Raw genomic sequence first — 52,618 nt, forward strand, 5'->3', positions numbered from 1 at the left:
ACCTGGGGGTCAAAGTGATGCGCAGTCTCTTCTTTTGTGGTTTAAGAGAAGCCTGGGGGGCGGGGCGCTGCGGGGAGGATAAACAAGTCACAATTAAATATTAGAGAGCACAAATAATCAAACAAACGTCTGCTGTACGATTAAAAACATGAGAGATGTGCTGTTTGTGTGGGTGATGCCATTTTCAGAGAGTAAAACCAGGTGAGTCCCTCTAGCTCCCCCTGGAGGTGGAAACGTGAATTGCACTAAAACAATTAAAAAAGTTTCGCACAATAGCGCCAAACATGTCTCATAGTTCCATCTCACAGCACCAACTTCATCATTCTGTTTGTTTACACTTGAGACTCCTGCACGTGCAGAGCGCTCTGGGCTCTCATTGGTCAGGGTCACTGATGTGATGGGGAGACAAAAATCAAACAAGTGCGGGGATGTCGTGAGGCGTCCCTGCTGGATCGACTATAACCAGACTCCCGTTGACTGATTGCACAGCTCCCTATGTCAATACTGTTTTTGCACATTTACATCTACCTCCAGCAAAGTATGTTGTATTTAATCTTTTCTTAATTAAGACTAGAAGTAATGCTTAGTTAAATCCTGGTTGTATATATTCCCATTCTTAGTTTTGATATTTTTAGTGCTTATTTACTTTGTATTTAATATTATATTGTGTTTAGATTTGCTAATATTGTGTGTTTGGATAACCTGCTGCTGTAATGCCACAATTTCCCTGTTTGGTATCAATAAAGTAATTCTATTCTACTCTACTCTACTCTATTCTATTCTATTCCTGAGCCTACTGAAGGTTCCCAGCAGCAGCCGGAGAAAATCGGAGATGCAGCTTTTGCTAATTACGCGCCAAAGATATGGAACACATTACCATTAGATATCAGCGAGGCTAGCTCACTAAATATTTTTAAAAGTAAGCTTAAAACGTACTTCTTCACTTTAGCATTTTGAACAGGCATCTATAGGGTTATGTTTCACTGCTATTTTATAATATTTTATGCCTTTTTAATGCAAATTTCAAATATTTAATACCATTTTTTTTCATGTGTTATTTTATTATGTGATACTCTTTTTATGTCTTGTTCTGCTGTAAAGCACTTTGAGCTGCAATACTTGTATGAAAGGTGCTATACAAACAAAGTTTATTATTATTATAATCGTGTTTATGACGTGTTGTCTGACCACGGCTTGAGGCTGCAAACTCTTGCTTCTGCTTTTACCTCCAGGGATGAAGCTACACTTAGAAAAGAACCTGCAATGTTCTTATGAGTTTTGAACTCGTCTGTTGCTGTGACTCGTAAATCTGATGAGTCGTCTTACCTTCTTCTGGATTTTAGAGGACGCGTCTGACGCTGAAGGAATGGCCGCTTTGGAAGCTGGCTGTAGTGAAAGAATGGCCGCTTTGGAAGCTGGCTGTGGTGGAGGAATGGCCGCTTTGGAAGCCGGCTGTGGTGGAGGAATGGCCGCTTTGGAAGCCGGCTGTGGTGAAAGAATGGCCGCTTTGGAAGCCGGCTGTGGTGGAGGAATGGCCGCTTTGGAAGCCGGCTGTGGTGGAGGAATGGCCGCTTTGGAAGCCGGCTGTGGTGAAAGAATGGCCGCTTTGGAAGCCGGCTGTGGATCTTTTGTCTCTCCTGGACACTTGCATCGACGGCGCTCCCTGATGGACAGGTAAACGCGCCCTTGATAGATGATGACGGCCACTTGGTAGGTCTTTGGCGCTAAGCCTGGAGGCAAGGCGAGGGGGCGGGGGGGCAACGTGTCTGCGGAGACATTTGCTCCATGTAAGGTTTCGTTCAACACCTCGTGAGCCGCTTTGTTGGAGGAGACAAAAGACACGTTGAACGGTCCTGGCGAGCCCCGAAACTCTTTGGCTATCTTCAAAGGCATATTTTCTAACTGAGGGTTCCCTCGGTTGGAGGTTCGCTTCTGGCCTTTTGGTTGGAGGACTGCAGGACAGATCCATACCCCCATAGCGGAGTCTGTGAGCCTCTTGGAGCCGTCGGGGTCGGACACAGAGAGGCCCATTCGCTTCAGCACTGAGTTTGGTAAACTACTGAGAGGGATGCTTTTCACCTCGGCATCTTCTGGGATGTAGATTTCATGTCTCACAAGGAGATCCATGTTCTTTGTATTTACCTGTGAACAGGGTTAGAGTCTGTCAGAGAGGAGGGAGACATTTTTAACATATTTCTGATGTAAATCACTTTTTTAATCACAAACAATTCAAAAACCAAAAGACAAATATAAATGGTCATATTGCAGAGCTGGAGCAGATGTGCACAGCACAGATGTTTCATTTAGACCACAGGGGACTGTTTGAAAAGGTGGAGAAGGGGGATAATATGTCCTCTTTAACACTGGAGATAAATGTGTGATAACCAAAGTGTCTTCAGGGTTCTGTTTTGTCAAATAGTTCAACATTTTAACGAGGTTATCCGACACGTTAAACAAACACTCGGGTCTGTCTGTTCGTCAGATGTTAAAAAGCTCGTAAATATCTTCACCATCAACCTGCCGACAAAAACTGAAGTTGTGAGTTTCTTTGCAACCATAAATATCGTACAAATAATTTGGCACATACCTTACACACGCCTGCTGAGCCTCAAACACAACAGCTGAAGTAATTCATCTGTAGTTGCATTTTCGTTTCCCAGCAAATCACAACTTCCGGTTTGGTCCGCGCGCTTCTTCTTCTTCTTCTCCTGTTTAATCGGCGGTTGACAAACAACGAACTGGTGTATTACCGCCACCACGTGGTCAGGAGTGTGGATCCACTCAGGGTGTCTGAACCTCTCTCCAGCGTCTCAAATATATATTTTTTTTACCTGTTGTTCTCTTTGTTTATTTTTGACCTCCTGGAGATGATTCTGTTTGCTTTTGTTCATATTTTACTTTGAAACTTAGAGCTGTAATATTGCATCTTCCAGGTCATTTACATGGACTGTAAATATGAATGTTTGAAGCCTGAGTGATGTCGCCCGTCTGTTCCTGCAGGGAGCGCTGGAGTCTCATCGATGGCGGTCTCCATGCTGGAAATGCTGTCTCAGTCTAACTTTCAGTCAACCTAACGACAGGCTGAGAGCTGGAGCTGAGGCGGGTTTTAAACCTCCTGACAAACCGTTACACCGCGCCCGCCTGTCAATCAGGTCAGCTACACGCCTTATTGTGAATAACTCTTATCCTTCATCAAATCAAAACTGATGAGTCATCAAAAAATTCGCCCCATACAGTGTGTGTCGATCGAGACATTTATGTTTTTGAACCAGGCTGTAAACATGTTAATCTCTGCTGTAAAAACAGGATTTTTAGAATGGGTTTGTATGTGACTTCCTGTGCTTCTGCAGCCAGCCTCTAGTGGACACTCCAGGAACTGCAGGATTTTACACTCCAGCCTCGGCTTCATGTTTAAACACCTGATGTTGTAGCTTGGTTCATCATGACACTGTGCATGAACCAAAATGTCTTATAACTTCTTTATGAGCTAAAAGAAAAAGAAACAAGGAGCAAGAAGACTTTGTAATCATTTGTTTTTTTAATCTCTGTGCTGCCGCCGTGTCGATTAACGGAAATGCCTTTGTTTACATTTTCCACAGAGAATATCCACAGTGAGTGTTCGGTTTGACTTTTAAAAGAAAGCAGCATGATTTTCCTTTAGTCTAAAAACATTCTTTATACCTTTTCATAAAAACATCAGCCTATAGATGCAATGTGCTGCTTTGTCCACAGGGGGGCGCCACAATCGACACAAACAGAGAGATCCAGACAGTTTCTTTAAAACAAACAAATAAACCCAAACTCTTAAAATCAATCAGTACATTAGACTTGTGCAGCAGAATGTCTGTTTTTAAATGTTACTGTTAGTGATGTTTCATGTCAGCTGAAGCTTTCCTCATCAGCTCTAACGCTGCTTCTTTCTCCTTCAGGAGCGCTCTGAGCTGTCTGATCTCCTCGTTACACCTCAGCTCGTCAGAGTCTGCGAACGCCGAACACGAGCCGTGACCGGCCGGAAAATCGGAACATTTCTTCTTTGCATTTTGACACCCGATCGGTACGGACGTTGTTGAACGTTTTCTTGCTGTTTTTGTTCCAGCCTTTCCTCTCGCCCGCTCCGCCGTCAGTGCCCGTTTGACAGTAAGATTCACGGCCTGACTTTGAGTCCCGGGGACGCAGCACGGACAAGTCGTGCGCTTCCTTGTTCGTCCGATCCTCCGTTTGTCTGAACACGTGCCTGCAGCGGCGTCTGCTTTGTGTGGGCCGTTTGTGTGGAGGAAACTCTCATCCTCTATGGGCTCCATGTAGCTAATCGGTGTGTCGGTTTGAGGGTCACTCGCAGCAGAGAGAGGTCCTGTTGTCGGGTTGAAATGTGAACATTGGAGAGGTTTACGATGTGTGTGACAGGCGGTAGACGCAGAGTCTGCAGACACTTCCTCTTCACTTTTCACACTCAGAGACCCGCTGTATCCGTCGCTGCCCAGCGGACTGGAAGGATCCAGAGAAAGAAGTTCTTCACTCATCTTGCTCGTTGGTTCCCGGTGTAACTCCCCGTGGTGAAGCTCTACAGGAAAACATCCAGGTGTGGCGTCGTCGATCCTCTGAAGACAAATCTTCACGTCCGCCGCGACCCCAAACATCCGTCTGAGCAGACGGTCGGACATTTGACGGGACGCGAGATCAACGGAGCTCTGCAAGAAGAAAAATACAGTTTTTTTTTTTAAAAAGCAAGCGATATAAGAAGATGAGCAGTACAGATGTTACACTGGCTCTGATCTGGTAGTGCATTTAGCCTGATGCTAATGTCAGAATGCTAAAGCCGGGAGAACACTGTAAGGTTGTATAAAAGGTAATGGCAGAACGTCAGCTCACAATGTACGACCCGATTGTCTGCAAGACCCGAGAGCTCACACAGGACGAGTTAAATCAGGACGGAGCGTTCACAACTATCAATAAAAAACTTTGAAACACAGAGGTTGAAGTCAGATCTTTGCGTAAGGCGACACACACACACACACACACACACACACACACACACACACACACACACACACACACACACACACACACACACACACACACACACACACACACACATAGTAAAGATACTCTCACAGAATCAGAATCAGAAATACTTTACTAATCCCAGAGGGAAAACAAACACACTAGACGATTTTAGGAGCGATTTGAACGACCTTGGGTTGTGATTCCGGGCTTGTGGTAACAGATTATTTGTCCAAATAATCCTCAAAGTGTGAGGTGAGTCAGAGCCTCCTTGATCTGCATTTGTAAATATCAAACATGTTTGATATTCATGACTCCACGTCGGGTTGCCTGATGGGAATTCCTGCAGTAGCCAATGAGAGCGAGCAGACCGGGGAAGCATCATCACCCACCGGATGTTTTGTACTTTTACAGCTCACAAACACGACAGTGATCATTAACACAACTGAGCCCCGAGCAGAGTGGAATACTGAAGAAGAAGAAGAGCAGCTTGTGTAACCATGGCAACAACACGAGTGTCTTTATAATGTCTCCTGAAGACAAACCACAACATGGTCATTCGAGTTTGAAACGCCAACCTAACTCACAACAGATCACGACATCTGATTAACTGAAGAATATAAATTGTGTGTGCAGGATGTGACACGACTCCCGGGTATTAAAAAGTCTCAAAGTGTTTCTCACCTCCTCGTTCCAGGACTCCATCTCTGTGGACCATGAGCTGCCGCTGTCAGAGGTCAAAGTATCGTCCGTGCACTCCACCCGTTGGATGGAGGTGCTCGGCTGACTTTTGGCGCCCGAGCCCTCATCAGTATTCGCCCCGACTGCGCCGCAAACACGTGAAGGATTTGCGATCTTTTCTCTCTCGCCTCCCGTGCTCGCCCGCTCTGCGTCCTTCACAGGAGACTTTGGAGTTTGTGTCTTCTGAGATAAATCTTCAGGCTCAGATTTGGGTGGCGAGTACAACTTAAAGAGGACGTTGTCTCCATCGGGATAGGTCAGCTGTGATGCCGCTCGCTGACTCTTGTCATCCTGATCGCCCTCGTCACAAAGGTCGATGACTTCATGCGACTTACGCGGGATGATGAATTGGTAGACCAGCTTCCTGGGAGGTGCAGCTGTCGGCGGGGATTTTTGAGGAGAAGAAGACACTTTTGTTTTGTTGAAAACGTAGACTTTTGTTGCTGTTGTAGACGAGTCACTCTTTATGTTTTTAAATGTATTGCTTTGCTTTTTGAAGACTTTCCCGTTGCACAGGACCAGGGCGTCTTCTTCTCCTCGTCCTCCCCGACTCGAGGGAGAAACAAACTTTTGAATGACTTCCGGCTGCTTGCACGCCCTCTCTCTCTCCGCCACAGCCCGGAGAATCTCCGAAGCGACTGAAGACGAGGGAGGCACTGGAGGGGTCGAGTTCTCCTCTTCTTCAATCTTCCATCTGATGGGGCTGTTGGGCCTTTGTGGAACCCGTGAAATCAGCTTTAAACCCGCCTTAGATCCTGCGGGCGGGGGTCCACATGGACTCTTATTGGATGTGTTGTGGAGCAGTTTAAACGAGGGCGGGGCAGAAGCGCTCGGTGGAGAAACGGCTTGATTCACAAGCTTGACGGGTGAAAAATAAACCACATTAAAGCCAGAGGAGGGGTTGGCTGATGGAGGGGAAATGTGCTTGTTGATGGGCGGAGGGAGCTCAGACGCTGAGTCCACTTGGACTTGATTTTTAGAAGAGACCTGAACGCTCTCTTCCCTCAGCTTCCCCGTGACGGGGAGATGACCTGGACGTGTTTCTGACCTTTGACATGTAGTAGCAGGTATTGAAATCAGAGGGACTTTGGTCTTTAAACACAGAGGCTGTTCCTGTGGTGGATGTTTGTCTCTTAAGTTACGAGGATTCAAATCTGCTTTATGAGATAAAACACTCCCGAGCTGCGTCCTGACGAACTGTGTAAGAGAGGGGTCTGGAGGAGTTCTTTTTGGTGCAACAGGTTTGTTGTTTAGCATCAGAGTGATTTGGGGTTTGCTGATTTGAGTCGGGGCAAACTTCTCTCTGAGCAGCTGCACAGGAATCCGTTTCATGATGTTGTGTCCTTCGGCTCCCCCTGCAGGCGGGCGCTGGTACTTGATTCTGGACAGACTGAAAAACAACACAGAGAACACAGAAATATGTAAGATCAGTTAACATGAATATACATTTATCAACATGTTTCCATCAAGCACAAGATGGTCAAAATAGTTGATACTTCGATACGAGTGGCTGCTGGTCAATAGAGGGCGCTACATTCCCCAGAAGGAGGGTGAGACCTTCACTGAATAAGAGTTTAATAAAAAACCTTTTAACAATAAACACGTCATGTCTGTCATGGCGGCCGCTGCAACAAGACCCGTCACATTTAAAGTCTGTCTTTGAGAACTGTTGGATTTATTTGAGGTAATGTAAGAACTGGACAACAACATAAAACAGGTTTAGTAAAATTGTAATTTATTCAGATATTATAGTGCAACAAATTCTACACATTACACCTTTAAATAACCACAGAATAAAGACAATGTTTACATTAAAATAATAATAATATCAGTACTAATAGTATTATAATAATTCATATAATAATATTGTTTTATATATATATTTTAAATGAGTACTTAAATTACCTGAAATATTTCGAACAGTTATCAAAGACAGAGAACTCCTTCATTTTAAAGTTGTAACGGGACGTGTCGTCGCGGCAGCCGCCATGACAGACACAAAATGTTTAACTGTTGCCGTGGAAACACCGGAGTTGCTACAGAAAGCTGCCATACTGTTGCTGTTTGTTCTGCTGTGATCAAAAACGTCATGTAAATTATAATCTGACACATTCGCTCGTTGGTAAACACATTCTCTCGGTTTCGCCCGGTCGTCATGACTACGGTCAACACTCCCATGATTCCCCGCCAGCCTCTGCGTCATCTTCTGTTATTGATTTGATTGAGAGCCCCCTGGTGGCAGATTTTACACACTTTAAACTGAATAAAGGAACACAATATTTCTTGTTAAAGGGGGGATTTGGGGGGTCCTGTGTTTGCCCTTTGTACTCTAAATAAATAAATACGGCCCTGACAGCTGATGATGTACAAACATAATTCACAGGAGAAGTTTGATCATTTCTACGTCCTCAGTTTAAAAATGAGGATATTCAGTCACTTTTATAAAGTACAGGCTCTGTCTAACATCTCAAACATTACTGATGTAGACTCTTCTTACCTGCTAACAGCCTCCTGCTCTTTAGCTGCAGGAAACATCTTCCGTGAGAAACGTGAGAAACGTAAAGACGATGAAACGTGTTACAGAATAATAATAATGAACATGCTAACTGTGCACAGGAGACAAACAGCCATCAAGAGTCGCCGTTTACGTCATATTACGTGACTTATTTCCGTTTTTACACATCCTGTACGTATAACGAGAGGCTGCATCGCCCTGATCCCTCCTCCGTTAAATAACCAGTTTTTCATTCGCACAAATATTTAAAAATAGATTAAAAAAAACTCCTGCGCTGAAACTCTCCGCTTCCGTTTCTGTTCAGAGAACATCCGGTTTGTTCCATAGGCTGCGTTCAAGACAAGCAGCAACATCCGGTGTTGAAAAGTGAAACTGATGCTGAAGGGAACGATCCTGCAGTTCGTCGAGGGTCCGCTAGAGGCTGGCTGCAGACTCACCGGAAGTCACATACACACCCATTCAAAACAGCCCGTTTTTTTACAGCAGAAATTAACACGTTTGAAGCGTTTACAAACCGTGGCGCTCGTGAACGCTCCTTCTCCGCCAACTTCCGCTCAAATACATCAATTTCCGTATCCGCTCTGAAGTGTTTTTGTTTCTTTTCTCTTTTGTCACCTCGAGACGACAAAGATTGAGAATAACAGATAATATATTAGAGGTGTGTCGTCGTAGTGATGAGCAGGTGAAGCCGTGTATCTTTCTGGAGCTTTCTTCTTCCACTTGAGCAGCTCTAGAGTGTAGCCTCGAGCTTCAAACTCAAACAACAGTGACCCCTGGTGGCGACTTAAAGTTAAAGCCGACCTTGACATGACACCACAACACCTCCTTGATATCATTTATTTAGTTCATGTGAGAATAAGCCTCTGCATGGCCACGATTTAATTTGTTATAATACATTAATTAAATAAACCAAATAATATCAGAAACATTGTTTGAGATAACCCAGAGAAAAAAACATCACAGAGAGAATCAAACAGTTTGATAATATGTTTTATTAGTCAAATTCTGCTTCTGGAAGCTGCAGCTTTACAAGAGGGTTAAAAAGTATTTTGATTATCTGACATATTTAATACTTGATTGTTTAATGACAAAATAAATCAATAAAACAATTGTTATCATCACATGACGTGTACTATCAGCTGTAATATAAGAAAGCATTAATAAAATCTACTGTAATGTTAATCTGCACATTCCAAGCATGTCAATAAAGCCGGGCGGTCACTTTATGATTCCAGCCCTATTGCCAAGGTCGTACAACAGATTTGCATTCAGGCTGAATTTTGGCTTGATTGTGCGTTGTTAGTCGCGCAGTGTGTACTGAGGCACGATGGCCGATCACTATTCTATACAACCGTACAGTGTACGCTGGACTTAAGTCTGCACATGCCAAGCATCATGAACACTAAGCAGCTTTAATTTTTCCCTTTGATAGCAAATAACAAAATGGAATGCATCGGATGTGAAGATCCACGCTCTTTAAAAGGCTCAGGGTGCTGCTTAAAGGCACATGGAGATATAAAACAATAAAACATTTGCTTCCTTTTTGTAGTGAGAGAGCAAAGGAGAGCGCTTTGGTATTGAACCGATCACCTCACAACAACAAAGTCCCTCAGTTCTCCCTGCGTGATAAATAGTTTGTGTGTGTGGAGTTTGTAGATTCTCCTTTTGACTGTCAGGGTCTCCTTTAATCGTTCACAGACACCCGGCCAAATAAAGCAGGAAATCTAAACTGACAAGAGATAGAATATTTATCACCTCTGATTAAGGACTCTTATATGAGGATATTCTAAAGCCTTCTTCACACCTGCACAAAACTCCTGAAAAACTCTTGAAGTTTTCAGGAGGAGCTGCATGAACACAAACAGCTGAATGTTTCTCTCTGACTTCACCCAGAGTTTCTCCTCCAGCTTTATGTCCTGCCTTAGGTAACCCCCACCCCCACCCCCACCTCCCTCACCCACTCCCATCCGACAGGGTTAGTCTCCTGCTGTGAGGTGCATGTGTGAACAAACATCAGGAGAGAAATACTCCAGACATTTCCAGGAGTGCAGATGTGAAAATGGCTTACGTCTCTTATGTCTTGTCTCTTCTAATCTGGACTTTCAGTCAACGAGCAGGACGTCAGGTGAGCGCAAAGATAAAAAAAATAAGACTCACAAAGATCACATGATGCAGAGAGCCACTGACGGACAGTTTGATGGTGTAATGTCGCTTTAACAAACGTCTCCCAGTCACTGAATGTTTGAGAATTAGTGCAATTATGCTTTTTTTTACCCATGGAACAGATTCAGATGAGATCATTATTTTTATAACCTCCATGTCAGAGCGTCACTCGTCGTTAGCCAGCAGCTCATCCAGAAGACGCTCACACATGTAGAGGCAGCGAGGGACGTGAAAGAGACCTGAAGGAGAGGAGACCATCACAGATTTCAGACCCACAGGCAGAAAGTCAAAAACACAACTCTTATGAAGGCTGAAGAGAAGGAGCTAAAAACCACACCAGGTGTAGGCTAACCTGTGTTCCTCTCCTCATTAATAAATGAATGAACTCGTTGGTTGTTTCATTTGTTTATATATCATCCTAATAAAAGGACAAGCAGCACAGCAGAAAATAATGAAATATAAAGCGACCGTGTCTGCTTGTTCACATAAATCTTGCTCTCGTTTGATTTTTACAAAGACATGTCTTCATGATTTATTTATCTTATTTATTTTATTTATTTCATTCAAACAAACAAACATAAAATCTCAAATTTTGAATGAAAAGGGGCAGAAAGAAGAATAATCTTATAATATCTGCCCCTCTTTCACAAAGGATTAATTATAATTAAAAAAAAAACCCACTTAATTCAAAAACAATAAAAATAAAAATAAGTTGGCTGCAGGCAAACACAGCCACTGTGAGCCCCATCATAATTTAATTAATTATTTAATTTTTATTTTAAATATCATGTTTGATTTTGATTACTGTAAAAGGAAATCTTTAGTTTCTCAACAGAGAAACTAAAGATTTTCTTTTACAGTAAAACAACGTTCCCTCGATTTGGTTCTGAATCTCGGTTTATTAAAGATCTCTGTTCCTTTTAAATTATAACGATCAAAACGGACTGAAACACCCTGAGATGATTCAGTGAATCCTTCATGTAGATCAGGTGAGTTCTTACCTTTAAAGGGGCCTCCTTTGAAATCCAGAGCTACTTTCCCTTCTCGTGTCAAATATCCAAACCACTCGCCCCCCTCAGGATCAGGAAACTGCAACACAGTCAGAGAGGAACAGATCAGGTGTGTGTTTTCAAAGGAGCAGAGAGAAGAGAAGCACGCTGCAAAAACATCTACGATTATTACCCAGAGTGCTCGCTGTCAGCTCTGAGCTCTAACCGTGGCCCATCTCACTTTTAAAAAAGAAAAAAACAAATGAGATGAAACAGAAACTCACGTGACTGAAGGTGTATTCATAAAGTTGAGAGAATCTCTGGAGCAGCTCCGGCCTCTTGGTTTGTTTGTAGGCCATCAGGAAGGCGATGAGAGCTTCACAGTGAGGCCACCACAGCTTCATGCTCCACTCCAACTGAGCAAGAAAACACACCAGGGATACATCACACTGCAGTCTGCTTAAGGATTTCAAAATGTTCCAGACTTTGTTACTTTTACTCAAGGATCAATTAAGTCGTAGCTAAGCTTAACAAACTTCAGATTTTGAGTCATGAAATATTTTTAACCCAAAGCTGCTACGAGGGAAACAGAGAGAGCATAACAACAGAAATGAACCGACACTGGATGCCCAGGGCTTCTATTTGTGCTGCTGTGATGTGGAAACAGAAATCCTGATTGTTTGATTATCACAAGGTAAACAATCTGGTATCATGACGGACAGTAGCTCCTGTCTCAGTCTTAGTATCTAAACACGGTGAGTTCTCACATGCGTGGGGCAGTGACCGTCCACATCCAGGAAGTACAAGAGGCCTCCGTGCTCTTTATCCCAGCCGCACTCATAAGGAAGCTCCACGAACTTGTTGATGGCGGTCTGCTGGAGCTCGCCATCCCCTCGCTGTGCGCTGACCTGCAGCAGGAACCAGCCGGCCTCCAGAGCGTGGCCTGAGTCAGCGTGAGAGTGAGACCGGAGGGAAGCGAGGAAACAAGTCAAGCTTCCCCTGTGTGTGTGTGTGTGTGTGTGTGTGTGTCTGTGTGTGTGTGCGTGTGCGTGTGCGTGTGTGTGTGTGTGTGTGTCTGTGTGTGTGTGTGTGTGTGTCTGTGTGTGTGTGTGTGTGTGGGTGTGTGTGTGTGTGTCTCTGTGTGTCTCTGTGTGTGTGTGTGTGTGTGTATGTGTGTGTCTCTGTGTGTGTGTGTGTGTGTGCGTGTGTCTGTGTGTGTCTGTGTGTGTGTGTGTGTGTGTGTGTGTGTGTGTGTGTGTCTCTGTGTGTCTCTGTGTGTGTGTGTGCGTGCGTGTGTGTGTGTGTCTGTGTGTGTGTGTGTCTCTGTGTGTGTGTGTGTCTGTGTGTCTCTGTGTGTGTGTGTGTGTGTGTGTCTCTGTGTGTCTCTGTGTGTGTGTGTGTGTGTGTGTGTGTGTGTGTGTGTGTCTCTGTGTGTGTGTGTGTGTCTCTGTGTGTGTGTGTGTGTGTGTCTCTGTGTGTGTGTGTGTGTGTGTGTGTGTGTGTGTGTGTGTGTGTGTGTGTGTGTGTGTGTGTGTGTGTGTGTGTCTCTGTGTGTCTCTGCGTGTGTGTGTGTGTGTGTGTGTGTGTGTGTCTCTGTGTGTGTGTGTGTCTCTGTGTGTGTGTGTGTCTGTGTGTGTGTGTGTGTGTCTCTGTGTGTGTGTGTGTGTGTGTGTGTGTGTGTGTGTGTGTCTGTGTGTGTGTGTGTGTCTCTGTGTGTGTGTGTGTGTGTGTCTGTGTGTGTGTGTCTCTGTGTGTGTGTCTCTGTGTGTGTGTGTGTGTCTCTGTGTGTGTGTGTGTACCTGGGTTCTGCAGGCGGCCCTGGCAGCCTGGTATCTCTCCTCCCTCCACCGACACGTTCTCTAAAATAGCCGTGCCGTCTCTCTGTGTCGAGTTACAGAAGAAGAAATGGAAAGTTTTATATTCAGAATCTTTGATCACAGAAGAGACCGGAAACAATTCTGTTCATTTGGGCGGGAATTTGGTTGTTCGTGGTCACACATGCAGCTCACCCCGGAGATTTATCGACCAACAACAACAAACTCTCTGGAAAGAATTAAATGCCTAACTTACCGACTTGACCTTAAGATACGTTTGATTTAGACGTGTGTTACCTGAACGCACCTGGACATGTTGTAGGATCTGTTCCACACACCAGCTGCTCAGCTCTCGGTACTTCAGCTCCGCCTCCGGCCCCCGCCCTTCAGTCAGCTGCTGCACCAGGCACAGGAGCATCATGGGAACCGCCATGCTGTTGGTGGGAACGTCTCCGGGGAGCTGCGGCCGGCCCAGACCCGACGAGTCCTCCCGAACCCAGAAGATCAGCTGCTCCATCATCTGCTCCGCCTCCAGCTGCAGAACATTAGGACAGAGAGCGACCGGTCAGACTGTCCATCATTTTGATTGGATGGATTGCCAGCAGGATTTTTTTATTTCCTGTCCCAAGAGGATGAATCTTTAGATCGTTTTTTGAATAACAAACAAAAACTACCAGTTTCCATTTCAAACGTATTTAAGCACGTCGTACTCGCTCTCACTCCTCTGACTCTGCTTTCACATCCCTCCCCTCCCCAAACCCCTCTGTTTTTTTATTCTTCACTTCTCTCACCGTCTAAATACAGGAACCAGCGGGACTCCTTACAGGGAGCAACGAAGAGTGCTGAGGTTGATTGAGGTCGATGCCGTCGTCTCTGAACATACACACTGAAATCTGGGACTTCTTTTGAGGAACTAGGATCCAAATGTGCACAAAAAAGGAAGCTTGGTGACTCTCAACATCTTTTTCTGTTCATGCACCATCAGCAGAAATCCAAACAGATCCCTTCTTGCAAATCAAAAATGCAGCAAAGTACCGACTGCTTACAGATTTTGTCGAGTGATGGAGACTTTTTATCAGACTGGACTTTTTAGGGATTCAGACTTTTATTACCATATTCCTCAGGATGGTTAAATGTGAAAAATTGGCCTGAGAAAAAAAAAGAGTAGGAGCTTCACCACACAGTTAGGACGATAACTATTCACCAGTCCTTTGAGGGTATCGATGCAGCAGTCAGGATTTCAGAGGCCGAGCAGAGAAAATAACTAGTGGAGGAAATAACAACAGTTCCTCTCATTGGTCTAATACTAGATATAGTCATGTGTGTACCTGCATGTCCTTGTCCTCGGTGACCCGGCTCAGCTCGTCCATGGCCATGATGTAGAAACACTCGCTGAAAATCGTCCTCTGAATTTTCACTGCTCGACCGTCTCTGGTTAAACAGAAGGCACATTTCCACGGGTCGCTGCCGCTGCCGGAGACACGGGCAAACTTTCTGAGGAAGGATCCTCCTGAGAGACAAACAGAAAATCTAATATTACAAATAGTTAGACTTATTTATATCAGCAATGACAGAATAAACATGTTAGAGGTGTTACTTAGAGGTGAGGGAGGAACAGCACGTTGTTTTGTTTCAGAGGTGACAAAAAAAATAAAAACCTCTGACCAATAACTGAGTCTAAAAAACAAATCTAATCTACAGTTTGGGTTTAGAAATCCAACATTTTGGAATTTTCCTTAAATGTGAAAAATGCTGGGGCACTGGTAGCCTAGTGGTTAGTGCACACCCCCCATGTACGGAGGCTGTAGTCTTCCAAGCGAGTGGCCTGGGTTCAAATCCCACCTGTGGCTCCTTTCCTGCAGGTCATTCCCCACTCTCTCTCTCTCTCTCTGATTTCCAGATCTATCCACAGTCCTGTCTTTACTATAAAGGCTCAAAAATCCCCAAATTAAATCTAAAAAAACTAAATGTAAAAGATGAACAACAGTAGATCTTAGTTTGGTTCGTCTTTGTGCTTTTATTTGTGTTTTTGTTTTTGTTACTACCTTTGTCAGGTTTTTCCTGTAACACCCCTTCTAAAAGCTTCCATTAATAATTAAACGCTGGTTAAAGTGAACGCCTGTTTTTTTCTTAGAACCTGAACATGTGGAAGTTTGCGGATCAGTGGCGATTTGTTGAGCACTTTGCAGCAGGTCTGTAATGATTATCAGACAGAGCAGAGACAACACGGCCATCATGGCTGTCATTAATCACTTCAGAAAACAAACACTGCGCTGCACCATCTGTTGGACAGACACAGTCGAGGGTTAATGTGTGAGATCACACAAAAACACATCTGTAGTTCAGTCTCACAGTCAGCTGAAGGCTCAGGTGTAGCTATGTCACATGAAACATCTGAAACGCTGTTTGGGATGTGGTCTTGAAGGTTCAGGATGCTGGGCTCGTCTTTCGGCTCAGCTGTTATAAAGAGAGTGGGTCAGGCACAGGCAGCAGGGGCGCTGGGTCGTACTCTTCAGTGATGGAGGATTCAGGAAGTTTTCAAAGCCCTGCAGATTATGCTTTTGGTCTGCTCCTTATTGAGCAGATTAAACAAACAGGCTGCAGATTTTTGCTATCAAACTAAATTAATTTATATAAAAAATGTAAAAATGTGCATGTATCTCTGGTCTATAAAAGAGTCTTTTGTTCTATTGGAGGTGTTATTTACCTTCTCCTCGCTCACTCAGGCTTTAACGGTAAAAGCTATTTTAAAATCCTCAAACGATGCAGCCGTGACTAAACAGAAGACGCTCTTTTCCCTCACCATCACAGACTTCCTAACTGAACACTGCTCTCTTTGTTCCGTCTCATTCAGCAGGCGCCTCACTGCGTCAGTCGTCGTCCTGCGTCACGTTCACACTCACCGGCCTTTGCTGCTTCTAGGATGTCGGGCCTGTGGAATCGATCCATGGTTCTGTACAGACGACAATACATCCACACCTGTGAGAGACACGAGGCGCAAAGTTCCATCTATTAACACAAATTTAACATTTTCAAGTGTGTTGGTATTTTGTTAAGATGTGTGGCTACATTTGAACTGTGCAGTTTAGCTGTGTTTCCAATAAGCAGTCCGGTTCAGTTCCGCTCGCTATGCTACGCATTTCTGAGCGTTTCCACTGTCAGAAGTTGTTAGTCGAACCAAAATAACCGATCCTTGTCGTACTTCTTTCTTTCTACTTTTCTGTTGGGGTGCCAAGCGTACCAATCTGAACCTAAACGGTGGCGCTAGACCAGCCTTTCCCAAACTTAAGACTGCCGCGGCCCGCTTTGAAATACAAAATTACTCCGGGGCCCATTATAATTTTTTTTTTATGACTACATCTATAACTTTCAGTAACGGTAAAATTATTGGACATTACAACATAATATTATGGCAAGATAGACACAAAGGTTTACTAAACAATATGTCCATGAATAGTCATGACAGGCCTTACTAATCCCTTAAAGGGTTGACTCATGGTAAATCATCATTATTGTGATATTTCTTTTATTTTTACAATTGGTGGAGGGCTTTTCGCTGCCCACCTGCAGTACCCACACGGCCCACCAGGGGGCCGCGGCCCACACTTTGGGAAGCACTGAGCTAGACACGCTGCAGTGTGACTGCTGTAATAAAGGACAAACACAAAACGCACCATCTTTAAATATCCAGTGGTTCATTTCAATGCTGTTGATGTGTCCTGTGACTTTTGTCAACACGAAGCTCCGCCCCCATGGATGACCTCGGAGGTGACGACCTCTGCCGGGCGTCCTCCGTTGTCGCCCTTTGTTAGCTGTGTCTCGTTCTTCTTCTTCGTTGAACTTATCGGCTGGCTACACTGGCCAGAGTACAGTAAGGTTGTTTGTGGAAAAGCAAGCAGGATCAGGGTTTATAGTACCAAACCGGACCGCTTGGTGGAAACGGTGCGTTTGTGAACCAATTAAAGTTTCATATTTGAGCAGGTAGTTAGGACGCAGAAAGAGAAGAGAACAAACGGACGCCATCATGTGTGATACCGTGAGATCCACTTCCTGTCCGCCTCAGTGTTTGGTTTTATTTTGAGTTTGTTTGAATTTTGTTTGTTGATCAGGAATAACTACGACTTCAGTTAAAGTCACACTGAAGAGTCGTACCTGTCTCCCCTGCAGCCAGACGTACTTCAGCTCGTCGTAAACCGTCCCGTCCTTCCCCAGGCACGTGAAGAAGCCTCTGAAACAGGAAACAGACATTCAGATCATCAACAGGAAACAGACTCACACACATTACATAGCTCTAATTCTAAACCTGACACACAGCGCTCAGTTACAGAACTGACCCTTCACATCCAGAGCGTGACCTCACAGGAAGACCGCCGCCGTCTGAATGTGATGTGTAAAACTGTTTTTCGAGCTTGTTGAGAGTCCTAACATTGAAGAGAGACTACATTACCCATGAACAGTGTCGTGAGAGTATTTCAGCCAGAAGTCGACCACGCTGTCCAGCTCTGTGCGAATCCTCGCTCTCCACTCGTTCAGCGTCACCGCAGACATTCCTCCTGACCAAATAAACAACAGGAATAAAGTTTCTAATAAAAGTTCTGATCGAGGTTATTATCAGCTCACAAACTTAAACCAAAGCAGGAGCCCACAATGTGCAATGACAGTAGAAAACCCTCCGAAAGAGGCCCCGTTGGACAGCACTCACAAGATGAAGAGGAATAATCCGTCTACAGGAGGGAACAAAGATACCGGATAAAATAGTAAAAGGATGAAGCGTCTGGACGCTGGCAGATTTGATGGTATTGAACGCTGGTTAGAGGCCCCCCAAGTGATTTTTGCCTGGGACCCCCACACAGAGGCGCTGCTTGTCCACAGGCAAGACAGTCAGCTGCTCAGTGGGGGGGCCTCGAGGGCTGACAAAATTGACACTACAGCAGTGGCTCAAAATGTGCACATTTTCCAATGACAGTATGAAAACTCCCTAAGGGGCCCCCGTCTGACAGCGCTCACTGTCCTTGCCCCGCTCGGCGTAGCAGCATTGTTTCTGTGAAAACCAAAGTTTGTGAAAGAAAAGTCTCTGAAGGAAAATGAAGAGGAAGTGTCCATCGATACAGCAGGAGAGGAAAAAAGGAAGACGAGTAAGAGTCGGACACTGGCAGGCATGATGGTGATGAAGGCTGGTGGGAGGGGCCGACAAATAATTATTTTCCTAGGCCCCCAACAGACAAAAAACACTTCCTATACTTTATATGTTCATACTCAGACATGTGATGTAAAATGACTCTGTGCATACTTCTGCATAATCTGAATTCTGACTTTAATACATCACATTAAGATTTCCCTGGACCTACAACACACCTACAATCGAATATTTTGTCATTTTGACTTCTTTCAGTTGGATGAATGATGAAATCAGCTCACTCCTCCAGGGAGAAATAAACAGCTCTGAATGTGTTTATTGGATTTAACTTTAATGTTGAAGGCTGAACGTTAAACCGGATAACCATCATGTAACTGCGTTAACTTAGTGCATCTTTAAAAATCAGAAACATTAATAATCAATCATGTGTGATGTTGATGAAGCTGCGTGGAAAACTAATCCTGCTGACGGTGCACATTGTGTAACGGAAACGGAGCAGCCTGTCGTTCGGATTCAGTTTTTATTTTCATATAAAGAGAGAAAACGGAGCAGAGACAGACTGTAAATAAAACTGTGTTTACCTTCTGGTTCCTGTTTCCCTGAGACCGTGCAGAAGTAGAGAGCGGACCCCGGCAGCAGAGCTCACTCTGCGGGTACCGAGTGTGTCGACGAGCCGTCATGTGATCCTGTGCTCAGCTGGTGCGTGTGTTTGGGGGGGGGGGGGGGGGGGGGGGGGGGGTGGAGAGGAAGTGGGAAGCGGATCAGAGGACTGCTTAATGTCCTCTCCTATCAAAATCAGGAATGTGCGCATGTGGCAGAAATAAAGAAGACTTGAGTGTTTTAAAGATCCTGCAGGACAGAGGTCAGGAGAATAAAACACTCCTACATAATAACAAGAAACAAACACACTGACCTCAATCCTGACTCACACACACACACACTTCATATCATGATGGACTTCTGGACTTTGGGTGCTATGTGTGGTAAAACATCAAATTAAAGGAACAATCTCAACAGAGAAACCAAAGAATCTAAATCAATATGATGAAATGTGTTGATTTGTGTTGTTTGTCAGGACGGCTGTGGATCAGTGGTAAAGTCTGTTGTCTCTCAACCGGATTATAATAAAGCAGATAGAATAAAGACACACTATTATAAACATCAAAATATAAAAAATGTAAACAGCAAATATTCATCAAGTTTGCTCACCATTGTAAACACATCAGGGAGAACATCTGCAGCCAGATGTGTCCGCCTCCTATGTTAACCTAGCAACAGGGTGGACCACGCCTCCTCACAAAGTTTCTGTCTTGCTCAGAGTCGCTCTGAGATAGTTCCTCAATCACTCAGAAGCTAATAATCCTTGCAAGGATTTTTTTTAAGCTCTGTGAGGAGGTCTCTGAGAGGATTCTCAGGATGTTTGTGAATATGGGTCGTGGAGGTTTTGTGGTTCCTGTCACTTAGCATCATAGTTTTAGAAGTTGTATTGCAGTATTGCAGTAATATTGTGATATTGACTCAACAGAGGAAAATCCTGTGTTACATGTTCCCTCCCGGGGTGTTTCTTTACCGACACACTGAAGAGTTGAGACATGCAGAGTTGGCCAACAACCTTGATGCTGACACTCAGTTACTTCAACAGATCGAGGAGAAGACGGACGGTGAGATACTCCTCACATTTAACTCTTCTTTATTTTTATCTCATAAAGAAATAAAGGATCAAACTGACTCGTTCTGTGTTCACCTGTCCTGATGGAGCATACCTCTTTCTCTTTCAGCCTGGACAAAATGTCGCCACACCTCCGCTACGTCTGTTTGTGTAACTTTCTAAGTGCTACTGCGTTAATTGCAGGTAAGTTATTTCATATAATGAACCCCAAAAAAGTTGAGCTACTACATATTTAAACATTGAACCTAAACCGTTTGTATTTCCTCCTTCAGGATGCACCTCTCTCCTCGTTTTAGTTTTCCCGATCGCTGAGATAACTGTAGGTAAGTGAGGCCGATTTGTACTGTTTTAAGCATCTTAAAGTTTTTTTAAATGTAATTTAAAGGAGCAATATGTAACTCTGACCCCTAGTGTTTAAAATTAGTACTGCAGTCCAAATTCTAAACATTGTAGAGCGCTGTCTCCCCCCCCCCTCCTTTCTAGAGTCGATGCTCATGCAGGTTGCCATGTGGTGGACACTGAAGCTTCAGTGTTTATCCAGCTCTGCATGGGTCTGTAAACCTTTCTGTGTTCTAACCTCTCTCCATTTTTCAAAAGCATCTCCAATATTGATCCTAGTTTGAGCACGTTTCTGCTCGTGGAGCTTATTAGAAACATGCAGAGGCTTTTTAGGTCGGGTACAATCACTTCTATCTGAACCACTTCTCTTGCCCGCTTCCATCGCTGCAACACCTGTTGGTTTGACCTGATAACTGCTCTCATATCTGACAAACAGAGGGGCGTCCAAAACGGCCGCGTGGGGGTGTGTCTTAAAAGCGCCTACCTTCTCTGGTCCAAACAAATCCAGAGCATTCAGGAGCAGAATCTAAAGTTAGAAGGAGGACATACTGGCTGCTGCATTGTTGTCAGAGAAGCCAGCACTTCAACATAACATGTTTCCTTAATGTCTGATCATATAGTAAGATCACTTTATCATTTCACTCTCTACACATCTCACTGACTGACCTTTAAGACCCTTTTACTAATATTAGTGACAGCGTCTTGTAAGTCCATTTGGGCATGAATAAATGTAAGCTTTATTTTCCAGTATCAGCTCTGCAGTCTTTATGTGAACAGGTGTGATGTACCTGCACGAGTGTCCAGCTGCTCCACTTATCCCCGTGTATTTGATGGTGTGTGGGATCGTGGCCGTGCTGCTGATGGGTCTAGCTCTGCACAAGCTCTTCTGTCCGGCTGCACCGCACAGTCGGATCTGGACTGTGTGCCTCCTCAGCCTGGTCCTGTTCGCCTTCGTATGGATCCTCTACGGTGAGGCTGGAGACTCTGTGCATCACTATCATTCTCAGACATCACAGACAGAAGAAGAGGACCTAAAGCCTCTCGCTACAAAAGAGAAGTCCATGCAGAAAACCCTCAATCTGTATTCTTTCTAAAGGCCAGCAGGGGGCAGCTTCACTGGCTGCAAAGTCTTAAACTATTTTCACATATGCGCAGAACTCCTGAAAATGTCAAGAGAATCTCAGGAGGTTTGTCCCCGAAACTGATGAATTGGCTGGCATACATGCACCTCACAGCAGGTGACTATTCCTGTTTGAGGGAATGATGCAACTCTGCATAATTTAGATTTTTGGTTGTGGAATTAAAGAGGAAAATCAAGTTCCATATCATGATCTGTTGCAGATTTTACAAACTTTTTCCATTTTCTCGATGACATGGTTGTTTTGTCTTTCCCTCCACAGGTAGTTACCTGATTTATTCTATGTATCCCCCTAACTACACCAAGAGCTCCAACAGCAGCATCTTTGCTCCGTCTGCAGCTGACAACGAGCCTGACTCCTCCTCGGATCAGAACCTGAATCAGAGCCGTCCAAATCTCACCCTGACCGGGATGACCAACAACAACAACAACCAGACTTTAATGCAGCTCATTCAGAGTTTGTCTGTCAGCAGGAACAGCAGCACTCAGACAAACAGAGAGCACGTGAACGCAGCACAGAGACTTCATGTGGAGGCTGCAGCGCTGCACTGTGACAGGATGCTGTACCTGTTTGCTTTCTGGACCACCACGCTGGTGTTAGTGGCGTCAGGAAACACTTTGCTCATCGTCACCTGGATATATGGAAATAGAAAATGAAGAAGATGATCACAGCCTGAACTGAGCTACATACTAGAGACATCTCAGAGACATTGAACATCACATTAAAAACCTTCAGATGGTCACTTAGTCTTGTAGAGGAACATGCAGCCTTGCTTCAAGCTATTTGAGAAATAAAGAGAAATCAAGATTTTAAAACTTCCTTCCTTCCTTCACAGCTCTGACTCGTGTTGGGAAACAGGGGCCGTATTCACAAAGCCTCCTTAATACTAAGTGTTGCTCCTAGTGACAAAATTCTAAGAAAATCCTTAGAATCAGGACATTTTCTAAGAATTTCTCCTAAAAGTTTGTACTAGATCTTTGTAAAGTTATTCACAAAGCATCTTAGCCATTAAGAGAGCTCCTAAGGTCTCTTTTCTGGTCACGCTGAGCTGATTTCAATCCATAAATATCAGTTACATGACTTTTTATTTGATGTATTTTGTTTCACTAATAGATACATTGTAATGCAGTGGTTCCCAAAGTGAGGGTTGGGACCCCCTGGTGGGTCACAGGACACTGAGAGGGGGGGTTGCAAAATTCCATCCGAAAACATAGAAAAATGAAAAACGACTTACTCTTACAATAAAATAACTTTAATAATGTTAGGATGTTTCGGCTGGTGTGTTCTTGGATAGGCGTATTAGTGCGTGTCTGTGCACACAGCGGTAAATGTTTTGACCACCTCCGGGGACATAAGGGGTCCTCAGTCTCTAGCACCCTATTTCAGGGGTCGAGGGGTCAAAACGTTCGGGAACCCCTGTTCTAATGGATGCAAGCCAACGCTGAAATATTTGCAGCAAAACAAAAAAAATCCACGTTTGTGTTTCACAGACTTGTTCTGTTTCTGTCCACTAGATGGAGCTCTTCAGCAGTTTAAACCATCGACAGCTTCCTCTGTGAAGATAGGGTTCACACATTCAAAGAATATTAAACTCAGACATGACACTAATGAAATCAAACCATATCAATACCGGTTTTGATACCACAGCAACAAAAAAGAAGTCCAAGGCATCCACTGTCGGGTGATACCTTTTTAGAATCAGCCAAACCTGCAGGCGATCTCCTGCACACGGTCTGAATCACACAAATACTCCAACAACGTTTTTGTATCCATGAGTCTTTTTCATTTTAGACAGTGTCACCTCCACTGCTCTCTGTTTGTAAGAGACATAACTGTTGTTTCTATATTTTTAAAAGACACAAAAATAAAGCGAGAAACGTCAGAATTTGCCGACCTGTGAATTTGAATCACTCGCATGTAGCAGCTTGGGTTGAAAATGACTGAAAATCTTTAAATAGTTTAAAGCTTCAGCTCCTTTCGACACGATCAATCGTTCAAATAATGGAGATTCTGTCATTTTAAAACACCTGGTAGGTATCAGAAAATATCACAAACTGAGACAACTTCAGAAGACAATGGTAGAAAGTAGAATAAAAAGTTTTCATATTTTCAGGGTGTAATTGAACGTTTGACACCGCTGAACGCCCCCCTGTTGATGCTGAGAGCCATCATCTCATGTTTGTAACAGACCTGACTGAGCTGAGGGAGCAGAGCTCAGCCGGCAGCATCTGTCTGCTCCCTCTGCCAGGAAGTTTCCCTCCATGGAGAGAAAACCTGATTATCCAAGAGGACAGCAGAGAAAGTGAATGGCCTGCGTGTCAACAGGAGAGAGAGAGGGACAGAGATAGAGTCTGCCACCAGCGTGTTGTGACTGAGGGTTTGGATGTAAACTCTTCTGAGTGCTGTCAGCTGGTGTGGGCTGAGAGGAAGCTCCAGAAAGTCATTCATTTGTTCAGTTTTGGATCCAAAAGTTCCTAGAAAGAACATCTGCTAGTTTCAGGCGAGTCTGCAGGATGTGCTCACCGTAAACACTTTAGAACATTCTCACCTTTATATTCACCGGTTCAGTCAGTCAGGTCAGATTCGAACCCAAGTCGCACTGAATGAAACTCCTGCATCTATTTTAAAACATTTCTCCAGGATGATAAAATTTGCAAAGAGATTAACGAAATCAGCCTCGATCGAAATGTGATGGCAGAGTTTATCTATCTGAGATCTCACTGACAGGATTTTTCATCGAGATAAAACGTCACTAAACATCAACGAGCAGATGTTAAACACACACTGAGGGTGTGTTTACAGCTGGTCTGTGGAGACGCTCAGAGACGTCCGGACAGCAGCAGCCTTCTGTAGCGCTGTTGTCTTTTGGGAGGCTTAAAAGCCTTTGATTATAGACCCAGACATTTGACTGACATCATCACCATATATCACTGGAGAGCATCAACAGAAATCTGTACAAAAAAAATGTGAATGTGCTGCCAACTTTTGTTCTCCTTCCTTCCTTCTGTGTGTGTTTCCTGAAGCGCCTGCAGACATCTGAATGAATGAGCTTTTGACCGACGAACTAAAGACGCTTTCACACATGCATTTTGGGAAAAAAATCAAAGCAACAAGACCAACGCTATCATGACAGTTTTGCCTTTAAGTTAAAGGTCACATATTCTCTAAAATCCACTTCCCCATGTTCCTCTAACACTAATATGTGTCTCTAGTCTGTCTACAAACCCCCCAATGATGAGAAAAGTCCATCCTCTCCATCTTTAGCCTGCTCCACTTTTCAGAAAATGTGTGCTCAAACAGGCCGTTTGGAGATTTACCCTTCATGACATCACAAAGGGCAGTAGCCCCTCCTCCAGGTGGGTGACACTCCCACAGCTAGGTGTTTGTTCTGCCCTCTGAGTCTGCCTTCTCACCGTAAACAATAGGACATGGAGCGAGAAAGCCTGAGACACCCAAGCCCTTCCAGAGAGGGGGCGTGGTCAGACACAGCTCATTTACATATTTAAAGGTACAGACACAGAAACAGCCTGTTCTGAGCAGGGCTGAAATAGAGGGGTTTATAGACATGATCAAATACAGGATCAGAGTGGATTTAGAACAAGAAACTTCACATACATGTTTTGAGGAGCTCTGAGATTTATTTAAACTGAAGAGGAGGAGGATATGTGACCATTAATCTCTTACACTCTTTGGCAGACTTTGTCAGGCCTCAGGAGGCGGAGCTTATCTGGGAAAAGAAGCCATGCATCAATCACCAGCAGAGCGTCATCTAGCTTTGAGGAGACAGTGGAGGTTTCCTTTCTCTGATTGGGATTTGTACAGCCAGTTTAAGGGCGTGTGCAGAGATCTCCAGAGATATTTGGAGCCTGAGGTGGTACAAGAACAAATGATAAACCTGTCTAGACCTTATTTTGAATCAAGAGAGTGAATGACTAAACATAATCATCTGTAGGTGCTGAGGTTGTAAAAAATCTTAATATCTGTCACATTCCTTAAACACTAAACAGATAACAGATCCAAGATTTTATTAGCATATGTTTTAATTAAATCTTTAATTAAGTTAAACCCATTATTTACATGAACTGACTGATACAATCAAAAAGTTTATTCTCTATCAACAGCTCGTCCTCGACATCTGAAGCGGTAATTAAACGGGAAAATGAATCAAAGAGCACGATGGTATGTTGGCTGTTTATGTTTCCACATTTAGGAGCAGCGTGTGTGTGTGTGTGTGTGTGTGTGTGTGTGTGTGTGTATGTGTGAGATCAGACTCTGCAGGTCTAGCTGTAGTTCCTGAGGTAAACCAGTCTGTGAGGCTGGAACTTCTCCCGACACAGAGGACACTCCGCCTGTAAGAAACAAACACACACATATTATGTTGGAGTACACACTGACAGCTGCGGACAAATTCACACCTACCAATGTTTACAATCTAGAAAACTGGCTTTTCCTCTGTACATATCTTTTATATAGTTTGGGGTAAAAGGCGTTTAAACTGTCACCATGGTCTCCTCAGAATATTTCCCTCTGAAACACAGAAGAGATTCTCTGCAAGATCGCATCAGAAAGACTTTTCTCAGATTGATTTTTTGGGCTTTTTGAGACTTCATTAGAAAGCTAGGACAATGGATAGAGTCAGAAATCTGGGATTGAGAGAGAGAGAGAGAGAGAGAGAGAGAGAGAGAGAGAGAGGGGAACGACATGTGGGGAAGGAGCCACATGTCGGATTTGAACCCAGGTCTCCCACTTCGAGAAGACTCTTAAAAGGTAAACATAAAGCAGTTTAATCCCTGTGGGACTGTGGGAGAACATGCAGACTCCACACAGAGAGAGGCTCCCATCTGATGAAGATTGAAACAGGAAATGTGCAGCCTTAACGGTTAATCAATTACCAAAATATTAAGTGAATAATTTTCTATTGACTTCTTAATCTTTGCAGCTCTGTAGTGTCTGGAACGACAGCAGATCAAAAACAGGATGATCTGTGAGGGTGGTGACCTCAGACTGACCTTGGTGTTGCACCACTCGGTGATGCACTCCCAGCAGAAGAGGTGTCCACAGGGGGTGGAGGTGGAGTGTCTCCTCTCCTCCAGACAGAGGATGCAGCGAGCTGCTCTGGAGCCGGAGCTCTGTGTGCGCTGAGGACTGGAGACACACAGTTCACGGAGTCAGCGTTAAACTCTACCTGTGCATGTCGTTTGTTCTTAAAGCACTCCTTTATTTAACCGCAGGTGGTGAAAACAAAGGGAGTAAAATTACCTTAATAACGTTAACTTATAAAGAGGTTTGTGCTGCAGGCTCAGTGGCCTAAAACTTCCTGTTAGAGTCGCTCCTTATTCATGTTTAATCTGCTCCTCTTTATTACTCCTGTTTGATTAGTATCTAAAAACTTCTGTAAGTGGAGTGCAGCATGCTTCACTGAAACGTGGCTGCACCAGGATGTTCCTGACACAAACGTTGTCCTGTTTCCCAATTGTTCCTCTTTATTCTATCTATATATTGTTGTTTTTTAATGTACACATATTTTACATTTGCATTTTTCTTCCTTATATCTTAATACTTAGATTGTGTTTCTTAATGCTTGGATTTGATATCGTACATCTTTAGACGCGTGTAGTAGCTATTGTAATGCCCAAATTCCTCCCAAAAGATTAATAAAGTTTTTCTGATTGGGATTTGTCCATCTGACTCTGCCTCCATTGGGAAGTATGTTTGTGTATTATTGTATTGTTGGATCCAAGTTAACAAGTTAAAACGCCTCAGTTATGCAATTAACCTGAAAAACTGAGCAATCCAGTCAGTTTTTGACGGATAAATCGAGTGTTTGGAAAGATACAATTGCTATTTTTTCCCAGTATGGTGGCTGTAAAGTGAGTGCCCACGTTGTTTTTGGTCTCAGAGAAGCATCTTGTTCATTTAAAAAAACATCTTATCTCTGTAGGAATCGTTTCTGTAATGCTGTCAGAATTTCTTTTTCGTAACATATGCCATTCCTGCAGGTTCGGGGTCTGCCAGATTAAGCTTTCTACTGGAGCACTCTGTGACATTTTGACCTCATGACTGACTCAGACTCCAAAATATGTAAAAAAAACAACCAAGGATGAAACATGGAAATTCTCCAAAAGACAAGCTAGAGATGGTGGTTTACATCGACAGCTTCATGAATCAATACAGCCTCGTCTTCAGGTCTGGGTCTAGTTCTGGTTCAGTACCTGAGGTTTCTGTAGAGCTTCCACTCCTGTCTGGCTCTCTGTCTCTGCCTGAAGTTGTTGAGCTGCAGACACACAGTGATGAGCAGCTGGAGGAGGGACACGGCTCCCAACAGCCGGTAGCTGCTGCTGATGGTCGCGTCATCGCCGTCCCGCCCAATCACACGCAGCTAAACACACAAACAGAAAAAAAACACAGAAAATTATTCAGAATACGACGTCAGAGTTTTCTCATAAAGTTCAGCCCTACAGACAAATCTCTAACACCCCCTCGCTACATATTTAACAAACTGCCATCCATTGCCTCGTGACAGCAAAATGGCAGAAACAAAGGAGCAACAGCTGTTCAGATCACATGCTCCTTTACTTACAGACATGTCTCCTGATGTTTAGAGCGAAGAGAAGACAGATGTGCCCTCACACTAACTCAAAGCTACAAAATAAGTTAATTAAACGACAGCGTTCAGCCAGAGATCTTCTTCAGGTACTTTTTAAGCCACAGAAGAGGAGGGGATTTAAACATCCTGTAACTCCAAAGAGAGGTCTAAAGCCTGGCTCAGACTACAGGAGTTTTAGCATCACACACAGACCTGGGTAATCAAACGATAACTATAGCGATATCACTTTCCTCAATATAAATATAATAAAAAAAGGCAAACTTAAACTAAAACCGAGCAGCCTGCTCTGTAAAGTTAAGGCCAAAAGAGGCAAAACTGCAAACCTTTTCCACCATTTGAAACGCCACAATTAAACATCTGGTTTCAAATTTTTTTCTTTGGCTGCCATTGTGTGCACCTAGATGTGTGTATAACCTGTCTTCCTCTAAATGATGAATGCAGGCGTGGTTAAATACGTCAGTGTACGACTTGGTCTACTTATTTATTTGCATACATTAATGTCTTCTTTAGAAACAATGTTTAAGAGGGGTTTAATCATCTAGTATGTACGATGTTTGAGAAGCATGTAAATGATCACCTACATAGCTGATACCAGCCGCTCTCTTGGACAGGTGATAGAAGGAGCCGCTGACGTAGAACAGCGCCACATGCAGGCGGTGCAGGAGGGTCAGACTCTGCTGGAGGACAAAAACCACCGGCACACACGCCTTCCTCTGCGGCTCTGAAAGCAGCCCCACGGCGTGCTGCATCCACTTCTTCAGCCACGACTCCAAGCTCCACCTCCAGGACGCCGCCTGCCGCCGACTGACACCACCGGCGCTCTCTTGCCCAGCTTCCAGCTCGTTCTCCAGGCACATCAGGACCTTGTCCAGGAGGTAAGGGAAGAAGGCGTGACAGAGGACTAAGAGGCTTCGTCTGGCCCGGGACGGGATCCGACGTTTAGTGGGATCCACCTGGACGATGTTGACATACTCTTCTCCCAGAGTTTGAAAACCTGGAGAGGAGATTCAACCAAAGAAAAGTAGTAAAACACATGTGAAGAGAATATGATTTCCTGCTGGTTATTGTCAACAAGTACCTGAGAATGTTGTTAAACCGTAGTATGCAAGGTCTGACAGCAGCTCTATCTCTCTCCTCCAGTCCAGCCATCGTTTCGATCCTACACACAGAGAGAGAGAGAGGGAGAGAGAGAGAGAGAGAGAGAGAGAGAAATACATTCAACAAACTTAAATATTACCATCAGGTGTTACATTTCATGCAAAGACAAGGTGGTTCAAGAAGAGCAAACAGTTGCTTCTTTACTTTAACACACAAAAATAAGCTTTCATTTTGATGATAAGGAGCTCATTTCTTTTTACCTTAAACTTCCACACCTGTCTCTCTGCATAACATTACCATGATTATTATATCTCAACATCACACAGCTACTCTTTACCACAAACTAGGTCTGTGTGTCATAAGACCAGTAGTCAATGTGTGATAGCATTGCTCAACGTTACGATGATGATACAAAGAGTGATAAATGGACAAATATCAAAGAGTGCGGGGTACCGATGGTCTAGCGGGTAGGTCACACCCCATGTGCACTGATGTTATAGTCCTCCTAGCAGGAAGCCCCGGTTCAAGTCTGACCTGGGGCTCCTTTCCTGCACGTCATCCCTCACTCTCTCTCCTTACTCTTGCCACTGTCCTATCCAGGTAGGGGCATAAAAGCCCTAAGATAAATATCTCCTAAGAAACCATTAGTATAGCATTACCCTTTCTGGTTCCTGAAATTATTGTTGCAGATAATGAAATATGTTTGCAGGAGGTAAAATATTTTTTGGGCAGAAGTTATAGTACTTTTCATAGAAGTTGAAATATTTTTTGGCAGTAAGTGAAATGTTTTGGGATGTCTGGCTACATTTTTTTCCAATATGTATTTTTTTTTCATGAAATACTCAGGCAGTCTACCTTCAAGGCCACCGTACAAACACCCGCACACCTGTCTAAATTGCTAAAATAAGTTGGCAACGTCTATGGGTACAATTATCACCGTTTGTATCTGCAATTTTTGATAATTGAAACTATTGTCAGTGACTTTTTGTTGCAGCTGTATAAAAACACAGGTATCGATATCGTTTGATTTGATTTAGTACAGTATCGAAATTGAAGTATCATGACAACCCTTATATCAACTTTATATAACTGTGAAACCCATTAACTGGTCAGGTAATGCACGAGCCTAACATGTCAGGGAAACCCCCCAGGTGAATCTTGATCTACAGGTGAGGGGCACAGCAGGTGGAGAGCATGCAAAAGTAAAGTACGCATCTTTAAGAAAAAAAATAAAAAAATATTTCTTAGAGTTTGTCGTTTTAAAAACTCACCAGCAAGAGTCTGAAAAGTTTCGTTGGCGTTGTTTCTCAGGAAGGTTTGATAAAATTCGTCCTTCTGACTCGAGCGAATCAACTGAGACTGATTAGCAGGAGCTAAGGGCATCTTCAGCGGACATTAGAGAGACGATTTCCGACTCTAATGTATTAAAAAGGAAGATATGTTCATGATAAAATATTAATATCAAGAGGCCAAAGTCTGACAGAGAGAAAAAACTTTGGATAAAAAGTCCTTATCCACACAGCAGGACGTCAGTACTGTAGTCCTGTAGTCCTTTTCGTTAGCCTACAAACTGATAAATGCTCAATTTAGCTAACAGTCAGCGCCAAAATAACCAAGCAAAAAAACAATAAACTCACGGAAACAATTATCTAAAACGAAATGTGCATTTCAGTCGCTTTCTGTCGAAATATGGAATAATATTCCTCATTTGTAGTTTAAAAATAACTGCAGCTAGCAAACACCAGGAAGCAGCGGAAGTTGTTCCCCTGACAACGAATGAAACGGACTGATAATCAGCCCGGTGAGTCACAGCGCCACTCACTGGCAGTGGCAGGAGGAGGAATTACAAGCACAATAAAGATAGTGAGATCAGTGAATATTTCATAAAGGGTTATAGCTTTTAATGTATTAATATGCCATGTTTATGTTTTAATATATGTTTTATGCAGTACTTAGACACCTTATGGTCTAATTAACGAGTAGATTATTAATATATTAGCCCACACTGACACAAGGTGTTTAATCTGGCGGATAAATTGTCTTCACACTTTTTAATCATACTTATAGCTGTAATGATTTTATTCCCTGTTGTGATATTTTTGTCTTTCACTTTAATTATATATATTTTGTGTTTTATGATGATATGGACCTTGTGTTTATAATAAAATTAATCTTTATTAGTTCCCTATTGGGAAATTAAAATGTTACAAGACCTCGAAAGACAAGAGCAATTAAAGTATTACTAATAGAAATAAAAACAAGAGGAAGAAGATTCACATTGTTTACACCTACAAATATATTGAATCTATTAAAATATAAACAATACAGCACAGTAAAGTTTGAATTAATACATCATGAAATTAATAACAGCTTTTTGGGCCTTATTTTGTGAGCCTTTATGGAGACAGGACAGTGGATAGAGAGAGAGTGAGGAATGACATGCGGGATATGAGCCACAGGTCAGACCTGAACCTGGGCTGCCCACCAACCACTGTGCCACTGTGCGCCTCAATAATTTAAGATTAAGATTTACTTTATTGATCCTGCAAGGGGAAATTCTGTTTTTACACTCTGTAAGTCATGCAACACACACAGGCTGAAATATACACACGCACAAACAGGATCCTATGGACATGCACTAATGGAGAGATGTCAGAGTGATGAAGCTTCCCCGCCAGCAGGCGCTCCTGAGCTGGTGGTGGGTAGGGGGTTTGGTGCCTTGCTCAGGGGCACCTCGGCAGTGCTCAGGAAGTGATCTGGCACCTCTCCAGCTACCAGATCAACTTTCATATTTGGTTCACACCGGGACTTGAGCCGGTGATCCTCCGGTTCCCAACCCAAGTCCCTACAGACTGAGCTACTGCTCAGTTTTTTTACTTAGTTTTGGAGCTTTTTGTATTCAAATCAGAAGACTGTTCTTTTTTTTTTTTTTTTTTGTAGAAATACAACTTTTAAGATCATTTTATTTCAGTAATAGAAGACACCGTTGTCTTTTTGTTCTTGTTTTGTAAAGTACTGAGTTTAAAAGTTGCCTCAGCCCTTAATCATTCTTACATTTTGACTCCTCACCTCAGAGATGTTGTTCTGGATCTGGATCATTCACACGTTCCACTCCATGTAGTAGTTGCTGTTTTCACATTTCATTCATCGGTTTTCTGCTTCATTAAACTCTGTTTGCTTTTTTTTTTATTAACAAACATGAAATTTCACACAGAAATTCTGCTGGCTGCATTTGTTATTTACATCTGATTGTAAGTGAATCATATTAAATCATCTCACAGTCTATTAGTTTTTATTTGACTCCCTTCCCAGGTTCACACCCTTCATCTACACCTCCACTACTTCCTTGTCGTAATGGCTGCAACAATGTCTCCACACAGCAGCCCTGATGTTCCCCTGCTGCATGTACATGTTGCTACACGGCAGCTCCTTGTCTGTGTGAGTGGGTTAAGTGCATTCATTCATTGACTCATTGAAAGCTCCTACTGCTCTGCTCTGATCTGGTGAAGTTGCAGAACCAGTTTCTTTGTCTCCTCAGTGCTGCTCCCTGAGCCAGCGAGGTGTACAATAACCGCTGCAGAGAACATCCCATTATAAGCCCACTCCTGTCCTTTTACTTTCCTCAGCACTCACATCAACCCTTGGACAGCGTGCCGCTCCGTCCTGCACACCAGGAAGTTGAACTTTGCACCCGTCGAGGGGAGGAGCCGGGGGGGCGGGGGTTCTTTTCTTTTCCTCCTCCTTAAACTCAGGATCTACTTTTTACTTGTTGCAGATGGAAGGTGGATGGTGAGGGAGGCACTCTGCTGTTTGGACTAAACCACTAACAAGCAGACGGGAGAGGCTGGGATTCAACAGGTAAGACACACACACACACACACACACACACACACACACACACACACACACACACACACACACACACACACACACACACACACACACACACACACACACACACACGACTGGCTGTTGGTTCGTCTACCTGCAGGTTTAAGGTGTTAAACATCAAACTGCAGTCTGTGTTGGCTTGTTTGATTCGAAGGCGTCAGACCAGAGAAGATTCAGAGGTCTGATTGCGACGCTTTAGTGACTGCAGCTGCTGAGTTCAACGTGTTCAAACGAGACTTTTAGTTGTGCTGAAAAGTTCCGAGCGCTGATCAGACAACATCCAGTGAATGTCTTCCTTAACGCTCAGGTAATAAACCAGTCAGTCCAGGTGAGAGTTACCTGTTAGCATGGATTCTACTTTAATCTGTCACCTGCATCATATGTATGAAGGATGGAAGGAACAATGATTAGATGAGGAAAGCAGAGGTGAGGAATGCATGTGAATTAAAAAAATAAACCTGATAAATAATTCAGTGATTTGATTAGTTTGAGGTCAAATTGGTGACAATGGAACCACAGTTAATGATTTTATAATAGTTTTCATTCATCATAACACACACAAATATTTGATAATGTCAGAAAAGGGCCCTCGAGGGAGGAAGCAAATCACTTCATATTTCATCTCTTCACTTTTTAAATTCACCCAGTTTTCATCACCTCCGCTTTAATCTGCAAATGATATGATTTGTATGATGCACTTTTTTTTCCTTGTGGCATTTCTGGAAATCACTTGCATGTATAGCATTTGAATTAGGGTTAGGTTTATGTCAAGCAATGCTTTCTCATTCAGCTCGTGTACATTTTACTTGTTGGAGGGAAGCAGGGTCGGATGAAGCTAAAAGTAGCCATTTGATACCTTCAGATAAACTGGTGGTGAAGAAAAATGTGATTTATTCTCGATTTAGGAGGGACATGTTGCAAACTACAGTGCTCTGAGTGATAATCACATGTATGTCTTTATTTATAAATCCGTTATTGGACGTATACCATCTTATATAACATCTCTTCTGAACTGGACCATCGGCCCCTACCACACTCGTTCTACTGACTATCCATTGCTCCAAGTCCCGCGGGGTTTACTCTGAACTTGGAAAATCTGCTTTTAGCTTCTAAGCTCCAAAAATGTGGAACAATTTACAACACCCTCTCAAGATTGACACTCTTGTTTCTCTTGGGCAGATGAAGACAATGATCTCAAACCACTTTACCACAGTGTGTAATTGTTTGTAATGAGAATTATCCTGACCTGTCTTTATTGTTTTATTTGTGCCTTTTTTTTTTAAATCTGTATCTCGACATCATTGTAAATGAGGGAAACCTCAATGATTTCCGAGGCTTAAATAAAGGTTTGAATGAGTCAGAAGACTAGAAAAGGGCTGTACAAGCCCAAGTCCATTTACCATTTGGGAGGAATGGGTGTGAATGGGCATGTCAGACCTACCCATTCACACACTGATGGCAGTGGGTGCCAATAGTGAGACCATCAGAAGTAACTAATCCCGACGGGGCCTAGGGCGATGAAACTACTTTCCTGGAGGATACGAAAACAACGGGGAAAGAATACGATTTATAAGATCAGGAATCCCAAGACACAAAAGTTTTGCAGTGAATCAGAGGATATTCAACGTGCTTTTGAACTATATTATAAAGACCTATATACCCAACCGGCCATGGCAGATATTACAACAATAGAGTCTTTTCTAAGTTCACTAGACCTACCATCTATAGGAGAACAACAAAATAAATAAATTATGGCTGAGATAACAGCAGAAGAATTGAATAAAGCCATTTCAAGATTGAAAGCTAATAAGGCTCCGGGTTCAGATGGATATCCGTCCGAGTGGTATAAAACATTTAAACTTCAAATAACACCTGTTCTGCTTAACTGTTTTAATCATACACTGAGAACAGGGGAAGCCCCCCAATCATGGAAGGAAGCAGTTATCTCTATCATCCCGAAAGAAGGAAAAGATATAAAGGAATGCAGCTCATACAGACCAATATCAGTCTTGAATGTAGACTATAAATTATTTGCTTCAATCCTGTCTAAGAGACTGGAATTCATTGTCCCGGAGCTGGTAGATTTAGATCAAACAGGCTTTGTATTAAATAGACAGACACAGGATAATTTAAGCAGAACACTACAAGTGGTGAGTCATATTACATCAGAAAACATCAGTGCAATGTTGGTCAGCCTAGACGCTGAAAAGGCATTTGACTCGGTGGGTTGGGAATACCTATACAGGGTACTTGCAAGATTTGGCTTCAAAGACGGTTTTATTAAATGTATTAGAGCGTTATACATAACAGCCAGGATCAGGGTCAATGGACACCTGTCGCAAACTATTCATTTGGAAAGAGGGACACGCCAGGGCTGTCCCCTGAGTCCGACCCTATTCGCGTTATTTATTGAACCTTTGGCTGAAGCAATTAGAGAGGACTCTGAGATAAAGGGGATTATGATTAGAGGAGAAGAACATAAGACTTGTATGTTTGCAGATGATGTTCTGCTTTTTATTACAAGCCCAGACTCAAGCATCCCTAAAGTGATGTCCCTGCTAAATAAATATAATTCATATTCTGGATACAAGCTAAATATTCAAAAAACGCAAACCCTCACATTTAATTATACTCCCCATCCAGATACAAAAGGGAAATATAATCTCAAATGGGACTCGCCCAAAATAAAATATTTAGGAATAAACCTTACTAAAGATATGTCACAACTTTTTGAAAACAACTACGGCCTCATTAATATAGAGATCAAATCTGACATTTCTAGATGGACCCTCCTCCCACTAGATATGAATTAATTAAAATGAATGTGTTGCCACGGCTTCTATATCTCTTCCAGTCATTGCCTCAAGAGGTACCCCAAAAACTATTTGATGAGTGGAATGCCTGGGTCTCAAGGTTCGTTTGGAACAGTAGAAGACCTAGGGTTCAGTTCAAGACACTGCAGCTGAAAAAAGAGAAGGGAGGAAGAGCTTTACCATGCTTACAGGATTATTATTATGCTGCACAATTGAAACCCTTAGTATACTGGTGCGCTCCAAATTATGAATCCAAATGGAAAAGCTTGGAAAGTACACAGATAAAAATTCCAATACAATCTATACTAGGAAATAAAAGCCAAGCTGAAAGACATTATAACAGCTTGAATCGATGGACTTTATTCACTCTTAAGCTATGGTTTAAGGTTTTGAGGAAGTTATGAATAGAGAAACAGGCTGGGGTCTTGAATTGGGTTGCATATGATCCAGAATTTGAACCTGCTAGATTGGACGGCGGCTTCAAACAGTGGGTTAGGAGAGGTATCACGTCCTTTTGTTATTGTTATTTAGAATATACGGAAGTATACAAGCCTCTAAAAATCATTCTACGTTATCCATTAAACAAAAATGGGAGAAGGAGTCAAAAATACAAATATCAGAAGAGATCTGGATGGAAATATGTGAGACACAAGCGACCACTGCAAACTCAAGATCACTGAGAGAGTTCGGTTGGAAGAATGTAGTGAGATTTTTTATAACTCCTAAGATAACAGCAATGCAAACAGGCATACAGAGCCGAGGCTTCTGTTGGAGACAATGTGGAACCTCTGTGGCTAATCACTTTCATGTTTTTTGGGCCTGTCCGAAAATCCAGTCATTCTGGAGAGAGGTGGCTACCGAGATCAATAAAATAATTGGGGTGGATTTAGATTTCTCTTTTGTTACTTTATATCTCGGTAAAATACCGGAAACAGTCCTACAGAAGGATAAATACTTATTGAAGATACTCTTGGCAAGTAGTAGGAAAGCTATAACTAGGAAATGGTTGCAACCAGACCCTCCAACACTGGACCAGTGGCGCGGGATCATTCAAGAAATTTACTGTATGGAGAGACTTACTTTTGTTTTAAGACTTCAGTTGGAGAAATGCATTGAACACTGGGAAAAATGGATTGTGTATGCACCTTGAATAGTATGACATTATACCATGATGTATGTGTAAAAGAATACTTTGATTTTACCTGTAACACCCATGATGATCTCATGTTCTTTGTACATGTAAATACTTAATAAAAAAAAAGAAGTAACTAATCCCATTCATACATATTCATACACCGCCGACAAAGCAGTGGGAGCAACTTGGGGTTAAGTGTCTTACCCAAGGACACATCGGACATGTTGCTGCAGGAGCTGGGGATCGAACCCTCGACCTACCAGTTGAGAGACCCCCTGGTGTTGGAGGTGAATGAAGAACAACAGATAGACAAAGAAAGTTGCTTCATAGCAAATATGCTCTTTTTATTTTTTGTTAATTTATCGCAGTACATATCGTATTCCCAATATTGAATATTTTTTGAATTGTAGTATTTTGTCTCATTTGAGCAGTACGATATCAGAGGCTGGCGTCACCGTCAGACAAGATCTCATTAAAACAAGGTCGATATCTTTATCATGAATCTGTTACTAAACATGTATCCTGATTAAAAACACTGTACCTGTGTTATTGAGGTTAAACTGAGAGCATGAGTTCAGAATAACAATAGAGCATTACAGGAGCTGCTGCAGAGTGTGCGTGGGTGGCAGATTGTTTGTCAAGGGACATCCTTAAAGGACCTAACACACACACACACACACACTTAAGCATGCAAACACACACTGACACACACACATGACTTGGAAGGAAGCAGAGGAACGGAGGTGACACCTGCTGAGTCCACACACACAGCGAGTTATTTCTGTAATCACCTCAGACAACATCTGTTTCAGCTGCAGAGTCACACACAGGTTATGTCTGGGTTACACACTCTCTCTCTCACACACACACACACACACACACACACCTGTATGTTGGCTGTCCTGGATGCTGGAGTTCCATTGATGTCTGGGAAACGTTGACTCCTTTAACTGCTCCTTCTGGTGCAACATTTCTGTGTGTCTTTTTGGAGGTTTCTTTGGGGGTTCATGAGGTAGCTGTTCCAAGTTTAAATGAGACGGCTTCTTTTGACGTCACCCTTAACTTAAATCAAACTGAGGCCATCAATGTTTCATTTTGAGAGCTGACACAGACACAGACAGCGAGTTAAAGAAGTCCATTACCTCATACATCTTGACTCATCTATGTTCCATCTACAGTAAAAGTCCTCCCTCACCTGGGACGGTGAAGTCATACATCACTCAGAACAGACAGCTTGTGTACTCACAGTAAATCTTCTGTAGCCCGTGGCGTGTCCTGTAGGAAGTCTCCAACATGACAGCAGCCCTGTAACATTCTCCACACACACTGTTTGAAGCTGTTGTAACATATGACTTTTTTATGAGGCCATAATGTGAAACAAACAGGGCTTTGTTTGGAGCTGATAAGACTGTACGCACTAAACATGACTCAGCATTGTGAAGAAAAGCACCACACTGCAAGTTATGACAAAATAAAAGACTTAAAGGAGATCTGTTCTGCTGATCCATATTTAAATACATATCATGCTACGATGTTGGACGTCCACTAGTGTTGTAGCACTTGAAGTGGGTCTTGGAGTCTTGGAGTCTCGAGACCACTTTTTGAAGGTCTCAGCCTCGTCTTGGAACCGAAAGCATTTTTGCTCGGTCTTGTCTCGGTCTGGAACTGGACGAACTCCAGATTTTAAATCAAGACCACCACTGACAGGCTATATATACTGTGATTAGATTGTTTGATTTTTATCCCCCGTTTACGGTCGCAACCTTCCAGGTATTACGGTCTGAGTGAGTGACACACCCCCTAAACACAAGATGATAGTTTTTCAGAGATATTTATGGCCTTAGTCTTGGTCTCGGTCTCGACCCCTAAATGTCTTGGTCTGGTCTCAGGTATGTCTTAGTCTCGGTTAGTCTGGTCTGGACTACAACTCTAACGTCCATACTAAACTCTTAGCAAAGATTTTTTTAACTCTAGACACAGAGTTGTTAGCGTAATCCCCGGATGTGGTTTCCTGCTGCTCTGAACGAGGCGTTATGAGAACTTAATGAGACTTGATCCAGAACCTGCCGTCCAATCAGAGCAAAGCATGGAGCAGAGTTGTAGGACACGCCCACCCTGGAAGCTCACTAAAATTTCCCTGTCACTGCAAACAGAGCTGGCCAATCAGAGGAGAGTGGGCACGAGGGGAGGCGGGGTCTTAAAGAGACAGTAGCTGAAATGAAGCGTTTCAGGCAGAGGCTGAAATGAGGGATTTTACTGACACCAGTATCAGATAAATAAGGAGCGACACATCTCACAACACTGCTCAACAGGAGTCCCAGAGTGACATCATTAACTGTGACAGTGAGTTTAATAGATCTCCTTTAATTGAAACCTTCTCTGAGCTCTGTGGTTGCAGAAGTAGAAGTCGAAACATTCACCGTAAATTTGTGGTGATCAAAGGTTCAGACAATGAGAAAAAAGATACACCGTGTGGAACATTTCAAACAGTGTTTCTCTGCTAAGCCTTTTCTCCGGCTGTGTTTGAGACCTCATTCCTTTTATTTATGAACTTATTCAAAGAGTACATTTCATCAAGAAGTGTGTCTCGCTTCATTTGCATGTTCCTCCTGGATTGAACACAGCTCAGTGCCCTATTTCATTCCAATGAATATCAAACAGGACGGATTTACATTTGGGTTCGTAAAAAAAAAAAAACATTTGATCAAGACTTGTTTAACAAATATCTGCACGGCACATTCAATCTCACCGCTTCTACAAGTTAAACAAGAGAACAGGAAGAAATGATTACAACATAACTTTTAACCTTTACATGCAGAAAGTTGTATGTTCAGGCCGTGCAAACCCCCACAGGTGTTGTCAGTGTTGCAGTGTGCATGGATTCACAGAAAGGTCACTTGTTTCCTGAAGTAATGTGACCAGAGAGGTGTCATTTGTCTCGCCTCAACAGAACGGTTAACAGTCACTCTCCTGTCATCCAGTAGACCTTTTTCAAAGCCTTTTCAAGTTGGTGACTGTCTGCAGAGACCCTGTCCTCTGACTGGATTTTACTGTTTTGGTTGACTTGGGACATTTCTGCTCCTAGTGGTTATATATGCATATTGCGTCTACATATGAACCCATCTAGTCCTTTGTTTGTGGTCTGCATAAGTCTTACAACACAGAGAAAAATGCTACGTTTCAAATGTGCTCTCCTTGTGATGTCACAGTGGGATTCTGGTAAAAATAAATCCCCTCCCCTGATATCTCCACCCATGGACTCCACCCCGAGCCTAGAACAAAACTTTTGTGCAGGTCCGCCATTTTTATTCTCTCTACAGAGGAGTGATGTCTACGGGGAAAACTCAGGAGGGGGGGGGGGGGGGGGGGGGGGGGGTCATTGCATTTAAAGAGACACACACACCAAAATGGAGCGTTCTGAGAGAGCTGGTTTATACAGGGTCACAAACCTCCTCTGGTGCTTGATTCATGTTATATTTTGACCAAAGCAAAGCACAGATGTTTCATTTAGACCACAGGGGACTGTTTGAAAAGGTGGAGAAGGGGGATAATATGTCCTCTTTAATTTCTGAGGGCGTGCACAACCAACGCTCCAAACCAACGCAGGATACGCAAGACTGATGCCACACGTTTGCATAGTTAAAAGTAAATATACTCAGAGCTTCAAAGGTGAAGAGACAGACTGTCTTCCAGTCTTTGTGCTAAGCTAGGCTAATCACATCCCGACTACAGCTCCATACTAAGATAGAAATTATTCCCTTAAAATATCGAACTTTTCTTTTCAATCAATTGTCTTTTGTGGTTGAAAATCGTTCTGAGTTTCAGTGTGGGCGTCTCCTGCTATGTTGAGAGTGTCATTAACTTAAATCGTCTGATTCATTAATGCACCTTAATGAAGGATTATTCCTCCAGCTCATTTGTAGACTGACAAGTGGCAGCATGTGTAATGTGTAATGCTGGTACCTCCCAGCAGTCATTACATTTAGGAAATCAATCACAGCTGTAACGCGGCGCGGTGGGAATAGTAATTAACGTGTTTGAAGTGTGTAATTAGCGCTGCAGCTCATGTGGATGAAAGTGACGGCAGGTTGGAACAGGACAGAATCACATTTACATCCTGAGACAAAGAGACCACACGCTCGGTTCTGTCTGTGGATAAGTCATGCAGAGATTCTCTTTAACCTATAAAAACAAAACAAAGACGCGCCGTCCCCGCGTCCCGTCCCACGTTCAGTCAGAACGCTTCCTGACCTTTTCAGAGTCAAAGTTTATTCCTTTTTTTTTTAACCAAAATAATGTTCTGCTTTGAATCTTCTTCATGTGGTTGTGAGTCACTTTGACCTTTTTTGGATACGTTATACCCACATGCCGACTGCTGTGGACCGTCTGGTTGACCAACGGAAAGGAGATTATCTGACTTGGAAATGAGCCGTGAGAAAAAGTTTCTGTTTGACTGTCAAATGTCTGTTTGTGGAGGAAAGCCTCGGGTCTTTGGACAAACATTCTGTTTTTGCTTTGACCTACAAGAACGAGGCCAGCTTTGCTAAATTATTATAAAAGTTCAGTTTCAAAGTACCCAGGAAAATCATCTTTGTTGTCAAGGTTGTAGCTTTATTAAAGTATTATCCGAGTCAGAAGTCCGAGGCCGTGGTTCTCTGCTGGAAAACTCCAGTTGATGAGTCTTTTCCCCAAGTGGAGGAGTTCATGTATCTCAGGGTCTTTTTCACAAGTCAGGGTAGGATGGACCGTGAGATTGACAGACAGATTGGCTTAGTGTCGACAGCATTGGGGCGATTGTACCGAACCGCTGGGGTGAAGAGGAAGCTGAGCCTGAAAGCAAAGCTCTAAATTTACCGGTCGATTTTCATTCCAACCCTCACCTGTGGTCATGAGCTCTGGGTAGTGACCAAACAAGCGGCCAAAATGAGTTTCCTCTGGAGGGTGTCTGGGCTCAGCCTGAGAGAGAGGGGGAGGAGCTCGGACATTCAGGAGGAGCTCGGAGTAGATTCTCAGGAGCCAGTTGAGGTGGTTCAGGAATCTGATTAGGATCCTCCTGGATGCCTGCCTTTGGAGGTTTTCTGGGCACGCCCAACTGGGAGGAGACCCCGGGGTTGATCCAGAGTTCCCTGAAAGGATTACATATCCCGTCTGGCCTGGGAACGCCTCAGAATCAGAAGGGGGCGGCAAATGCAGCTGAAGGGAGGGAAGTCTGGGTGGACTTGTGTCGCCTCCTGCCACCCTGACCCGACCTCTGATAAGCGGAAGAAAATGGAGGGATGCATTGGATTATCCAATGAGTATAAACGTGATCTCACTCCTCGTGTTGGTGTGTGAGAAATGTTCAGAGCATGTGTGTTTTTGGAAGAACTCTGTTTAAAGGCTTTATATGTGATTTTTTGATCCAGTAGATGTCGCCCTTGAGCACCAGCATGAAACCAAAACAACTCGCGGTGCATTGTTGTGTTAGCATGCTAATGCTAGCGATCTTTATTATGCTCGTATCTTCACACTGCATGTAAATTTACCTGAAATGAGTGTGATCTAGAAACACAGTTAAGCAGTGAGTACAGTATGTTATTCTTCTTTTCTCTAGTCCCTCAATTAAACAACTTTTATACACGAGGGGAGGAGTCAGCCGGCCGTCCTGGCGATGTAAACAAACTGAACATAGGACTCTGAAAACTCTGAAAACATCACAGACAGTGGGACTCGGGTGTTACACCCATTGTAGACAGTCATGACTCACAGAGTTATTTTCAGAGGATATACTTGATTTCTATTACATTTAAGTGTGAAACATCACATATAAAGCCTTTAAAGGACAGAGATGTGGTAGGCAGAAGATGTTGATATCACTTTTTACTCTCCCGGCTCCTGACACTGTCTGCTCTGTCAAAGTTTGTCACACATGACATTTAAAGCAGCATCAGTTCTGCCACAGCGCTCAGTGATGTGTTGCAAATGGAAAAATTTGTTGTGTGTGAAGAGATTGAGGCTGTTTGTGTTTCGTCTGTCACACTTCTTGCTTCTCTCGTCTCAGTCAGAAAACTTCCTCACCTCCTGTTTTTGAGAGCAGGGTTGGCACACATTCTGAGGACTTATTTCCACACTCTCCTTCCTGTTTGGTCTTCTCACCTTGACTGCAGAAACTGTGTGTTTGTGCGGTTTCCTGACTCTCCCGTGTTGTAAACATACAGACACTATGTGACCTGCCGCTGGCCGACTGTATCACCCGAGTCTGGCTGCTGTGAACGTGAGTGTGGTTTGATGGGAAAAGGCGGTTCTCTATGCTTTTGTGGAGGCTTGTTTTTTCAGCAGGGTGTTGGTTTTCAGCCTCTTTCAGCTCAGTCACGGGGGATTTAACAGCATCGAAACCCAGCACCTCACCTGGGATAAAGACCTGAGAGCCTGAAAAGTCTGCAGCCTCCAGGGAGAGTGTGTTAGTGCTGGTGCTGCTGGTGTTGGTGGTCTGTGTGGGCGAACATGAATTTATTCAACAGGAGCAAATATTCACTGAAACAAAAGGCGCCTCTGTGTGTGAAATATAAAACCAGTATATCATGTTTCTGCAAGAAATATGAGTTTGGTGATGAACATTGCTGTAAATATCAAAACACTTGATATTCGGCCAATCACTGAGCTGCACTGATTCATAACATTAGATTTTTACAGACACAGGAAAATCTCAGCGCCTCACTTCTGAAGAGAAGTTCAAGGTTACAGTAGCTCTATTCAGTCTTTACCTCCCTGTGATGTTTTGCCTTTAATCTGAGCTGGAGTTACTCCCCGGAGTTTCTCCTCCAGCCTCCTCGTATTTCTTCTGCAGAAAGTCAGAGTGAGCTGATGTGAGAACGCAGCAGGATATAATCAGGAGAATTCACCTGGAGCCAGTGGGAGGGGGTGGTGACCTTTATTCCCTGTGATCACTGCATGACCATAGACTGTCTGCACGCCACCTCTACCATCTCCGTGCTCTAATCAACCTGCTGCTGCATGTTTCCTGTTCTCCAGTATGTTCTTCTCCACTCTTTAGTTCACATTGAGATTCTCTTTAACTACATGTAGCATTGATACAAACACACATATTCTCATTATAGCGTAGTGTAGAGGACTCTGTTACCTCGTCCGCTACTTCTGTGTTGTTCTTTTTACGTCATGTCTTGCCTCAGTAGATGCTCGTCCCCCCTCCCGTCAGACAGCGATATTCTCCCACTGTGAAGTTCATGTGTGAACAAGAAGATCAGAAGAATTTCAGGGGAAGTTCTCTGGAAACTCTTGCTCCCTCTCTCTCTCTCTCTCGCTCCCTCTCTCCCTCTCTCTCCCTCTCTCTCTCTCTCCCTCTCTCCCCCTCTCTCTCTCTCTCTCTCTCTCTTGCTCCCTCTCTCTCTCTCTCTCTCTCATTCATCTTCGGCGAGCAGGCAGCTCCACAGTTTGTAACATGTTAGTCACAACAACAGCCGGCGGTCCAAACCACAAGCTGAAACACACTCAGCATTATTCAGGCTGTCAATGTGGCGTGCAGATTGTAGTCATGACAGCCGCCGCTCTACAGAATGTCACGTCTATTGTCCTTGGGCTGTGCTGTATATTTCTGGTGTTTCACTCACTTGAGCTGATGTGGTAGCTCTCGCTCTCTTGCTGACTTCACTCACGCTGGCTGTTGTGAAACAGAGGTTAAGTGCGTGACCTGCACCGGCTTGTCTCTGACTTGCTCCACTTTGTTAGAAAAAGGGTGTCGACCTGCAGGTTAATGTCACCGCCCGCAGGAACTCTTTTGTTCCACTTTACAGTCATTACTCTTCTTGATGGTCTTACTCAACACGAGGAGCTGTGAGCAACAGTTCATGTGAATGATGTACGTCTAATGCACAATGCTTTAAAAAGAGGACATATTATCCCCCTCCTCCACCTTTTCAAACAGTCCCCTGTGGTCTAAATGAAACATCTGTGCTTTGCTTTGGTCAAAATATAACATGAATCAAGCACCAGAGGAGGTTTGTGACCCTGTATAAACCAGCTCTCTCAGAACGCTCTGTTTTGGTGTGTGTGTCTCTTTAAATGCAATGACCCCCCCCCCCTGAGTTTTCCCAGTAGACATCACTCCTCTGTAGAGAGAATAAAAATGGCCGACCTGCTCAAAAGTTTTGTTCTAGGCTGGGGGTGAAGTCCATGGGTGGAGATACCAGGGGAGGGGAGGGGATTTTTTTATCCCACTGTGACATCACAATGAGAGCACATTTGAAACGGAGCATTTTTCTCTGTGTTGTAAGACTTATGCAGACCACAAACAAAGGACTGGATGGGTTTATTTCACATGTTGTGGGTCAGTAGACACTCAGGTTACCCAGATATATGTTCAAAAACACTGTAGAAGTGGATTTATCAGAATATGTCCCCTTTAACACTAAGTGTAGACTCGAGATGCAATATACATATAACCACTAGGAGCAGAAACGTCCCGAGTCAACCAAAACAGTAAAATCCAGACAGTCACCAACTTGTAAAGGCTTTGAAAAAGGTCTACTGGATGACAGGAGAGTGACAGTTAACCGTTTTAAGAGAAAAATTATGTGAACCAGGAATTACTGGTGAGGGGACATTGTTCATACTGTTTGAAATAATTACTACTTGACAAGATGTGAGGAATCGGTCTGTTTTGGTTTTGGAGATATTTTTTTATTTAACTTTCTCCATAACTGATTAATTGTCTCTAATTCCTGCAATCACTCACTGTTTGATGCAAATGTTGGTGCCAAACGGTACGCTCTACAGAAGAACACATCACAATACAAAAACAGTTCTCAAAGATTTTTGTTTGCTGCCCTTTAGTGAAGCAGATGTTTTTTTGTTACCATGCAAACAATAAAAAAAAAAGTCCTCTTGTGTATTTTTGAGAGACTTTGGTTTATTGATTTTCCCTGCAACATCTTCTATTACAAACATTTACAGTATATAAATTAAATCTCTCCTCTCATGGAGATTCATCTGAGTTTAGTATTTCGACTTCTCGGTGCCAGAAATGAATCGGTGAGTGGGTGAAAAACATCCGACAGCATGTTGGCTGTGGAATTACCACTTAACATTCCAGCGATAGTAAAACACACAGCATTCCCCCGAACACACACACCTTTTCCTGTGTCCAGGTTGAGTGTGTGTGTGTGTGTGTGTGTGTGTATGTGTGTGTGTGTGTGTATGTGTGTGTGTGTGTGTATGGGGTGGTTACTGAAACGTGCCTAGACGTGCAACTCTGGCAATCTGACCGCCAGACTTCAAAAACGGATCCAAACACGTTCTCTAACCAGTGCAATGTGCAGACCTAACCCTGACTGCCTTCCCTTACAGACAAACACACACACACACACACACACACACACACACACACACACACACACACACACACACAATGTTTAGTCGTCAGTAAGGCAGCAGATGACACATATTCAGTAGAGATACAAACCTAAAAGCTGAGTTTAAAGGATTCATTAACAGTGAGAGGTTACTGCATGTTTATCTAACTCTGTGTGTGTGTGTGTGTGTGTGTGTGTGTGTGTGTGTGTGTGAGAGTAATGTTTGGCAGCAGGCCAAAAGGTGAGTAAACAAAAGAAGCTCAGGTAGGAGAGGTGAAGTGTGTGTGTGTGAGGTGTGGTCCAATCAGTCGCTTAAAATCCCTTAAAAGCTTTTCTACTTTCTTCCAACTGTAAACCTTTACTTACACTTTGTCTTGTGTGCGTCTCTTTCCCACCTTGCTCTACAGTTTTGAGTCAGTTTGCACGTCCGTCTGAATCCTTTAAACTGTGAGACCTGTTCTGTCATGAACAGATTTAGCAGATTTGTGAGGTTAAGTGAAGTTTGAGTGAGCCCAAAGGGCACGAGGAGGTGTGACCCTTGGCGACCCCTGACCCCTAAAACTTAAAGTGGAGTCAGATATTATAAGGTGCACACTCGCCACAATCAGCCCTATTAAATCTGAAACAAGACACATGCTCTACCCCTGAACATGTCCAGATACGAGCCGCTCCGGGAACACAAATGTTAGAATCTGATGATTTGAACGTTGAAGTTGCTTAAACCTGCTGGGCTTCCTGTTCTGTAAAAAGTCAGTGTGAATGTATCTGGTCATATAGAATAGAACAGAATTACTTTATTGATCCGTACTGGTAAATTGTGGTGTTACAGCAGCAGCTTATCAAAGCAAATAAAACAATATAAGAATAGATACATAAATAAGCACTTAAAATATAAAAAATAAGAATAGAAAGAGATTTATACATCAAGGATTTAACTTAACATTCTTACTGGTTTAAAAAAAATGAAAAATTAAATATAACATTTATTCAGGCTTGTCAACTGAATGTAAAAATACTTGCTGGAGGTAAGAGATGTAAGTTTGCAAAAACAGTGATGACAGTGCTAAATAGTGTCACATCCTTTTTCTTTCCTCACATCCATGTGATATTTCTAACGTGTGTCTCCTCACACTCTGTCTCTCTCTCGACTGTCACAGGGGACTGAACGATGGTTTGCATCAGGAGGACCAGAAGAGTTTTTGAATGATGGCCTTCATCATAATCGGCTCCTCACAACGGAAAGACTAAATATCCCTCAGGAGCTTAACAAGCAACTTTCAGAAATACTCCCCGGGGTCTTTTATTAAACCTTTTTTATCCCTGTGACATTTTGTGCTCAGGAAAAGGTGAAAAAGTGGAGAATTCTACTTTTTTTGACTGAGGATTGGTCTGACGCTGTCCTTCCGTTGGATCCAGACCGCCAGAGTCTCGTTTCACTTTTTCCCAACATCTGATCCGCAGTCTGAGGAACCTCTTCGGCTGCATCCTGAGTTTACTTCTACGTCTTTCCTCACAACTTTTATGGAATATTTTCTGACAATGACAGATTTCTAGAGTATTTTTTATTGGCTGGATTTTATCGAAGCTTCCAGAAGAGCGGATATAAAGACTCGTCTTGTTGTCGGGTCAGGAGACGGCGTGGGATTGCCCCGACTTGTCCATCGTCGTCCATTGGCACTCATGGAATCTATCGCAGCCAGGATGGCGATGGTGACCGACTCCCCCAACCCGTCGCTCAGGTCGAGGGCTACGGTGACGTCAGATGGAGACTCGTTCGTCAGCACCGCCAGCCTTCCCTGCAGCCACTTCCTGTCTGCCAATGTCATCAATGTCGGTAAGTGATTCGCCTGTGACCTCTGAGTCACCTCTGTGCGGTGATGATTGCTTGTTTCTTTAATGAATGCTGATGACGTGCTGTGAGTGTGAACCTGTCAGGTCTCATCTTTCTTGCATATTGTTGGACTACTGGTAGCAAGAAGGCGTTTTTTTCGACGGCTTCATTTCAATGAGCGCAGACTGCTTGAATGCTCGGCTGTCCAGATGATTCAACTGAGACAGACTTCATGATGTTTCTATGATGATAAACCTTCTAATGCGGCCTCACTGTCTGGAGTCTCTGACGGAGGTGATGTGTAGAGACGATGTGGAGGTCATAAGCTGGAGAATGCACGCTGCAGAAACAGCTGATTGTGTTTAAGAATGGAGATGAGCTGGAGACACCATTTATAAAACACATACAAAAGTACACAACAAACCACACAACTATTTATTTTTATTACTGCTTCTCTTGATGAGGATACATCAGAATAAACACAGTATACAAACTTTGGTGTCGGTTAACAATAGTCAGTTTAGCCTTCTTTTTAAATAGTCCATTCTCTTCAGACTTTGTGATGGGTTTTGAAGTCAGTCCACTTTTTCCATTTTCCTTGGCATGCAGATCGTTGTTGTCTTAAATTGTGTGTAAAGTTGCAACTATTTTAAAGTTTGTTCCAAACACAAGTACACAACATTGACAGCGAACTCAACTTTGGTTTCCTTTTTTCAAGTCCATGCACCGTCCGTTACCGTAACCAAAACTCAAAAATGTAACCATTTAAATATGAAAATAACAACAACAGTGCGGTGCTAAGAGAGAGTAGAGAGAGAGGTCGAGAGAATCTGTGCTTCTTTAAGAGTATTATATTCCTTTTTTCACCACAGGGGATGTTTGGAATCCACTCGTCTGCAGGTATCAGATTTGGTGTTTTGTGAAGAAAAAAGGTTTCTGGACAAATCTGCAAAATCCTCTCTGACTGAGAATATTTGTCTCCGAGCAGAATTCTGCACTGCAGCTTCATCAAGCATAGGAATGTTTTCCTGCCGCATTGCTGTTGAAATAATGAAACTATTCAAAGGTCGAGGGGTGAGCAGCGGCGTCTGTTTCTGAACACATTGATTTTTTTATTATTTATTTCTCTGCAGAGTCAGACGGAGCTGCTGGAGAGGCTCGGCTTGATTTGTCTGCATGGCTGAAAAGGACACACAAATGTCATTACGCAGCAGAGAGTTTTTGGTGCATCTCACACAGATGGAAAGCTGCAGAGTGTGGTTGTTGGCAGGGCTTTTTTCCTAATGGGTACTTTGTGTGCATCTGATCTTTAGCACATGACTTTATGGCTCTGGGAGACAACTAATGGCTCATCAGTAGCTGGAGGTAAACAGATAAACATGCAGCTTCTTCGGCCCACACTCAGGGATAATAGGAGCTGTTGTTAGCAGAGTTCAACCTGGTGGAGCTGTTAACACGAGCTGGTTCTTTAATGCATGGCACCCGGAGATCTCCGAGGTCTGCTGGAAACAATGTAAATGATAAAACAAAGCGGAACAGAATATTCTGCAGATTTTCTTTTGAGATTGGCTTCCTATTTTGAGCAAACTGGATGCAGCGTGGCTGTGAAATGTTTTCTGCAGTCATGTTTTTATTATCTGCGACGTGTGCTTAATCATGCATGGTTCTTGCTCATCTTTTCTGTAATATATATTAAATAATATTATATATATTTACTGCAGTTGAATGAGGTTTCACTTTAATCAGACTCTGTATGAGCACATGTTTTCGCGTCTTGCAACATGTGTCTTGAAACTGAGGGCTTTAGAGGTCATGATTTGGAGCTTTACAGATAAACACTGATGGATCATTTTACACAACATTGTTGAAATGATGCTAAAAACTTCATGCTTGGTTAAAATATATCTACAGGAAGTCCTCGCCGCCTGCCCCTATATACTAAGCAGCATAGTATTAGTCAGGATGTTTGTTGAGTCTGAAGAGGTTGTGTTATAGTCTCATGGCGTTCTTATCTTTCTCTAATCATTGATGTGTATCATGCAAAACATGAACTCATGGGTATACTATCATACCCCATTGCATCCTATCACACCATATACTATTGAGCATTACATTACCAACATTTGAAAGGTTGCCAGGTTAGTCAGAAGTAAGTAATGTCAGGTCACAGACAGTCAGACACAGTCAAATTTGGGGGCCCCATTGTGGTGGCGGGGCCCTAAGCAGCCGCTTAATTCTCGTATAGGAACGGCCGGCTCTGATTGTATTCTATACTATCATATCCTGTCCCATCACATCGTTTCTCATTGCATCGTTTTCCATCCCGTCATATCCTTTCTTATCCCATCCCATAATATTGTGTCATATCTTACCAAATTGTAAACTAAGTCCCTGCCTTGTTGATCAAGGTTTTCCTAGATGAAGAATCACACCCCTCCTCAGTTCCTGGTCCACTTTGTTTTCTTTTAATCCGCATCCTCGTCTTTGAACAAAAAGTCTTTCAAAGTGTTTGTGGGCTCAGATTTTTAGCTTCAACACGCAGAGAGAGAGAGAGAGAGAGATCATGTCTGTGCCTTCAGCAAAAATGTAAATGATGAGAATATTTAACCGTATTAAGCTCGTACGAGATCTCTTAAATTTGAGTGAATTGGAGGCAGTGTAGTTGTCCGATATTCATGCTGTTTACAAATTGATAAATTAGGTGCTCTGTTTTGATCTGCATTTATTCCTGCAGACTCGCCCCTCTGATGCAAAGGGTGTCGAGGAAGTGAGGGCTGAAACATAAAGCTGGGAGAGAACAGATGGCTTTCCTGCAGGGAGGGATTTGATTGGTCCCGTTCAGTGTGGACGTTTGATGCTGTTCACTGCAGATGTTCGGCACAGATAATGTGTTTTAGTTAATTGTCGTCGCCACAGATGGATGGAGGAGCACTCAGCTCAGACTGAATCCAGTGCTCAAAGTCGATGTCTCGTCAATAATCAGGTCAGTTATTTGTTTCCTTGTAATGTGAAACACAATTAGCTCAAATAGGTATTGATGAGGAGGATGCAGACCAGTGAATCAAACATTGATTGAATGTTTTCTAAGAAATGCCTGACTGAATATTTTAACTATAAATGAAGTAAGCCACTTCCTGGTTGTCCTCCTCGTTAACCAGAATGCATTGCAGCCACCACTTATATTGAGTTTTGATTGGATGTGTCACCCTAAAGTTTAGAAACGACTGAATGAATATCTGTCAAAATGCTCACCTCGCTCTTTGCCCTTCTCTGGAAGAAGAGGCGCGTTGGGAAAAGTCAGGTGTGCAGTTTTCTGTGTGTGTGTGTGTGTGTGTGTGTGTCACTGCGAGCTAACTCGACAGCTCAGCCACAGAGGAGTGACACTTGTTTTTTTCTTACTGTACGTCTCCGGAGGGTGGACTCGGCTCTTCTGAACAGTGGAGGTCAGCTCAGAGGAAGCAGCTCAGAGGAAGCAGCTCTGCAGACGCTCGGCTCCTCATGATGCATCAGAATCTCACACGCTCAGCCTTTATCACGGGGATGAGCCCTTTGTCTGTCTGCAACGCTTTGAAGCCTTTGCACATCACACCCAAAGTGGATGTCTAAAGCCAAATTATGAAGTATTTGTGCATTCATTTTCCACATGAAGGAGGCCGTCTGGCTCACCCTCTTCTTCAGGTACGCATCAGGTTTACTGGATCTGTTACTGACAGAGTGTCTTTGGAGCAATAAGAGGAAGTGGCAAGGTGAATCCTACAGGGAAGAGCTGATTTATGATTAAAAAAGGACCATGACTAAGCAGGTCGTTGTGTTTTACGGCTGTGGTCATAAAATCATGAAGAGAGCTTATTTTACGAGGGGTTAATGTTTCCATTGCTTCACATGTCTACAGGTACTTTGTGCAAGATTTCAAGGCGGATCTGAGAAACCTAAAAAGTGTTTGTTCCCTTTCTCTCTAAGATAAATAATTTACGTATCATTTTGGATGGCTCAGAAAGCTTTAAAAACCCTCCAGCAGCAGACCTCAGTATTCACATCTCCACTGCCGAACCAGAGAAAATCCATTCAGAAAAAGGCCCATGTTAATCTGTGTGTGTGTTAGTGTGTGTGTGTGTGTGTGTGTGTGTGTGTGTGTGTGTGTGTGTGTGTGTGTGTGTGTGTGTGTGTGTGAATGGTGCATGCTGGGAGGCTGCAGGTGTTTGAAGTCTGCAGGAAAACAGTCTCTGTGTTTACCTGAAGCTCAAACCTCCGATTTAGTCTCAGCTGCAGACCGATGCTGAGCTCAGGAGCAATTAGAAACCATCTGCTGAGTCCCTGAGAGGATGGAGGGCTGTCAATCAAAGAGCTGCGTGTGTGTGTGTGTGTGTGTGTGTGTGTGTGTGTGTGTGT

The 52,618-nt window shown here is 43.3% G+C and overlaps 4 protein-coding genes across 4 annotated transcripts; 1 reads left to right on the plus strand and 3 right to left on the minus strand.

Moving 5' to 3' along the window:
- Positions 1-3,516: 3,516 nt before the first annotated feature.
- On the minus strand, positions 3,517-8,727 carry LOC132989808 (uncharacterized). Its single transcript, XM_061057670.1, has 3 exons — positions 8,240-8,727; positions 5,686-7,132; positions 3,517-4,688 (listed from the first exon to the last, which is right to left on the minus strand). The coding sequence occupies exons 1-3, from the start codon at positions 8,275-8,277 to the stop codon at positions 3,864-3,866; spliced, it is 2,310 nt and encodes a 769-aa protein (XP_060913653.1). The 5' UTR covers positions 8,278-8,727; the 3' UTR covers positions 3,517-3,863.
- A 506-nt stretch (positions 8,728-9,233) lies between these two features.
- Positions 9,234-19,095, minus strand: renbp (renin binding protein). The gene is made up of 11 exons (XM_061058003.1): positions 18,942-19,095; positions 17,671-17,776; positions 17,376-17,451; positions 16,127-16,202; positions 14,552-14,733; positions 13,531-13,758; positions 13,209-13,290; positions 12,177-12,352; positions 11,694-11,825; positions 11,422-11,509; positions 9,234-10,659 (listed from the first exon to the last, which is right to left on the minus strand). Exons 2-11 carry the CDS (start codon positions 17,769-17,771, stop codon positions 10,586-10,588), a joined length of 1,215 nt encoding a protein of 404 aa, XP_060913986.1. The 5' UTR covers positions 17,772-17,776; positions 18,942-19,095; the 3' UTR covers positions 9,234-10,585.
- A 770-nt stretch (positions 19,096-19,865) lies between these two features.
- On the plus strand, positions 19,866-22,528 carry LOC132990365 (uncharacterized). Its single transcript, XM_061058601.1, has 4 exons — positions 19,866-20,212; positions 20,302-20,352; positions 21,146-21,337; positions 21,769-22,528. The coding sequence occupies exons 1-4, from the start codon at positions 20,113-20,115 to the stop codon at positions 22,161-22,163; spliced, it is 738 nt and encodes a 245-aa protein (XP_060914584.1). The 5' UTR covers positions 19,866-20,112; the 3' UTR covers positions 22,164-22,528.
- A 3,001-nt stretch (positions 22,529-25,529) lies between these two features.
- Positions 25,530-30,998, minus strand: pex10 (peroxisomal biogenesis factor 10). Its single transcript, XM_061057875.1, has 6 exons — positions 30,484-30,998; positions 29,193-29,273; positions 28,696-29,108; positions 27,720-27,886; positions 26,517-26,652; positions 25,530-25,856 (listed from the first exon to the last, which is right to left on the minus strand). Exons 1-6 carry the CDS (start codon positions 30,593-30,595, stop codon positions 25,788-25,790), a joined length of 978 nt encoding a protein of 325 aa, XP_060913858.1. The 5' UTR covers positions 30,596-30,998; the 3' UTR covers positions 25,530-25,787.
- Between the last annotated feature and the right edge of the window lie 21,620 nt (positions 30,999-52,618).

This window comes from Labrus mixtus, chromosome 15 (assembly GCF_963584025.1).
Source record: "Labrus mixtus chromosome 15, fLabMix1.1, whole genome shotgun sequence".
NCBI classification, from domain to species: Eukaryota; Metazoa; Chordata; class Actinopteri; order Labriformes; family Labridae; genus Labrus; species Labrus mixtus.

Excerpts from the sequence above, each read along its gene's own strand:
- LOC132989808 (XM_061057670.1), bottom strand. The coding sequence starts at position 8,277 with ATGTTTCCTGCAGCTAAAGAGCAGGAGGCTGTTAGCAG. Across the intron at positions 7,133-8,239 it reads GAGCAGGAGGCTGTTAGCAG|TCTGTCCAGAATCAAGTACC; the intron begins GTAAGAAGAGTC and ends GTTGTTTTTCAG. Across the intron at positions 4,689-5,685 it reads TGGAGTCCTGGAACGAGGAG|AGCTCCGTTGATCTCGCGTC; the intron begins GTGAGAAACACT and ends TTCTTCTTGCAG.
- renbp (XM_061058003.1), bottom strand. The coding sequence starts at position 17,771 with ATGTCTGCGGTGACGCTGAACGAGTGGAGAGCGAGGATTCGCACAGAG. Across the intron at positions 17,452-17,670 it reads TCTCACGACACTGTTCATGG|AGGCTTCTTCACGTGCCTGG; the intron begins GTAATGTAGTCT and ends TTCCTGTTTCAG. Across the intron at positions 12,353-13,208 it reads GGGCCGCCTGCAGAACCCAG|GCCACGCTCTGGAGGCCGGC; the intron begins GTACACACACAC and ends ACGCTGACTCAG.
- LOC132990365 (XM_061058601.1), top strand. The coding sequence starts at position 20,113 with ATGGAGCATACCTCTTTCTCTTTCAGCCTGGACAAAATGTCGCCACAC. Across the intron at positions 20,213-20,301 it reads TGCTACTGCGTTAATTGCAG|GATGCACCTCTCTCCTCGTT; the intron begins GTAAGTTATTTC and ends TTCCTCCTTCAG. Across the intron at positions 20,353-21,145 it reads GATCGCTGAGATAACTGTAG|GTGTGATGTACCTGCACGAG; the intron begins GTAAGTGAGGCC and ends TTATGTGAACAG.
- pex10 (XM_061057875.1), bottom strand. The coding sequence starts at position 30,595 with ATGCCCTTAGCTCCTGCTAATCAGTCTCAGTTGATTCGCTCGAGTCAG. Across the intron at positions 29,109-29,192 it reads CGGTTTAACAACATTCTCAG|GTTTTCAAACTCTGGGAGAA; the intron begins GTACTTGTTGAC and ends TCTCCTCTCCAG. Across the intron at positions 25,857-26,516 it reads CCGAGTGGTGCAACACCAAG|GCGGAGTGTCCTCTGTGTCG; the intron begins GTCAGTCTGAGG and ends TGTTTCTTACAG.